We start from the raw sequence: 72,089 nt of genomic DNA, 5'->3' as shown, positions 1-72,089 counted from the left end.
AATTTTCTCACCTATTTTCAAAATTACTTCTATTCGAACCATTTTGAGCTTAGTAGCTAGCCTGGATCTTGAAGTGGAGCAGTTGGACGTGAAAATTGCATTTTCTGCATGGAGATTTGGAAGAGGATATTTATATGGAGCAGCCAGAAGGATTTGAAGTATCTGCAAAGAAACATATAGTGTGAAAATTGAATACGAGTCTTTTGGGTTGAAGCAGGCACCAAGGCAGTGGTACAAGAATTTTGACCCATTCATGAAAAGTCAAACTTACACAAAGACCTATTCTGATCCATGTGTATACTTCAAAAGATTTTCTAACAACTTTATTATTTTGTTGCTGTATGTGGATGACATGTTAATTATACGACAGGACAAGGAGCTGATTGTCAAGTTGAAGGGAGATTTGTCCAAGTCATTTGATACGAAGGAGTTGGGCCCAACACAATAAATTCTGGGGATGAAGATTGTTCAAGAACGAACAAACAGAAAGTTGTGGCTATCTCAGGAGAAGTACATTGAACGTGTACTAGAACGCTTCAACATGAAGAGTGATAAACCCGTTAGCATGCCTCTTCCTATTCATCTGAAGTTGGGCAAGCAGATGTGTCTTATAACAAAGGATGAGAAAAAGGGCATGGCCAGAGTCCTTATTCGTTAGCAGTTGGATGCCTGATGTATGATATGGTATGCACTAGGCCTAATATTGCTCATACAGTGGGTGCTGGTAGTAGGTTCCTAGATAATCCTGGAAAAGAACACTGGGAAACAGTCAAGTGGATACTCAGGTACCTAAGAGGTACTATTAGAGACTATTTGTGTTTCGGAGGATCTGATCAAGTCTTGAAGGGTTGCACAGATGCTGATATGGTAAGTGATCTTGATAATCATAAATATACTACTGGATGCCTGTTCACATTTTCAGGGGAAGCTATATCATGGCAGTCGAAATTGCAGAAGTGTGTCGCACTTCTATAACTGAAGCAGAGTACATTGCTGCTACAAAAGCTGGCAAGGAGATGATATGGCTGAAACGGTTCCTTTAAGAGCTTGGATTGAATCAGGAGGAGTATGTCGTCGATCTATTGTGACAGTCAAAGTTAAATAGACTTGAGCAAGAACTCCATGTACCATGCAAGGACGAAGCACATCAACATAAGATATCACTGGATTCAAGAAAAGATAGAGGATGGATCTATGCAGGTCAAGAAGATCCCTACAGGTGAGAATCCTTCGGATATGCTGACCAAGGTGGTACCAAGAGATAAGTTTGAGCTATGCAAGGAACTAGTCGGCATGCACTCAAACTAGAAGCTCGGTGTTACCTCTTTCAGGTGAATGGGATTGGAGGGGGAGATTGATGAAGTCCATCCTATTTGGTTGTAATTGGCATGTGCCAAATTACTTGGTTGGAATTCTTACTTGGAGCCAAAGGCAAAATTTGTGAATTACAAATTTTGAGTATTTTTCTTCTTCTTCTTCTTCTTCTTCTTCTTCTTCTTCTTCTTCTTCTTCTTCTTCTTCTTCTTCTTCTTCTTCTTCTTCTTCTTTTTGCGCTTGGAGGCCAAGTTTGGTTTCCTATAAATTGAGAGCATTTCTTCCATTTGTAATCACACTAACAAAGAGAGAAAGAAGAGTGAGGTAGTCACAGATAGAGAAATAGTCTATGAGAAAAAACAGAGTGTGAGCAATATTGTAGTGAGGTGGGAAAATCTTAAAAGAGGGTTATTTCTTTTAAGTGTGTAGTGGTCTTTGGAGTATTTTACTCAGACCTACAAAGTGTAAAATCCTTGCTATAGTGATATCAGTTGCTCCTCTCGGCCCGTGGTTTTTTCCCTTTTGGATTTCCATGTAAAAATCTTGGTGTCATTATGGCTTTTTTAATTCTTGTTGATTAACCATATCACGGTGCTACATTATTATTCCGCTGTAAATACCGTGAATATTATTTATGTGGCGGGTTTACTCACTCCCAACATGTTATATATCATACTTGTTCCTATCTCTCTAGTACACGTGTGCAATCTCCGGCACCAATGGTTCATGCTATAACCGATTAACCGTCGAGCTAGGAGGACGATTAATAAACTTCGACATAACTACAGAAAATGACAAAAACATTCCTTGTGTTTTAGGTAGATTTAGAATCACCTCTTGAATAGATTTCTAAATAATTTGGATATTTAGATTTGTCAAATAAGTATATTTGATTTCTATCAAATATTTAACAAATTTTAATTATAAAATTTAACAAGGATTGTGATTTTTTTATTTATTTAAACATTATTCATATTTAAAGGTGCAATTTGAGGTAAAGTTGTTTGGTGATGAAGGTAATGATGGTTCATAGTATATGTGCTCGATAGTGGTGTTAGTGGGCAAGGTTGATTGTTGGTGATTATGGTAGTTATCGGTGAATGTGATAGTTGGTTGCACAATGGAAATTGATGATAGATGGGTGATGCCTGAGATTATTGGTAATGGTAGTTAGCAATGGTGATTGTGCGATACAAAATCACATTCATATTTACATGAATATTTTAATTAACGTAATAGTAATTTTAAAATTTCGCACAAGATTAAAATGATTCATACCTAAAAAAAGAACTAGGTGATTGAAGAAAAATACTACACTTAATATTGAAATTATAGAGATTCAAATTAGGACCTTTATTAAGTTAAAAAACAATTGCAATCTAATTTAATATAAGAAATTTGAGAGATTCAAATTAAGGCCTTTATTAAGTTAAAAAACAATTGCAATCTAATTTAGCATAACAATGTTTAAATGTGAACCAGGCCATCAAGAGATTCTATCTTGAAATAAAATTACTTACATATTCCAACACTATATATAAGTGTTACAAATCATAACTCTTTTATGGGATAAATATTGGAATTTTTTTTAAAAAATATTTTGTAATTCAAGAAAAATATTTAGAATCTATAAACAATATTAGTAGCATAGAGGGACTAAATAAGCATTTAGATATAAATTTGTCGATATTTAAAAAAAATACTAAATTAAATTTACAAAAGAGTATTTAAAAATGAACAAGGGTAAAAAAAAAAAAAAATCCTCAACTATGAGAAATAGAGCAAAACTGACCTTATTTTAACTTTGGTCCCCATACATACCTTTATCGCCGGTGAATTGGTTCACATTTGCCCCTCAACTATGGGAAATAGAACAAATTTGCACTCCGTTTGAATTGATCCCAAATTGCGCTTATCACGAGTGGATGGACTAGCTTATATTTGCTCCTCAAAACTAGCACACTTCCAAATTTGCACTTTGTTTGAATTCTATTAATTTTGAGGGGCAAATATGAGCTAGTCCACTCATTGTAAGCGCAATTTGGATCTAATTCAAAATAAATGGAGGAAAAGTTTATTTCATTTCCCATAGTTAAGGGCCAAATGTGAACCAATCCACCATTGATAAGTGTATGTTTGAGATCAAAGTTAAAATAAGGACAATTTTGCTCAGTTTTCCATGGTTGAGGAACATTTTTGGCTCTTTTCCCTTTAAAAATTATCTCAACTTATTTTTCAAATTTTATATTTTAAATCTGGAGTTCAAATAATAAGTCAGTTTAATAAACAAATATTTATTTGATATAATCATACTACATGTTGGACATTTTTTTTCTAAATTAAATTTCCTCCAATCCAAATTAATACAACGTGATATCCCACTTAGCCCTGACAAATTATGAGGAATATATGTTGTTGTTTTTTTTTTTTTTTGGTCAAATGATGAGGAATATTTAAGTGGGGAAATTGGGTCCTACGCTTGGAATCCAGGTGTTATTGTAACTGTCAGACACGACACGTTTCCTTCCCCCCAACGACCCTCTTCTTCCCCGGCGATGGCATGGTTTCAATCAAATCGGAGGGGCCCGTTACCGGCCCAAGCCCAAGCCCGACCGGTCCTTAACGATGACAAACAGATCGCGAACGACAACGAAGATGCTGAAAGCCCGAAGCTAAGGCCCACAGATAGCAACGACGTAACGGAAGATCAAAATAGAGATCCTTTTATGGGAGTAAAAGTCCGTAGAAAAGCTTCTTTTCATAGAGATTACATTGGTGATTACCTTGACGTGCCTTCTCGACCTTATCTTATGAAGATTCTAGAAAAACAAGGTAACTAATTATGTGGTGCAACACCCCACATTCTAAAATTCTCATAATATTTGTTGATACGGTGGTTATCCCTTGCAGGAACCTTGATTGATCTTTATACAATTTAGTTGGTCATTGGCTTGATTAAATAATCTTAACGTTTGAAATTTAAGTTTTACTTTTGATTTGACGCGTTGTGGTTAAAACTGAAAATGCAGACGCTTAATAGTACTTAACAGAGTTGCCTCAGGTCTAACTTTGAGTCCAAATAAAATTAGTGGCTTTGTAAAGTTCACATTTTTGGTTGGATGAAATTTAAGCTTCTGACCCCCCAAAAAAAAAAAATAGTAACAGCGGTGCAACAATGACACGTTTTTCTGCAGATATGTAACATTAGCTCATACTTGTATACGGTGAAAATCGGATATATGTTAAACCGGTGAGATCAAAGACCGAAGGAAGAAAGGAACAAGAACGTGCATAAAGGCTCCCGTCCTGAACCGGAGGAATGGCTTGGGCCGAAGCAAAGGAAGGGCATCATTTGGTCCGGTTTTCTTCATGGCCGAGTTGGTCGTTGCTGTTGGTCCATTTGGTCGAGGCCGTTAGTCTGTTTTATCGTGGCCGGTGGTCCGGGAGATCCGTTGCGCGGTTGTCACGCGTCGATAACGTCCTGCCATGTTCAACTGCCAATCGTACGGGTGTCAGGTCGTACGGTCAACCTAACCCAACTCAGAGCTTTTCTTTATTATTTTATTTTTCATATTGTATGAAGCCCATGGGGCAATACTATAAATAAGGGGCCTTGTCCTCCTTTTAGAGGGTTGGCTCCTCATATCAAAAAACTCTTTGTAATAGCAAGCTTTATATAAAAATCTCTCTTATATCAGATTTCGATCCATAGTGGTTGTGCTCACTTCTTGCATTTCTTCAATCAAGTAACATTCATATATTTATAAACACACGAGTATACAACAAATCGTCGATTATCAGCTGATTCTTCATAGTGCATTTATCATATTTCTCTTCTCCATCAAATAGGTTCAAAGCATATCCACATATCCGATACCTCACCCACAAATTTAATTGATTATCCAAATTCGGGGTAAACAATTTGGCGCCCACCGTGGGGCTAGGATAATAGTGGTCTTTTATCTTGATCTCTATCTTACCCATCAAAATCAAAAACACCTTCCGTTCGTCTCTGAAAAAACGGACTAAATGGCTGACAGTGGGCAATCTGGTCACGTCAACAACAACGAAATCGTGGCCGAAAATGAAAGCAGCGGGCCACGAGGATTGCCAAACCCTGCTGACCCTAACCCCGTTAATTCGAGGGAGGGCCTTAACCGTCAAAACACCGTGGACCAGGAGAATGCCACCTTGCTGGCCACTGATCCTCTAAATACCCACAATTCTGTTACTTTGTCCCGGACACTGGGCCGGAAAGAACCGGATACACCTAATGACAATATTGACTTGCGTTTAATCTTTGAAATGTTGCAGGAACAGAGAGCAGCGATTGCCGAACAAGGGATCGCAATTGCCCAGTTGCAAACCCGAGGGGATACAACGACCCCGGAGAAGACGAGCGATGTTGCTGAACCCAGAAGGGATGAGGCACGGGTTATTGAGAGCAATGGATCCGGAGCTGGCTCCTCCACCGAGATTCTAAAAATGCTCGAAACTTTGGCAAAGCGGGTAGACTCGACCGAAAAGAGGGTCGAAACGTACAACTCTCGGGTGGATCAGATCTCGGGGGCTCCGCCTTTACTGTAGGGGCCAGACTCGAAGAGGTACATCCAAAGGCCTTTTCCTCCGAGTGCAACCCCGAAATTAATCCCGAAGAGGTTTAAAATGCCGAATATCCAGAAATATGACGGCACAACGGACCCGCACGAGCATGTGACCTCATACACCTGCGCTATAAAAGGCAATGATATGGAGGAAGACGAAATTGAATCGGTATTGCTGAAGAAGTTCGGGGAAACTTTGTCAAAAGGGGCGCTGACATGGTACGACCATCTACCCGAGCATTCGATCACCTCATTCGAAATGCTCGCTGATGCCTTCGTAAAAGCTCACGCCGGTGCCAAGAAGGTGCAGGCCCGTAAGGCAGATATCTTCCGTATAACCCAGAGAGACGATGAATTACTACGTGAATTTGTCAATCGATTCCAAAGGGAACGAATGGAGCTCCCCCCGGTTCCAGAAGAATGGGCTGCACAAGCTTTCACAAAGGGGCTCAATGTTCAGAGCTCAACGACTTCGTTCAAATTAAAGGAAAGTTTGCTCGAAGTACGAGGCTGTGACCTGGGCTGATGTCCATAACCGATACGAGTTGAAGATTCGGGTGGAGGATGATCAATTCGAACTTCCCCCGGGGCCGATAAATGTGAACAAAAGTTTTGAGAGACCAAGGAAAGGTTACGAGACGAAGGCCGAGTCGTTGAGGGAAAAATATCGGCCATACTCCCATTCGGAGAAGCCAAGCTTTAGATCGGAGAAATCAAGGGTTAGCCCAGGCCATTTCTCCGGTCGGGGTAATAAACGGGTCGAGCGCCCATCGAACAGTCGGGGTCTCTCGTTCAGGAGCGATTCCGGAAGCTCTGCCGGCAACAAGGATTTACCGAAGATATCGGAGTACAACTTCAACATCAGTACCTCGGGCCTCGTCTCGGCCATTGGCTGTGTCCCGGATGTAAGATGGCCGAGACCTCTAAGGTTGGATCCTGGCCAACGGGACCCGAGCATGGTGTGTGAATACCATGGTCCCCATGGTCACAGAACCGAGGATTGTCGCCAGCTAAGAGAGGAGGTTGCCCGGTTACTAAAGAATGGTCATCTTCGAAAATTGCTGAGTGAATGAGCCAAAAATCACTATAAGGAAAGGGAGGCTCATCAAAGGGCCGAGCCAGTAGAACCCCAACATGTAATCAACATGATAGTTGGGGGCACCAATGCCCCTCGAGGGCCGGTGATGAAACGGGCCAAGGTTTCTGCTGTTCGCGAAAAGCGCAGCCGGGATTATCTACCCAAGGCTTCCATCTCTTTCGGTAACAAGGATGCAGAAGGCATCATTCAACCGCACAATGATGCATTGGTAATTTCTTTTCTTATCTTTAAAACTCAGATTAAACGTATTTTGATTGACCCAGGTAGCTCGGCCAACATCATACGATGGAGAGTGGTCGAACAGCTAGGGCTGCTCGATCAGATCATACCGGTAGCCCGGGTACTCAGCGGGTTCAATATGGCGAGCGAAACCACAAAGGGGGAGATATCGCTGCCGGTCAACATCAATGGCACTATCCAGCAAACGGTGTTCTATGTGATCGAAGGGGACATGAAGTATAACGCATTATTGGGCAGACCCTGGATACATAGCATGAGGGCCGTGCCATCGACATTGCATCAGTTGCTGAAATTCCCGACACCGGAGGGGATAATAACCATCCGAGGCGAACAACCCGCTGCAAGGGAGATGTTCACGGTCGAGGAAACGACGCCTCAGCCCGAAAAATCGGATCAAAAGGACAAGGACTCAACCGGGGAAACGGACACCAAATAGCAATCACAGCATACAGGGTTGGACCCGGGATGCGAAGAGGATGACTTCGGTGTGCCCAGATCATTCGTCATGCCGGATGATTCGGACGCAACCAAGTCAACAGTAGAGGAGCTGGAGCAGATCATCTTGTTCGAGTATCTACCGGACAGAAAGGTATACCTGGGCACGGGGTTAACCCCGGGGCTCAGGAACAAGTTAATTGAATTTCTTCGAGCTAACGCAGATTGCTTCGCATGGTCCCATATAGATATGACAGGTATATCACCAGAGGTAGCAGCTCACAAGCTCAGCTTAGACGGGAAGTTTCCCCCGGTGAAGCAGAAGAGAAGGCCTATGGCGGAAGCAAAACACGCCTTCGTAAAAGACGAGGTAACAAAGCTTTTGAAAATAGGTTCTATCCGGGAGGTAAAGTACCCGGACTGGCTAGCTAACGTGGTAGTGGTGCCCAAGAAAGGTAACAAATTTCGAATGTGTGTTGATTACAAGGATTTAAATAAAGCATGCCCAAAGGATTCATTCCCGTTGCCTCACATCGATAGAATGATCGATGCGACGGCCGGGCATGAGATGTTAAGTTTTCTCGATGCCTACTCCGGGTATAACTAGATTCGGATGCACCCGGAGGATCAAGAGAAAACATCCTTCATCACCCGATATGGGACTTACTGTTATAATGTCATGCCTTTTGGACTAAAAAATGCCGGTGCAACTTACCAACACCTAGTCAATGAGATGTTCGAAGAACAAATAGGAAAAACAATAGAAATTTATATTGATGACATGGTGGTCAAGTCCCTGGAAACAGAGGACCATTTAAAACATTTGCAGGAAACCTTCGACGTGCTCCGCAAGTACAACATGAAGCTTAACCCGGAAAAATGTGCCTTCGGGGTAAGGTTCGGCAAATTTCTGGGTTTCATGGTGTCGAACCGGGGGATCGAAATAAACCCGGACAAGATCAAGGCCATCGAGGATATCGAGGTGGTAAATAACGTCAAAGGAGTACAGAGGCTCACCGGAAGGATAGCGGCGTTGAGTCGTTTCATATCGAGGTCCTCGGACAAGAGTCATCGTTTCTTCTCCTTACTAAGGAAGAAGAATGACTTCGTTTGGACACCAGAGTGCTAAAGAGCTTTACAAGAATTGAAGAGATACTTGTCTAGCCCGCCGCTGTTGCATACGCCAAAGGCGGACGAGCCGCTTTTTCTCTACCTCGCTGTCTCCGAGGTAGCGGTAAGTGGCGTTTTGGTCCGAGAAGAATCAGGTACGCAATTCCCTATCTATTATGTAAGTAGAACTTTGGGGGATGCGGAGACCCGTTATCTCCACTTGGAAAAATTGGCGTTGGCACTGGAGAGTGCTTCTAGGAAGCTCAAGCCCTACTTTCAATGCCACCCAATATGTGTAGTAACTACTTACCCCCTGAAAAACATCATGCATAAACCGGAATTATCGGGTAAACTAACTAAATGGGCCGTCGAAATTAGCGGATATGATATCGAGTACAAACCTCGAACGGCCATCAAGTCCCAGATCTTGGCCGATTTTGTGGCAGATTTTACCCCGGCTATGGTCCCCGAGGTCGAGAAAGAGCTTCTGCTGACCTCGGGTATTTGGTCGCTGCATACGGACGGAGCCTCGAACCTCAAAGGCTCCGGGCTAGGGATCGTCCTTAGAACCCCGGCCGGGGATGCCTTTCGACAGTCTATTAGGACTGCTAAATTGACTAACAATGAAGCCGAGTATGAGGCTATGATTGCAGGTTTGGAATTGGCCCGAAGTATGGGGGCCGAAATAATCGAGGCAAAGTGCGATTCGCTCTTGGTCATGAACCAGGTGAACGACGTCTTCGAGGTCAAGGACGAACGGATGCAGAGGTATCTTGAAAAAATCCAGGTGATACTACATCGATTTAAAGAATGGACCATGCAGCATATACCGAGGGAACAGAACAGCGAAGCCGATGCATTGGAAAATTTGGGATCCTCGGTTGACGGGGAAGAAATCAACCCCGGGACTACCGTGCACTTGTTGAACACGGCAATAGAAAACGGGCATGCCGAGATAAACACAATGGGTTTGACTTGGGATTGGCGCAACAAGTACATCGACTACTTGCGTGATGGAAAGCTTCCGAATGACCCAAAGGAATCACGGTCGTTAAGGACCAAAGCTGCGCGTTTCTGCTTGGTAGACAGCCAATTGTATCGACGATCCTTTTCGGCCCCCTGGCTAAGTGTTTGGGTCTCGGAGAAACGGAGTATGTGTTGAGAGAGGTGCACGAAGGAACCTGTGGCAACCACTCCGGTGCTGAAGCTTTGGTCCGAAAAATCATCAGGGCCGGTTATTACTGGAACCGAATGGACGAAGATTCGAAAAATTTCGTCCGGAAATGTGACTGGTGTCAGAGACACGCTCCGATGATTCACCAGCCCGGGGAGTTGCTGCATTCGGTGGTTTCACCTTTGCCTTTCATGAAGTGGGGAATGGACATTGTCGGCCCATTACCATGGGCACCAGGTAAAGCCCGTTTCATTCTATTTATGACTGACTATTTCTCTAAGTGGGTTGAAGCGCAGGCCTTTGAAAAAATCAGAGAGAAGGAAGTCATTCACTTCATATGGGACCACATCATCTGCCGCTTCGGCATCCCCGCTGAGATAACCTGTGATAACGGACCCCAGTTCGTCAGTGGCAAGGTCAATGATTTCCTCGAGGGGTTGAAGATCAAGAAAATTGTATCAACCCCGTATCATCCGTGTGCAAACGGACAAGCGGAATCTACAAACAAGACAATAATCCAAAATCTGAGGAAAAGACTCGAAGTGTCAAAGCATCACTGGAGGGAAATATTACCGGAGGTGTTATGGGCATACAGAACCACATCAAAATCAAGTACGGGAGAAACTCCTTTCTCGTTGGTCTACGGGGCTGAAGCCCTTATTCCCGTAGAAGTGGGTGAACCCACTCTCCGGTTCAGCTATACTACCGAGGAGTCAAACGAGGAGGCCATGGACGTACGGCTCGACCTCACGGATGAACTTCGCGAAAACGCGTTAGTCCGCATTGCAGCCCAGAAACAGAGAAAAGAAAGGTACTACAATCGAAGAGCCAATTTTCGGCATTTCCAAGTTGGGGACTTGGTGCTTCGAAAAGTTACCTTGAACACCAAAAATCCCAACGAAGGAAAACTGGGTCCGAACTGGGAAGGTCCGTATAAGATAACCGGGATCACGGGCAAAGGATCGTATCAGTTGGAATCCATGGACGGGCAACGGTTGCGCAATAATTGGAACGTGGCCCATCTGAAAAGATACTACTGCTAAGGTATGGACTCCCCATGCTTTCTATTTAACCTCTCTTTTGCAGGAAAATCGAGAGCCGAATAAAGTTAGAATTTAGGCCTGAAAACACGTGTTGCACTCTTTTCCTTAGTGCGGTTTTGTCCCAAAATGGGTTTTCCGACAAGGTTTTTAATGAGGCAACAAGTACAACGTGTTACTCGACGAGAACGGAGACAAACGCCCGGAAGATCGGGGTCACGCCCTACGAGTGGGGACTTAATAGCACTCACCCGACCTGGCAGCTCGGATAAGAGCTAGGGGACTATCACACCTACTCCGGAGTTTACCAAGGTTAGCTGAGACCGGAGGCCGCCCTCAACAAAATAAAGCCGGACCTTCGATATTAGGTTCCGATGTAAGGACCAAACGATCAAAATGAATCGTGTCCACATAACATTTGCTACGGCAAAACCAAGAACCGGATCTTCTGCATTAGGTTCCGATGTAAGGACCAAACGATCAGAATGAATCGTGTCCATTTAGTATTTGCCACGGCAAAAGCGGAAGGGAAAAACTCCGGCCTTATGTACATAAACGCTTGCAATGCAAAAATTATCGAAAGTTTGAATAAATGATATCTCGGATGTCTTCCTGTTAAAACAGTTCACCCCAGTGATAACCGCCGTATTTCGGCACTATTTTCATTCATACACCCTATACCGGGCACTACGGTCGAAATTCGACAAAGGCAACAAGGTCATAGCGAACCGAGCCAAAGTCATTAATCCCACGAATGGGGACTTTTACATCAAAATCTAGCTAAGGCTGAGATTCAGGTGTCCGAAAAATACCGGCCCTAAAAGATGAAAATAGCCGAAAAGTTCCGACCTTAAAAATGCCCGTCGTGATTCGGAGACGTCTGAATTCACAAAGCATGAGATAAGTCCCACGGGCAAAAACTCAATAAAATCCTCGGAGAAAATGTACCGGATGAAGTAAGAAGCCAATATTCAGGCATAGTCAGAAATAATGATTCTTTAAAGAAGACCGGTAATTCGGTCGGAAGTCACAACAAACATTCAAACAAAGTAAAGAGTCAAGGAAAATACATGTTCTATTTATACGACAGATTTTTACATTGAAAACTGCTACAAAGGCAAAAAATAACAAAAGGCTAAGTACAGGCCCTAGTCTATCCGGAATGGCTGGAGCCGGAGTGCTCGGACACTGTCCGCTCGGAGTCATCAGAATCTGTCCCGAGGGCACCCTTTGCCTCTTCCTCGATTCTTTTAGCCTCGAGAATAAGGGCCGAAAGATCCGTAAAACCATGCTCGGCTTACTCAAGGGTGATCCTCCGAGACTTCCATTTTTCGTACTCAGCGGCAATGGTAGCTTGAGCCTCGGCGGCCTCGACGCTCTTCAAAGCTTCGTCCAAATCAGCCTCGGCTCGGGCTAGCTTCGCCGCTAAAGCATCCTGAGCCTCTCCAAGAACATTTTGCATTTGGATGGCCGATTCAAGCTCGGCCTGGAGAGTGTCATTAGCATCGGCCGTCTCCCTAAGCTCGTTTTTCAGGTCATCGCACATTTGGGCCCTTGTCTCCGCCTTCTCCTCGAAGACCCTCGCACGCTCCTTGTATCGGGCACTCTCAGATTCGAGCAGCCGATTCCTCTCGGCCAAGCCCGCAGCATCAGGCTTCACCAGATCTAGCTCCCCCCGGAGTTGGGAGAAGGTGGTTTCGAGCTCACCAAGCCTCGAGGAAATTTGAGCGTTCTCCCGGCTAAGGCTGATCTTGTCAGCTTCGAGACTCCGATTGTATTCGGCCATCGCGGCCAGCTCACTCTTTAACTGATGGTTTTTGGCCTTAGCTGCGTCAAGCTCGGGTCGGAGGATGGAAAGAGCGACCGCCCGGTTCAACTCCTCCTCCTTCTCTTGAAGAAGGTGCAGATATTTTTCCGTTTCCCGGCCCTGGGCATCCAGTTGGCCCTTAAGATCGTCTACCTCTTGCTGGGCACGGACGAAGGCCTCATTGACGAGCACCACACTCTGCAAATGGAGCGAGTCAAAAACTTGAACAAAACAAGGTTAAGATTCTTAGTGAAATTATGCGAAAGATGGCTAATAAACTTACCCGGTTGCCCGCGTGCATACCCTCGTTGATGAGGCACTGCCAAGAGACCCCAGTCATCTTTCGCTTGTTCGAATCCGAGACGAGAGGCCTCAAATAGCTCGCCACGCCCACCGGGCGAGAAAGAAAGCTGCAGTCCTCGGGGACGGTGACCATAACCGATCTTGTCCTTCTTGGCTCCACGCTTGGGGCAGGAAAGATACGCACCAAGCTGTCCCTGGCGCTAGATTCGGAGGTCCGGCTAGCCGTCCTCGTGGTCCGAGGGATCGGGAGATGCCCGAATCCTGCAGCTTCGCCGGTAGCGGGAGGAGTGCCCGAAAACATGTCCTCAAATTCATCAGGCCTCGGAGCCGGAGTTGGAAAACTTGGAGCGACCTCAGCAGCTTCAGCAAAGACAGGGGACCCCGTAGTTGCAGCGGTCTCGTAATCGGGCAACGGGCCAGTGACCGGTGGAGCTTCACTCTCGGGGGCCGGCTCTGTTCTTTGATCAGCTTCGCCAGCAGCCGCCCCCCTCAAATCTACTTGCCCTTTGCAGGGGGGTCTCTTCGGAGGAAGCCTCACCTGAAATGTCGACGAAATCAATCGACCTTAGAGGAGCTGGGTGAAGAACTTCTTTCGCACCTGTGGGTAGCGCCGGGACCAAAGGTCCTTCACCGGCTGAAGGAAGTGGTGAAGCGGTGATATCCTCCTCCGGAACAGGAGCCATGGCAGGGGCCGCACCGATACTCCGGACGAGAAGCTCGGGCTCTGCTTCGTCCCGAAGAGTCCTAACGACGCTCCTCGCCCTTTTCTTCGCTTTCTGCCCTTTGTCTGAGGGCCTTTTTCTTTTGGCGGCGGCAGCAAGGATGCGAGATGCACCTGCTGAATCAAACTCGGGTGCCAAAGTTGTGGGTTCGGCTGCCGTCTCCGGTCTGGGATCCACCGAGCCCTTTGGCAAACCTGAAAATCAAAGACACAATGAATACAGGTAGTAGAAGATGCAGCGAACACGGGTAAAAGCAAAATATTACCGTAGTTCTGGGCGATCCATCGGCCGCGTGATAGGTGGCCCCACGTCCGGTCGTCGTGGACATATTGGCTAAGGAGTACAGTGACCCATTCGTTCAGGTTCCGGACGACCGGAGGAATAAATCCATTGGCTGATATAGATAAGAAAAACGGTGAGAAAGTGGGAGCAAAGTTTGGCAAAACATACAAGAGCAATTACTTAAGGGTTCAGACTTACGCTTGTTGTTCCACTTCTCCGGAAAGGGCATGTAATCGTCCGGAATGATATCCGAGGTCCGCACTCGGACGTATCGCTCCAACCAGCCCCGGTCTCTATCTTCATCCATTTTCGAGAAAAAGGGATTCCGGCTGCGCTTTGCGAGTTTTATTACGCCACCCCGGAACAACCTCGGGGAATACAAGCGTATCAAGTGGGCCAGCGTGAGCTCCTTTCTGGCGTTATTGGCCAATAGCCGGAGGCATGCCACGACCCTCCAGACGATCGGACCAATCTGTGCCAAGGTCACGTCATAGGTTCGGCACATGTCCAAGATGACCGGGTCGATCGGAGGATTGAGCTTGAGAGTGAAAGGGTAGGTATAAACGTATAAAAAACCTCCCCGGTAGTCGGTGATTGATTCGCTTGGCCCGGGGGCAAAAACTCGAACCGGACGCGTGTCCCACCCACAGTCGGCCCGGACCAAGTCGAGTTTTTCCTCGGTAATGGACGAAGGATATCGTCTCACATCATACCCCCTATCGTATACCGAAGAAGGTTTTTCGACCTCAAGATCTTTGTTGAAGTTAGGCTTGGCCGGTATAATGTCCGAGGCAGTGGGCTCGAAGGTGCTCTTTGTTTTAGCTGGAGATGCAGGTTCGGTTCCTTGAGATGAAACCGAGGGAGTATCATGGGAAGTGGTTTCAGACATTTGGAAATATGAAAATAAGAAGTTGAGTGGATTCGAAAAGGAAGGTGAAAGAGTAAAGGGAGCAGTCAAAGAATTCAAAAATGGCAAAAGCAACAGGAGGAAGCAGCAACAGACGAGAATGACGAGTGGAGAAATTGGCAGTATTGATTCCTTTCACGTAGTGCAAGCAGCAGATCAACAAGAAATGTGAGTTTTTCAGACGATTATGAGTGAAGTTTATGGAATGTGTACAGAGGCAAAAAACTTGAGGCAGAGAGTTTAGTTGAAGAGGTAAAACGTTCAAATGAGGGGTAAAAGACCTTATATAGGCATGGGGCTGTGACAGTTACAATTCCCCAGCCAACCGGGGAGCGCCACGTGTCCCCCTAATTAATGAGGAATGACTTGAAACGACGTGCATGCGGCGGTTGTCAGAGCGGACCATCCGAGATAAGACACATGGCCGACGGTAGAGGAACGTGGCGCAACTGTTCCCGCCAAAAATGAAAAGATAACAACGGGCAAATGGAGTCACCGGTTTCGCGATTCATCCACTCCCCGTCACTCCGACAAATCTACGATTCGGGAAGTGTGGGGACTATTTATATACGGTGAAAATCGGATATATGTTAAACCGGTGAGATCAAAGACCGAAGGAAGAAAGGAACAAGAACGTGCATAAAGGCTCCCGTCCTGAACCGGAGGAATGGCTTGGACCGAAGCAAAGGAAGGGCGTCATTTGGTCCGGTTTTCTTCATGGCAGAGTTGGTCGTTGCTGTTGGTCCGTTTGGTCGAGGCCGTTAGTCTGTTTTATCGTGGCCGGTGGTCCGGGAGATCCGTTGCGCGGTTGCCACGCGTCGATAACGTCCTGCCATGTTCAACTGCCAATCGTACGGGTGTCAGGTCGTACGGTCAACCTAACCCAACTCAGAGCTTTTCTTTATTATTTTATTTTTCATGTTGTATGAAGCCCACGGGGCAATACTATGAATAAGGAGCCTTGTCCTCCTTTTAGAGGGTTGGCTCCTCATATCAAAAAACTCTTTGTAATAGCAAGCTTTATATAAAAATCTCTCTCATATCAGATTTCGATCCATAGTGGTTGTGCTCACTTCTTGCATTTCTTCAATCAAGTAACATTCATATATTTATAAACACACGAGTATACAACAAATCGTCGATTATCAGCTGATTCTTCATAGTGCATTTATCATATTTCTCTTCTCCATCAAATAGGTTCAAAGCATATCCACATATCCTATACCTCACCCACAAATTTAATTGATTATCCAAATTCGGGGTAAACAATACTAGTATCTAGTATTGGTTATTACTTCCTTGTTTCATTTTATACGGCATCGTTTGACTTAGCACTGAAGAGTACTCTTAGAACCTATTAACTGAAACATATCATTTCATTATATGGCTATAAGAGCATGATATTAGGTAAAAGGGCACCCTGGTGCACAAAGCATCTAGTGTTAGCAAGGTCCGGGGAAGAGCATGATATTAGGTGTAAAATAAAAAGTTCAAAGTTAAACAATTTTCAAATATAAGGTGTATTTTTTTGGAACAAGTAACATATATAGTAGAACAGAATAATAGCTTATTCTTAACCTTGTGACTGAAAAGGTACCACAATAACTATAATTGCTATATGAGTCTGTTATAATGGTTTTTCATCTATGTTATTTAAACGTCACAATGGTATTTGTGAATGTCATTAAAGGGCATAGCTTTGTTTCTTAAAGCAATGAAGTTGTGCGAAGTGAGGGGCTATTGCTTCATAGGCGAAGACAGGCGGTTGAGATTAATGTGTGCTTCAAACAATGACTCTCAAGATGATCAGAACGAAAAGCAATCTGTTTTTGTATCTCAAACTTCGTGGAGTTGGACCAATGTTGGTGTTATTGTATATTGAATGGTGAAATCAGTTCTTTTAATTGCAAATTCATTATTACAGTACTAGTCCATATATATATTTAGTACTTCTTAATTTTCTCTAATTGTGCGCTTTACTTCAAAGAAGCGTGCACTTCATTTTTCTCTTTTCATTCCAAGGACCTTGTCGCTTCTTTGCGCTTTTCGCTTTTAAAGCATTGAATATTTCTAAAGCAAATGTACTAGACAAATTGTTAAGTTTGTAGCATAAGGTAATGTAAAAATTAACAAAAGTAAATAACGAAATTCATGCTTGAAAAGTATCATAAGCCGAAAGGGTTTATAAATAATATTTGAACAGAATAATAGGGAAGAAGAATAGGTGGGAAGTAAAAGGAGGCTCGACATGATAACATGTAAAGGTTTTTCGGTTATTATGGGAATAAGTTTTGTTTGATTTTGGTTTGATTTGAAAACACATTTGCTATTTTATGTTGTTTAATTTGTTTTCTTTTATTCTGTTAAATCGCTTTACTTTTAAGTTAAACAGCCTCTCTGCCTCCCAAGGTAGAGGTAAGGTCTGCGTACACTCTACCCTCCGCAGATCCCACTTTGTGGGATTTCACTGGGTATGTTGTTGTTGTTGTTGGACAGCTTTGCAAAAGCTTTTATGGGCGCAACATAGTCTGAGGTTGAGAAATGAAAGCTGTAGGAGCTCTAAGTAGCATTTTGTTGGGTAAATCTGTAATTGGATCATCCCTCTAGTGATATTCAGTTGTACGTTGCGTTTTTTCTCTTTTCCCGTCTTTTGCTAAAGTGTAAGCAATGAAATGTTAGTATTTGTTTGCATCATGCGTTGGATTGAACCTGTGTTACTTTAGTGGGAGTAGCCTTTTCTTTAAATGGAACTTTAAGAACTTTGGAGCTCACTTTATTCACGTCAAAATGGAAATCTTTGTTTGTAGGTTGCAGTTCAACCAAATAGTCCTTGTTTTACTTGGTATTGTAGTTACGTTGAGGATATTCTTTGTTCTTATCCAAAAAAAAAAAAAAAAAAAAAAAAAAAAAGAAAAAGAAAGCTGGGGATATTCTTTGTTTCACCCAATGTTTTCTGATCATTTTGCTTTCTCGTTGAGCATTAAAAACCTATTTTTCAGCAATAAGTTATTACTTGTTATGTGCTTCGGAATTGGTTTCTCATTCTCCTGATTTATGAGTCTTCAACTGTGTTTCTTGTCCTCATTTCCATGCTTGCTTTTCTTGAATGTCCATATTAGAGTTATCTCTTACTGTTGAATGTCATCTCAAGTTGTTTGCATGATCTAAAAAAGTACTTAGGGAAACTTAAAGTTTAAACGGACTTCCTAGTAGTTCGTACAACCTTTAGTGCCCTTAACATCACAACCATTTGCGTCTTGAGTTAGAGCTTTATTTGCTTTAGGAAGGTTGTCAACGATAGCCTTGATGGAAGTTTTAGTTAGAGAATAATTTTCAGAAGCAATGAGTTCATAATATATCTACTATAAGCGGGAGATGTACGATGCAGAACTAAAGTAGTGCTCAAACTTTTCAGCAAGAACCATCTTACAATTCTTCGTCCTAGACAAAAGAAACTGAACACTATCCTTCAATGCTCTTTTTGCAGCAAGTAATGCATGGCTTCATAGTATTTGTTTGGTATGTCTTGATTGCTATGCAATTACTATAGCAGTTAGTTTCAGCTGCAAGGCAGACTGTAATAATAGCTGATAGTAGTACTTTCCTTTTAGCACCTTCACTTGGTGGGACTGATTGCTTACGGATGTTTTATGATTCATCACTCGAAACTAATATCTAAATCTATGCTGATCTGTATATTCTTTTGCAGGTGACAAGAAAGTTCTCTTTGCAGACAAAGTTTTGAAGTTCACAAGTACAGGGAAGATGAAGCGTCGCATTCTTCTTATAACTGATTTTGCAGTTTACATCGTAGACCCAGACATTGATGCACTTAAAAGGCGGATTTCCCTGGCAGCCGTTGAAAAGCTCTGTTTGAGTGAACTAAGTGATAATTTCTTAGCAATTATTATCCCAACTGAATATGATCTACTGATTGCCAGTACTCGGAAGACGGAAATTGTAAATGTCTTAGTAGACGCTACCAGGAGTCAATCAGATTACGAACTTGAGGTGCTACTCTCTAATAGGTAAGTGCAGTGCCATTTTTGTTCAGCTGAAAACGGATGCATCTGCAGATATTATTGAAGTAGCTTAGTGTGTATTGTTGAAGAATGTGTATGAGACTGATCAAGGGGCCAAAGATTTAAGTCAGAAAGTTTTTGGCTTGATTTCACGACATGCACATTTACTAGTGAATATTATGTCTTGCTTTCATAATAAGGGTTTCAATTATTGTTGTAGATAAACAATGCTGATAAGGTCCTTTGTGTCGTTTATGTTACAACAAAAGCAAATTAATCTCCATGGCTAGCTAGAATAATTATGAGTATTTGATGGACAAGCCCTATGCAAACTGTGCACGACCAGAAGATCTTAATCTTGGACACATGTATGTAGATGATAAGATGGTTGAAATTGCTTCTATCACAAACAGAGAAAGAAAGAGTTTATTTTTATTCCTATGATGCACTATGTGCATCTTTTGCTACCCTCTACCTCGCACAGTTCGCCTGTTTCTTCTTCTGAGAAGATTTTATTCTTCGAAAAAATGTCTTATGTTATTGTTCATACATTTATGCCACCTTCATCTTGCAGATTTGAGTACAATGCTACTTCTGAACTTGTAAAAGAAATTGACTTTGAGGAAACTGAAGGTCAGTGTTAGTTTAAGCTTATGACATTCTCTCTGTCTTCTTCCTGACCCTTAACTTTTACTGTAGTCAGTACTAGGTTTTATTTTGATCATTATTTCTTCAGCCCTCATCTAAGTGGTTTTTCGTGATTCTAAAGTTTTTTACGAGATCTTTTAAATTCCAGGGGGTGTGAGAACAAGAATTGTGCGAAAGTGAGTTGCACCTTTAGTGTAGCGGTCTGACAACATGAAACTGCTAGCATGCCCTGCAGCATCCGTTGCCATTCCCAAGGAGGAATCAGCTTGTCTATGTGTAAAGGTTATTATCTTTCTATTGAGAATTGGACCGATTAAATTGATTTTTTGATCATGTTCAGCTGGTTTTGTTTGCTCTTGTTTACGCCGGCCTATTCATTTACCTAGCTCGTTGTTTTCATGTAAATTTTCAAACTCTTTTTCTTTAATTTTTTTTTTTGTTTAATTGCAATTTTTTAATATTGCAATTTTCCCGATATTGTTAGTATGAGACTCTTGGTGGCATATATTAGAAAAGAATTCGGATTCACAAGCTTACAAAAATTTCTGCCCTTGTGTTTTTTCAATGTTTTCAAAATTGACTTCTACTTCTAATCTATCTATTAGCTTATACGTAAACGATTAATGTCTCTTCTCCAGCATTCAAGCTGCAGAGGTCATTGACACCTATTGTGACGTAGCTACTATCAAAAGTTTCACATTGGGAACTTCTGCAATCCACTCCTCATGAATTACAGGACACGCCCCTCCTCGCTAAGTAGACAACCTTATCATTACCTGTAGCTTTATAGGTGAGTTTCCAGTGAGAAGTTTAAGCAAAAGCAGTGGATACTTGGGACACTTCCGTTATATCCCTGCAACTTCTGGGGCTCGATATCCTGTAACCCGCATGACTGGTGGAACAATAGGACTTACCAATGTCAAGATCAGTGACACAACCAACCCTTTGTAGATATAAAAGTTTGAAGAATTTATGTTTTCATGGACAAGTTTTCCCCAGATAGTCCATGGACGTGGGTAATGTCTCTGGCTGAAACTGTGGCAACACTTAGCCGGTTTCGCATTTACCAGTCCATCGGAATCGGGTCTTTTATCCTCCTGTCTGAAATTTATTAATGCTTAAGAACAGACTCATAACACCAAAATATTTCTAGACTGGATCAATTCAGCGAACACTGAAAAAGATGTATCTTAAGTTGCTATCCAAGGGTCAAAGATAATGCACTGAAACTGGGTTACCAATAGCCAAAGCCAAAGCCGAGTGTCCGTGGCATTTTTCTAACATCTTCTAATTAACCATAGAAACCAATTGCAATGTGAACCTCATTTCTATTTTAGTACAATCAAAACCATAGTTGCACTTGAATTAAAATGGCGTAGAAGTGGAAATTTAAAATGGTAACTTTGAGCCCCCGACTGTTCCACTATGCAATGACGGAAAAAACTGAGTAGTAAATCAGGGAGTGTATTTCTTTTGGTGCTATTCTCCCGCTTAATAATGCAATTGTAAGTGACATCACTGCTAAAATCAGCCAGCACGCTTATGGAAATACCGAAAATTAAAAAATCTGCATTATTGATCTGTCAGGTAATTAAAAATCTTAATAAGTAGGGTCAATCAATATTAACTTACCGCAGGGTGGATGGAATCCAATACAGATAGTATCAGTTAATTAAAGAATAGAAAAGGCTTCATCAATTAGCAACGCTTAGCACAAGTAGCCATCCCTAATAAAAGAACAGAATTTAACTAGTAATATATATATATATATATATATATATATAATTTGCCAGGTGCTCATTGGCCCTCATCGTCACATGACTTCAGAGAATAGATTCCTTCAATTTCGTCCGTTTATTGTACCCTTCATTCATCTTTACTTTATATTCACTCTTTATGTTAATTCGTACTTTCTTTGTGTCAATCCCTTCTTTTGTCTTGTCCACTTGTTTCATGTTTCTAGGTTGTGCTAAGCTGCTGAGTCAAAACTCATTTCCAAATCATCATCTTATAGATATGGTAGCAAAGTTAGCACAAACATTGTTCCTAAATATATTGCACCTGAGAATTCGCAAGCATAGTTCAACCACGGGATTGATTGATTTATCCCACTATCTTTTCTCCCTTAGTTGATGGGGAAATTGAGATCAGGAATATTGCCAGCGAGATTTGTTAGCAAATTAAAGCACTTAAATGAGTTGAAGTCCAAAATTAAGTAAGATATATTCTCACTAAAAAAATCAGCATTTGACAAACTCAAAACTAATAGACTATCCAAGCAGAAAAATCAGCTTTGTGATAAAGTACTAAAATGAAGATGCAGGGATGTCAGAACGGTGATTCCATTGGAACTTAAACAAAAAAAATCTGAAGAGCAGATACGAATTGAGCCTTGGAATCCAATTCCAAGGCAATATAATAGCTAATATTCTGTAGTTATACTGGAGTCCTGATACTGCACACAGATCTTAGTTCATCCCAATTTAGAGACTCAAGGGGTATAATATTATGTCAAATACCAAGGAAATTAAGAAGCAATGTTTGTCTTCCATTATTCCACCCCGTACTAGCCAGAATCAAGTTCGCAAAATAGAAGTACCAAGACCATTTATCCTTTGATTTCATCAGCCTGCAATGATTTTGAATTACCAGATTTTCTCCTTGTACCTGTTTGCGCATGTAGAAGAACAATGAGGCCCAACCATAAGTAACCATCTCCAAGGTTTAACCAGTTCCAACCTCGTTATATTACAGTGGAAATGAACATTTGATTCTTTCTCGATCATGCAAGACATCATTTCCTTTTTTTTTTTCCTGATGGGGAAGGAAGTGTACTCGAAGATTACGTGTTCGATAAAGCAAAGCAATGTAAGTTAACAAGAATGGCGGAGGTAAAGATGATGCAGGGGAAGCAATAATCAGACTACAGCAACTTTTTAACTAACTGTTTTAAACACCAAACTGAGTATATCCTAACTTAATTTACTACAAACCAGGATATCAGAAGATGGTCTCTAACTGCACAAGTTTGAAAAAATCATTATCTAAACATTATAACATATTTACAATAGCATCACGTCTCCGGGTATTATTAAGATGGGTTGTTTAGTAAATGTGGGATTGCCTTGCTTGTATCATTGTCATTAATTAGCAAGGCATCTGCAGCACTATTTGATGAGAATCCCATTTCTTTCAAGCGAGTATACCCATCAGCAAATTCCTTGACCTGAAAAAAGTTGATGAACATCATCTTTCCTCATTCTAAAATGGCAATACTGTTTGAAAAAATTTCAAAGATGAATTGTTCCATTTACTAGACAGAGGCTCTCTCTTAGTGCAATAACACAAATAATTAGTAACACTGTTTGTTACTCCTTCCATCCCAAATAAATTACATGATATGCTTTTCGAGTATCAAAGTTAAATATCTATTACCATTTACAATAAGCTTCAATAAAATAATTTCTAGATTTTCAGACTGCAAAAGGCTGCTACTTGACAAATTGTTCTTCTTATATAGTTTAAAATACTTGTATGTTCAATACGTTAAGACCATTGATAAACAAATACTAGGTCATTCCATCTGGTGCAGAGTATGATAAATAGAAATTATCATTAATAATGTGGGAGTGATTTCTCTAGATCATCTAGATGTCCAAGCTCATAGGCCCTCTTAATTGCAGTCCAAAAAGCATAGCTAAAAAATAAGTGATTGCTGCTACAACCCAAACTGCCGCTTGTCCCCTAGAGCACAAGGAGCTAGAAATTATAAATAGCGCATGCAATGACTGAAATAACATGCAGATAATTAAAATACAAGAATCATGTAATGCGACAAAGAATACCTTGGTTGGATTGTCTCCATAATTTGCAACTGCAAGAGGCACAGCCTCTCTGTTGAGACCCAATGCAATGTATTTGTTCATAACAGGATCCCCAGAGGATGCCTATATTCAAATTAAATAAAACATTAAGCCAATCTATGCCAGATCAGCATCTTGTACAGGCAGAGAAACTGAAATCACATCAGTTTTTTTATGGCAAAACAATCTGTAATCTGATACCTAGAGGGGAAGTATCAGCAAAAGCAAATTTCAAAGCACAGTTGCAAAAAAAAAAAAAAAAAAAAAAAAAAGCACATGATGTACCCTTAACAACAAGCTATTGGCCACACAAACATATCAATCATATATCCTAACATATTCCAAGTATGTCAAAGGATGGACACATTTTGAGGCACTTTTTTTTCTTTTTTCTTTTTTCTTTTCCAAAAGCAATTAGGATTTGAAAACTTCTAAAGGAGGAATGAGAATGAACATTTTTCCCATGCACGGGTCATAGAAAAGAAGGCATGAAACTTGAAATAAGACATCCATTATCATAACATCAAATCAACTTAGCTAAGCATGATAGACTACGTTGTTAAAGAACAATCTCTTGGGCACTGTCCAAGTTCAGGATCAACTGCATGTCATACAGGTCATAGATAGGAAAGTATAAACTGAAGTTAACACTAGCACAGTCATTTGTCGCAAGTAAACTGAGGTAACAAAATAGAGAAAAGTTTTTTTTCCGCAGATAAGTAAAGCAGAATGACAATAGTTAAAGATATACTCAGAAATAGATCTATGTATGATCTTGACACCAAACACAACAGTTAGCTTCATCCATGTCCTTCATGTATTCTTTCTTGGGAATGCTTTGTTGGCATTGCTTAGAATAACTAAGAGTTCAACTGAACAGGGACTGAAATTGTGCCACTGTTGTCATCTAAGATGGTTGAACCGAACTGACTAGCAAACAGCTGAATCTCCAATTATCATTTTCAATTTAGATAAGGAATCAGCAGAGCAAACAGTAGCTAAAATTAACTTCTTATTACCCGAAAAACAAAAAAGAGTTGCACCTTAAAAGTTGATTGTTTTCCGAACATGTACCTCTATAGAGAGGAGTGTAAAACTGCCCTTTAGGGGATAAATGATGTTAACTAGATATATTACCTCTGCTCGAGCTACTTTAACAGTAAGATGTTACCACCTCCATCTGTTTGCTACAGACAAAATACAAACAGCTCGACTTCTTCTCCAATTTTTTCTCACTTTGGGATGAGTTCTTCGTACAATCATTAAGATGGAAACAAAGAGACCATACACCAGTGGAATATTCAATTTACACATCTGTCTTCACGACCCAACTACTAAACTCTTTCTGACGAGCAGCAAATTACAGGTTTTAACGTAGATTCACATGAAAACACACCTGTTTAAACTAAAAAAAAAGATTAACACAATCATAAAATGGAACTGACCATAGAAGCTTGGTGTGACCCTCTGGATGGAAGATTTTCCAGACCTAAACTGCTCCAGTTTTGGCTTTCCTTTTGTGCTTCAGCTAAAATCTTCTTCTCAAGGTCAAAATCAAAGTGAAATGTGCTTCGAGGAATGTCTCCTACTTGTGGGGACAACGGAGGCTATAAGAACCAAAAATACAGAAAACTATGTCAGGTCCAAATATGTTTTTCAAATTTGGTGGCAGCTGTCAATCATTTAATGAACTAACTATATCGCGATCACGAACAAGTTTGGATAGAAATACCTCTGCACACCTGGCGCATGTACCAAATCAATATGTGTATTACATGTGTCTTCTACATAATGGTTTATCACTTAAATATAGTTAATTAATATGCAATCTTATCGCAGTCTATCCCTTATAACTATGGTGAATTAACATAGTTATAGTGCAAGCACTGATCCTGAGAAGCTTTCCCATAGGGTAATGACTAACCAAAAAACTTCTGAAGGTAAATAAAACATTAGGACCATAAACTTCTTTGACCACAGAAATTAAGAACTCAAAGATCAAGCACGCCCTTAATCACATTAACGCAAAATGAAATAGTCAAAAGGTGAATCTGAGAGGCGGTTTAGTGAATACAACACAACCACAGGTTTCATACCGGAGGCCTAATCCGATATTCTGGTTTCATAGCAACTCTGATGCCGATTCCCGCTGCAAAAGTAGATTTCAACAGTTCAATAATCACATCCCCAAGTATGATAAGTATGATTAGCCATCGAAACAGATAAAAGTACCATTGGCTCAAGAACACATATTTCATTTACGTAAAGATGATGGTCAAAAACACAAATGAAATATCACTTTTTCGCCAGTTTCACACCCCAACTAGTTTCACACCCCAACTATCAACTGCTCCTTGTCCCACGTGAATTATCACCATCAATGTATTAAAACACACCTAGTTGAGTAGATTGTGATAATTCAGATAGGAAAAGGGAACAACTAAATAATTGGCCCAAAGTGTGTTTTAATACATAGATTGTGATAGTTCAAGTAGGAAAAAGGAACAGCTGAATAGTTGGCTTATGGGTGTTTTAATACATAGATTGTGATAGTTCAGGTAGAAAAAAGAAACGAGTGAATATGAAACTTGCGAAAAAGTGATAATTCTAAGTATATTTTTTACCATTACTTATACCGAGGGAACTATGAAAGAGAGAAGACATACTAGTGGACGATGTGGGGTAAAAAGAGGGATTACGGTTGCCGCCTGAGTGTTGACCGACCCGAGGATAGAGGCTGGAGGGTTGTCCGTATATCGGATGGGGAGCAGTGGTTGCCGGCCGGCCGTACATGGGGGATTGCGTACTGTAAGGCGGTTCAGTTCTGTTCCTGAAATCGTATGATGATCCCATTCTAAAGACCCAAACAACAAATTTGGGAAACTGAAGACTCTGAGGGGGAGAGAGAAGGAAATTTCAGAGCAGCTTCTTTGAGTTGAACTGCAAAGGGTCCTACACAACACGCATGCAATGTTAGCAATTGACTTTATTCATACACGTACAAAAAAATTGCCTTCATAATTTGATCGGATTTAAGACTTCTTTAATGGGAGTATTCCTTTGCGAACAAGTTATAGTACTGATTTTGAAGTTTCTTTGGGATTCTTGCAAAATATGATTTTAAATTGTCTTCGGAGTCTAATGATCTTTGGACTATTGTGATTGAAAGGTGGTACTAATGTGATTGGTTTTAAACCTTTTTGCCACCTCTGCTCGATAAAAATAACTTGAGTCACTCTTTTTCAAATATTTTTCTTTTTTACTTTATTTGAGATTTATGGAGTTAAAGTTGAAAATGAAGTTAAGTTTGATTTTATCTTTTACAATACTTAAGTATAACTATAACAGTGAAAAGTGAAATGAAAAATATGTTATGTGCTTAAATATAATTATAAAAGTGAAAAGTGAGATGAAAAACAAGTCATAAGTGTTTTTCAAATTGAAATACAATTTTAACTTAGAATTTTCATGACTAAACATTGATTTTTAAATAAAATGAAAAGTTATTCCGAAAAAAAGTTACTAATATTTTTTATGTCCAAGTCCTAAATATCTTCAAAATCACAATTTATCGACTTGGCTAAGCAAAATGCTTCCCATTTTTTGAAAAAATCTTATGAAAGCTAAGCATATTTTGATTGAGAGTGTACTAGATAATTTGAAATGCAGTTCATTCCCAAGGTTGAGAGCGCATGAGATACATGAACTCTGATTTGACTTCATAACGTTAATATCCCTTGTGGTTCATAATATTTCGCTTACTTATCTTTTTTTTTTTTTTTTGAACAAGTCTTTTAACATATTTTTCATTAATATAAAATGTTAAAATAATATGTTAATGATAAAATAATTAAGACTAAAAAAGTTAAAATATGAGAGGTAACGTAATATTGTAAACCACAAAGGATGTTAGTGTTCCGAAGATAAATATCCAAACCTGAGGAGTTCTCAAATTATCCAAAAAATGTACAAAATGATTAATGTTGTGCAAGTTAGGAGATAAGATATGTTTTAGGCCTCATTTGTTTTCATTAATATTAAGACGTCTGAATCTGAATGCACATCTGAATGATTAAGACGTTATTTCTAGGTCTGAACACTGAATGATTAAGACTGTTTGTTTTTCAATATTCGAATGTGCATAATGTATTTATTTAAACATAATAAATACACAATTCAAATTAAAAAGTAACTAAATAGTAGAAAATAAATAAAAAATTAATAAAATAAAATATTATTTTATTAAAAAAATGAAACATTTATGTTCACTAGTAATGGTGGAGATGTTTTGTAGTTGTGGTGGGTGGTGAGTGACGGTGAAAGGGTGAGTGGGCAGTGGGTGGTTGGGGTGAGAGGTGGGAGGTAATAGGGGTGGGGTTGGTGTGGAGTGGGGGTGGGATTGGGGTTGGTGGTGGGAGGTAGGGATGGGTGGTGTGGGGTAGGGGTTGATGGTGGGGGTGGGATGGGGTTAATGGTGGGAGGTGGGAGGTGGGAGGTGGGGTAGTGGGGAATGGGGGTGGGTGGTGTGGGGTAGGGGTTGGTGGTGAGGAGTAGCGGTGGGTGGTATGGGATTGGGGGGGTGATGGGGTGGTGTTATACCCCGTACATTTATACGACGAATTATCTGCAAGCAAATCGACTCAAGTTAAAGGCGCCCCTGAGATCTTTCTACAGATAGTGGGTGTCGGAATTATTTTCGGATACGAAATAGAAATCGTTAATTTTCAATTTTAATTAAAACATAAATTGTGTATAAATTTTATTGATATAAAGATATTATTGGAGATTAGGGGTAAATTAACTATGATTAGATTATTAAGTGGGATTAAAATTTAAATCACTTCATTAATTAATTAAGCTTAAGGGGCCATGTGGGCCCCACCCGAATAAAAATAAAATAAAAAATAAAGGAATCAAAATCTGGAAATTAACAAAACAAGGTGCAAAAGTGAGTCATCAAAAGGGGGAATACGTGTAGCAATATGGGAAATATATATATATTTAATTGGATGTAGTGCAAATGACCATTTTCAAGTCATTTGTTGGTAGACAAAGCTCAAGAGCAAGAAAAAAAAAGTGCCATGGCTGCTCACGGCTAGATTGGGGTTTTAAAAAAAAAAAAAACAGTTTTGTTGCTTAGTAAAAATTCTAAGGAGAAGACAAGGAGATAGAGGTGGAGAAGCAAGAATAAGTATAAAGATTTAAGACACAAATTGGAGCCAAGTATCCAAGGTAAGAATTGGTTATTTCTTTTACATTTAGAATGAGTTGGATGCATTGTGAATATGTATAAAATGGTGCATGTTGGTATTGAATGTTGTTGTTGAAATTTAAAGTTAGCCGTGTGAAGGGCTTATGTGAAGTAATGTTTGAATTTCTTGTACATGTATTAAGGATGGTTTGAATGATGTAGTGTGTTTGAAAGGAATGAAAATTATGAAATTTTGTATGTGGTTGTGTTGAAGCCGTGTAGGAGTTGATTTAAGGAGTTAATGGACTGTTTTATGTGATACTTTAGTTGTTGATTGTTATGGACATTGTGGTGTATTGTTTGCATTTTAAATATGTGAGTTAAGATGTAAAAGAAATGATATATGTGGAAGTGGGAAAAACAATCCAACCGTGGACTGTTTTATGTAAATGGATGGGCTAATTTAGTTTGAATGTTGATTGTTGTTGTCATGGGTTCTAAAATAAGAATGAAGACATCGATGGTTAAAAAGTGGAGTTGAAGTCGTTATGGGCTGTTGTAGGAGTTAGTATGTTATTAATATAGTCTCTTGCGGTTATATAGACAATGTTGCTAAACGTGTTATTGTTGTTTGGTTGGAGTTGGACAATTGCAAGTTATTGCGATTTTTGTAAACTTGATAGATAAGTGTTGATCACAAGAAATTGTAAATGGTAATGTTATGTTGTTGTTTTGGGCCGTGAGCAGGAGTTATTTTTGATCAAGCACGATAGTTAATTTTAAGTAGAATTATAGTTGTTGTTGTCCCGAACTATATGGCGAAAAGATTGGAAAGTTAAAGTTGGAATTGTGTTGATACGATCATATTGTTGCTTTTTATTGGATTGAAGGAATTGAAAGTATAAGTGTGCCCATGTATTGTTGCTGGTATTTCTGTGTCTACAGGAACACAATTGGAAATTTGGATAGGTGAACCTATAAGGGGAAGTGCTGCCGAATTTTCGCCAAAATGTTAGATAATAGAATACTTAAGTGAGAACATATATATAGACTGGAATGTAGGTCCTATAGAAGAATGAACTATAGAGTGGCGAACTAGAAAATATAGTTACTAACGATAACGTCACTTTTATATAAATAGGCGAAAAGAGCAACGAGGCAAAAGGGATTCACGGATAGTCGTCGACAGGTATGTAAAACGCAACCCTTCTTTCTTTTGGCATGCCTTAGTTTTCAATAGGCTACATTACGAGCCTCGAGGAAATTCTAAATTCGAAATCCGAGTACGTTATGATCCTTATATATATTCCTTGGCACTCTTATGTATGATTTGATGAAATATGAACCATTATGTCTTTGAAATAATCGCTTTTCGAACTTTGCATAAAAAGGTTTCACTTTAAAGAATTTCGTAATTTGTGAACGCCATATCTTTCACAGAAAGGCTCGGATTGCTTCAATATTTTTGTAGAAGTTTATATGGCATATAATGAGTATATTTTCCATAGGCGGGCCCGACTCGGGTCAATACCAGTCCGTGGGTCCCGCGACTTTCCTTTATGTAATTCGGACGACTTTTGAAAGAATTTGGTAAGTTTACACAAATTGCTTGGAAAGTTAGGAGATTGTTCGAAGATCTCCAGGGATGACTCTATAGACTTAATGTACGTAAATTGAGCCTATCACTTTAGTTGACCCGAGGTGGGCCCACTATGCTCGATTTCACTCTTATTGCATTTTAACCTATTTTGAGAAGTTTTAAAGGAAACGTCTTAACTACTCTTCTGACTACTAAATGACATTTGTTTAAGTTATTCTATTGAGTCTTATAAATTATTTTGGAATATGGAAATGGTCCCAAGAAGACTATTATCACATAATCTATTTTTGTTATCCGAAATATACGCACCGTGACTATCGTGCGGTTTCATTAATACGGTTGTTGTTCGGAATACTCCATCGAGTCCTTGCAAAATGTATTATGTCTCATATTGCATTAGTTTCTCACTACTCCACTCGTGGATGTCTCAATGTTTCCTTCACTGAGCCCGGGCCAGGATATGTTGTCAAGCGTATTCCTCTGCATTGTTCACCGTGCCTCGATGGTGAGGGGGCAGGTATACGTGTACATGGGTTGTGGAGTATGCTGTGCCATGTACACTATTTTGATATGATATGATATGATCTGATATGGCCATTTGACATGACATGCTATGTTATGGGGTTATCCCCTATTCTGATCCTTATGTGTTGTGGCACCAGCGTCGGGAGGGTGACCACGTTCTGTCTACCGAGTCCCTTGGCGGGGGCCGGGCATGATATGGCATATGTTTCTGTACACATTCCTTATGTTTTGAAATATGCATTTGGTATTCTGGATTTTTGCATTCCTTTCTGTTCGTTCTGTTTCCGGTTATGATTTTGGTTTCTCTACTTCAGGCTTTACATATTCAGTACATATTTCGTACTGACCCCCTTTCTTCGGGGGCTGCATTTTCATGCCGCGCAGGTACATACGACAGGTTCGCTGATCCGCCCGCTTAGGATCTTATTCTGCTATTCTGAGGCGCTCTCTTATCCGGAGCCTATATTTTTGGTACAGTCTCCTGCTATTGTATAAATGTACGTCACTCAGGGGTACGACGGGGCCCTGTCCCGTCATATGATTCTGTCGGTCTGTTAAGAGGTTTGTGGACATGTTTGTGGGTTGGGGGTCTTCCTGTATGAATGCATGTATATGTTGTGTTTGGGCGATCCCATTCGCTGCGGCGGCCGGTCCGCATATGTTTAAATGTTGCTTTGTTGGCCCTGTGTGGCCTTTGTTGGTATTTTCTGTGCGCAGGGTATATTGGATAGTCCGTAAAACAAAGGAAACTCTGCCGAAATTTTTCTGGAAATTATCTAAATTTAAAATATAGTCTTGTCGGCTTCTGCTATATACTGGAATGCAGTTAATAAAATCTGAGATAGCATTTGATAGATGTGTCTGGGTGCCCAAATTGGGCACTAGTCACGGCCTACGAGGTTAGGTCGTGACAGGTGGGGGTGGTGGGGAGGGAGTGGTCGAGAGTGGGGGGCTGGTGTGGAAGGTAGGTGGGTAGTGGGGTGGGGTTGAGGTGGATGGGTGGGGTTGGGGTGGAGAGTGGGTGGGGGTGCGGTTGAAGTGGAGGGTTGGGTTTGGGGTTGGGATTAGAGCTGGTGATAAAAAAGTTCCATACAAAAATACCTCTTAATGATATTAAGACTTGGTTCAAGATCTTAATGATTAAGACCTATTCAGACCCAATAAGTGCTTAGATCTTAATGCAAACAAATACACTTAATGACTTAAGGTCTGAACCATTCAGATTCAGACCTCCAATAAGTGCAAACAAATGAGACCTTAGTGTATCTCTATATACTTATAAATTTTAATTTATATATATATATATATTTTTTTTTTTTTTAGAAGGTGTACCTTTTAACTCTAAATCCAAGATCCGTATTTGGTGGTGGTCAATGACAACAAAACACATAAGTCTCTATGAAATGGAATGGGAAAATACAAAGACACAAGAGGACGACGACAGAAAAGAGAATATTCGTCCGAGACATGAGCAATAACACTATGCTACTTCTACGCTAACCTCTGATTAACCAAATATCACCTCCACAATAGTAACTACCCCCATACACAGGAACTCACAAACAAATCTTAACTGTGATATTGTACTATTTGCACATTACATTTACATTTTTGTCGATCATCAATAAATAATTACGTTGTTTATACAATATACAATGACCAAGATCAATATTCGCACTGGATTTTGCTCTTAAGGATAAGTTTTTTTTTGTTTTTCTGACGATGTTTTTGTCTCTCTCTGGTTAGTCCTTTTTTTTTTTTTTTTTTTTTTTGTCTTGTCTTCTCCGATTTATTCACGCTGTAACTATGGCCCTGCATGTACTTTTTTTTTTTTTTTTTTTAATTTCCTCGAAGTTGTAATTGGCTAGTTTTCATTCATTTCTTTTTCGTCTAATGATCCAAAATGTTGTGGTTTTCTGTAATTTATGTTGTTTCTTGATTGCATGTTGGATCTCGCATTTGAGTTTCTATTTATCTATACTGAGTATCTTATAATGGCCACGGTTTAGGGACGTTTCGTCCCTAAACAGCACCTAATTAAAACACGGATTTAACCTGTATACACTAATAGTGAAAATTAAATTACACCATGGGTGCATGATATAACCAATTGTAGCATGCAGCTTTATTTTTCAGGTAATTAATCCACACTTGTAGGCATCAGTTACCTGTTATCTCTATTGTGACTTTATTGTTACGCTGTCAGCATATATAAAAGTTGTACTCATTAAACACTCCCCATTCCTTGGAATCTTTCTTGTTTTCAGTTTCTTTCTCATACTCAACTTAAGATTATCAGGAGTGAATTTCCTTTTCACTTGGAATTCATACAAATTAAGGAAAACTTTGCAGGGAGAAAGAATTGGACAAGGAAATGAAGGACCTCTGGACTGTGTTTTGTGGGGCACCTGGTTGCTCGGACGATAATGGAAAGCTTTGCCTTGCTGATTTTGGGTCAACGGCAGATCCTTCGTCCTGTATGAATCATGTCTTGATCATTTGTTTTGATGTTATACTTCTTCTCATCTTCTTATTTACTCTGTTTTCTAAGGCATCCTTAAGAGCTACCAATATTCCTGCTCGCTTTCATGGGTTTTCGCATTTGCAGTTGATTTCTGCTATTTTTAATGGCCTCCTAGGATTGGTATATTTGGGATTTGGCATTTGGATTTTACAAGATAAGGTGATGAAAACCCACAGTTTATTACCTCTACACTGGTGGTTGTTAATCTTGTTTCATGGAATGACATGGTTATTAATAAGTTGTACCACAAGTCTTCGAGGAAAATATTTCTCAAAAACCCCTTTGAGGCTTTTGTCAATTCTTGCTTTTAGCTTTGCTGGGGTTTCTTGCGGTTTATCTCTTTTTGCTGCCGTTCTTGTCAAAAGGGCATCGTTGAAGATAGCTTTAGATATATTGTCTTCCCTAGGAGCATGTTTATTGTTGTTATGCACATATAAAGGGCTAAAGCAGGAAGATGTCATTGGAAATGACCTTTATGCTCCCTTAAATGGAATCAATAAAAGTAATTCTGTTAGCTCGATCACTCCATTTGCTAAGGCTGGAATCTTGAGCAAAATGTCATTTTGGTGGTTGAATCCTCTGATGAAGAACGGGAAGAAGAAAACTCTTGGGGATGAGGACATACCTGGATTGCGTGAGGCAGATCGTGCAGAATCATGTTACTTAATATTTGAGGAGCTATGGAACAAACAGAAACAAGTTGATCCCTCTTCCCTGGCATCAGTTTTGAGGACAATTCTCATATGCCACCGGAAAGAGATTGTTGTTTCAGGATTCTTTGCTCTGCTGAAAGTAGTCACTCTTTCAGCAGGTCCTTTGCTTCTTAATGCATTTATTAAGGTTGCTGAAGGAAATGCAAGTTTCAGAAATGAGGGACTTTTCTTGGCCATTTTGCTTTTCACTTCAAAGAGCTTGGAGTCCTTGTCGCAAAGACAGTGGTATTTCAGAAGCAGACTTATTGGTCTAAATGTGAGGTCTTTACTTACAGCAGCTATTTATAGGAAGCAAATTAGATTATCTAATGCCGCCAAGCTGATACATTCCAGTGGTGAGATTATGAACTATGTTACTGTGGATGCTTATCGGATTGGAGAGTTTCCTTTTTGGCTGCATCAAACCTGGACAACAACTGTCCAGCTCAGCCTCGTACTTATAATTCTCTTCCGCACTGTTGGTCTTGCAACTGTTGCATCCTTGGTAGTCATTATACTCACTGTGCTGTGCAATACTCCCCTTGCAAAGTTACAGCATAAGTTCCAAACCAAGTTGATGGTTGCACAAGATGATAGGCTAAAAGCTATTTCGGAGGCTCTTGTTAGTATGAAGGTTCTAAGATTATATGCATGGGAATCCCATTTCAAAAATGTTATCCAGATTTTGAGGCAAGTAGAAGAAAAGTGGTTATCAGCTGTTCAGTTGCGTAGATCATATAATAGCTTCCTTTTCTGGTCATCTCCTGTTTTGGTCTCTGCTGCTACGTTTGGAACTTGTTATTTCCTTGGCATTCCCCTAAACGCAAGCAACGTTTTTACCTTTGTAGCAACTTTACGCCTGGTTCAGGAACCTGTTAGAACAATTCCGGATGTTATTGGTGTTGTAATTCAAGCAAAGGTTTCCTTTGAGAGGATTGTCAAATTCCTTGAGGCATCTGAGCTGGAAATGGCAAATTTGAGACGAGACCACATCAGAAGCACAGATCATGCTGTACTCATCAAATCAGCTAATCTCTCATGGGAAGAGAATCCATCGCGACCAACACTCAGAAACATCAATTTGGAGGTTAAACCTGGTGAGAAGGTTGCTATATGTGGGGAAGTTGGCTCAGGAAAGTCAACTCTTCTGTCAACAATTCTGGGAGAGGTTCCAAGTATACAAGGAACAGTAAGTCCTTTCCTAGTGGGTTAGGTAATAAGAGCCAGGAGCATAATGATAATATGGTTCATCAAAGTTTGATCAAAGTTTCAGTATCTATGATTGATCCTTAAAATTATGTGTTTTCTGCAGGTTCAAGTATATGGAACAACTGCCTACGTCTCTCAATCAGCGTGGATTCAGACAGGGACAATACGAGAGAATATTTTGTTCGGTTCTCCATTGGATAGCCAGAGATACCAGCAAACCTTGGAGAAGTGTTCACTGTTAAAAGATCTCGAGTTACTACCTTATGGTGATCTCACGGAAATAGGAGAAAGAGGAGTCAATCTTAGTGGTGGACAAAAGCAGGGAATTCAACTTGCTCGTGCACTTTATCATGATGCTGATATATATCTCTTGGATGATCCCTTCAGTGCTGTAGATGCCCATACCTCGACAAGCCTATTCAACGTGAGCATCTCTTTAGTAATGTGATTCTCATCATTTCTTGCCATTTCCAAGCTCAATTGATCCTATGCAGGAATACATTATGGGAGCTCTTTCTGGGAAGACTATCTTACTTGTGACCCATCAAGTTGATTTTCTTCCTGCATTCGATATGGTTCTGGTTAGTTTTCTCCATGAAGTTGTGTTTTCAATAGTAAACCGAGTCTTTTGATACTATCATACAACATTGTTGCATATATATCTACTTTGATTTGCAGTTAATGTCAGATGGAGAAATTTTACGCTCAGCTTCATATGATCAGTTATTGGCCTCGAGTAAAGAATTTCAAGACTTGGTTAATGCAGATAAAGAGACTGCTGGTTCAGAAAGGGTTGCAGAGGCTTTTTCTTCGCCAAGAAGTGATACTTGTTCAAGAGAAATTCTAAATAAGGATACCGGTAAACAACTCGAAACCTCTGGAGCAGATCAGTTGATCAAGCAAGAGGAGAGGGAAATTGGAGACGCTGGATTTAAGCCTTATGTTCAGTATTTAAATCAAAATAAAGGATACTTGTTCTTTGCCATGGCTATTCTCTCTCAACTTACATTTGTGGTCGGTCAGATATTACAGAACTCCTGGATGGCTGCAAATGTTGAAAATCCTGAAGTTAGCACTTTGAAACTGATTTCAGTTTACTTGCTAATTGGAGTTATATCCACACTGTTTTTGCTCTCTAGATCGCTATTAACAGTTGTTTTGGGTTCGCAATCTTCAAAATCCTTGTTCTCGCAGCTACTAAATTCTCTTTTCCGTGCTCCTATGTCATTCTATGACTCCACACCTTTGGGAAGGATACTGAGCAGGGTAAGTATCTCAAACGTGACAATTGAAAGATAAATGATATTAACCACTTTTACTAACTTTTCCCTTCCCCTTTCCATTATTTCAGGTGTCATCAGATTTGAGTATAGTTGATCTCGACGTCCCATTCAACTTGATTTTTGCTGTTGCAGCTACCACAAACTTTTATTCTAATCTTACAGTACTAGGTGTTGTTACTTGGCAAGTTTTGTTCGTCTCCATCCCAATGGTTTATGTGGCCATTCTCTTACAGGTACTAGTTATATTTTGATTCATATGAGTATCTTCTGCTCACACACTCAACATACTTTTTTAGGTCAACATACAGGACGTCAGATACATCTTTATGTCAATATCTTAAATTTTGTTTAATCACTATGGAAACAAACTAAATAGTTTCCTTATGTTATTGACCATACTCAGAAAATCCAGCGAAATCCATTCTCTGCCAAGGATTAGGGGGAATAAGAAAGTTTAATTCTGTGCTTCCAGCTGATGAACTGATAAATAATTTTTTTTTTCCACAGAGATACTACTTTGCATCAGCCAAAGAGTTGATGAGGATCAATGGAACTACCAAATCATTTGTAGCCAATCATCTTGCTGAATCCGTTGCTGGGGCTGTGACTATAAGGGCATTCAAAGAGGAACAGAGATTTTTCAGGAAAACTTTTGAACTAATTGATATAAATGCCAGTCCTTTCTTCCACAATTTTGCAGCAAATGAGTGGCTGATTCAACGGCTGGAGACTATTAGTGCAACTGTTCTTGCTTCCTCAGCACTTTGCATGGTTTTACTTCCTCCTGGGACTTTCAGCTCTGGCACGTTATCGATCAACTCATAATATGCTTGGAATTGGATAGAAAAGCGCGTACTTCTGGTTTTTCTTTACCTTTGATCATTGTCTAAAACATAATTGATTTTCTAATACCTGTTAAGGTTATTGCAGGATTTATTGGGATGGCTTTATCTTATGGTCTTTCCCTAAACATAACCCTTGTTTCTTCCATTCAATATCAGTGCACTTTGGTGAACTATATCATTTCTGTGGAAAGACTTAACCAGTATATGCACATACCAAGTGAAGCTCCTGAAATTTTAAAAGAGAACCGTCCTCCATTCAATTGGCCTTCAAGGGGTAAAGTCGAAATTCAAGATTTGCAGGTAAACTTCATCTGCACTAATTTTCAATCCTTTTGGGACAGTGTTGAACATACTAATGAGATTGCGTGCCTCAAAGCAGATAAGATATAGGAAGGATACGACACTTGTTCTTAGAGGGATCAGCTGTACAATTGAAGGAGGTCACAAAGTTGGCATTGTTGGACGGACTGGCAGTGGAAAGAGTACACTCATTAGTGCACTATTTCGACTAGTGGAGCCCGCAGGTGGAAGGCTTGTGGTTGATGGAGTAGACATTTGTAAAATTGGTCTTCATGATTTGAGGTCCCGTTTCGGGGTAATACCTCAGGATCCCACTCTCTTCAATGGAACAGTGAGATGCAACTTAGATCCCCTATGTCAGCATACTGACCAGGAGATTTGGGAGGTAATGTGCTTCTACTATTTTATAAATAGCATAGCTTTTTTCTGATTACTTATTATCATTTTTTATCTGCATTGGAAAAGGTTCTTGGGAAATGTCAGCTACACGAGGCAGTTAAGGAAAAAGAGAAAGGGCTTGATTCCTTGGGTAATCTTCTGAACATGTCTGGTTGTTTTATACCAGTGGGTTCTTATTGACCATGGACTCATTTCAGTTGTGGAAGATGGATTGAACTGGAGCATGGGGCAGCGACAACTGTTCTGTTTAGGGCGTGCTCTTTTGAGGAAAAGCAAGATTTTGGTGCTTGATGAAGCGACAGCATCAATTGACAATGCCACTGACATGATATTGCAGAAAACTATCAGGACGGAGTTTGCTAATTGTACTGTAATTACAGTTGCCCATAGAATACCCACAGTAATGGATTGTACAATGGTTCTAGCCATTAGTGACGGTTAGGATCTATCTGTTTACTTTTGAATACTTAGTAGCTCAGAGAATATGTTAATCCCAGAGTGTTATTCCGATGACTTACTTTTGGCTGCTATAATACAGGAAAATTAGTGGAGTATGATGAACCTATGAAGCTGATGAAGAATGAAGGTTCGCTCTTTGGGCAGCTCGTGAAGGAGTACTGGTCTCATTATCACTCAGCGAAATCACATTGAAGCAAACTGCAGATCTGTAATATGTTTTGTGGCGCATCAAACTTCACATATGTTACCTAAATTGCAACCCAAATTAGCCTATCGAGGGAAGCACTAAAGTTAATTTTGGTGAGTTGGTCTAGTTTTGGCATGCGAATGTGATGATTCAATTTTGGTGAGTTGGTCTAGTTTTGGCATGCGAATGTGACGTAGATCAAAACTAGGATACAGGATTAACAACTGTATGGGGACATCTTTTTTTTTTTCTTTTAGATAGCGGAGGTGCCAGGACAAGATTGTGTGCACCTCGACTATTCCACTGGCTAGGTGAAAGAGCTTAGATCTTTCTCTTAATGTTCGTGCATAACTTGATGTAGGCTGTTGACACTGGGAAGATTCAGTATGCAGTGAGCCAAACCAACAACAGCTTACTAGTTTAGCTCACCAATTTTATTGATCTTGTAAACATTTTTAATTAGGCATGCTAGCAAAGTCTTTTTTTCAGGGTCATCAATGTACACAATTTTCCAGTGGTATGTATGAAATTCTTTCCACCTTTCAATCTTCACTTTAGCTGTTAACACTTAACACACAAAAATGACCTCTAATCAAACTCAATCATTTTGCTAATCCTCCTTAATACGCTATAAAATCTTCAACAGTGAGTCAAATGTAACTTTTCTCCTAAAATTTGATTTGGAGAAGATACATAATTACTACTTACTAGCTGCTGTTGGATAGTTTGGTAGTGGATATGATCTTATAATGGTTATTTTCATATATTACGATAAAAGAAACCGAAAAAGAGATGGAATAGGATTTATACAGAGGAAATGGAGGAGATATCTGAGAAAGCAGAAGAATTGAGTGAAATTAAACAATAAAACAGTACAGTGAGTTCTTGCAATCTGTATGGTGTTGTAGCAACAGATGATAGAAGAGTGTTTTTGGGTACTTCTCTTGGGAGAAGGGGAATGAATAATCAATGCTGATACAATTGGGTAAGCCTAAGAAAAAGTATGTGTTCCTTTTCACCTTCAACTATCTAGGTGACATAGTGGAGTGACTGTATGTAGCATAAGATGATGGATGAGTAGCAATAGAAAAGGAACTATACTGATTGAGCTCCCTCTTCATTGCCTTGTATACTTGATCCAACCCTTCCTCTATTAACTGCAAAACTGTCTGTGGCATTGGTGGCATATTCATGTCAACTGATCCTTCCAACATCTTTACCACTTCCCCCATGGAAGGCCTGTTTGACACCTCATCCTGAATACACCAGAAGGCAACCATCAATGCTCTCATTACCTCTTTTTCTTCTTCTACTCCTCTAAGTCGCCTATCTACAACTTTTACAGGTGTTCCACTAGTCATCTCCTGGAAATAAAAAGAGAAAAATAGTGAAGACTACATTTACCAGAAAGGATGGAACACTATGAACCAAATTACAGGATGGGGCTAACTTCATTTTTGGCCCGTCTGCTGAAATTAATTACGGGCGCTAACCAAAATATACAAAACCTATACACGGATTATGTACATTATCTGTATATTTATGTATGAGTATATGGATATTTTATGTATACAACATGTATATTATATGTATATTTATACTTAATATACAAAACCTATACATTTGCTGACTATTATGTTTTTGAGAGGTCAACAAATGTAATTATCCAGAGGACAACTGTGCATTTCTGTATGTCAAAATCAAGTGGCGTACCTTGTAAGCCCATCCAGGATAAAAGAAGTCGTCTGCATCACAAGTCATATCAAGATTTCTCCGACCACCAATGATTTCTAGAAGAAGCATGCCGTAGCTGTAAACATCAGCTTTTACGGTGATAGGTCGATTGCTGACCCACTCGGGTGCTAAATAACCTCTGGTTCCTCGGATCATTGTGACAACATGGGAGTGCTCTCTCCCCATTAACTTAGCTAGTCCAAAATCAGATACTTTAGGGCAGAAATTCTCATCCAGAAGTATGTTTTCTGGTTTGATGTCACAATGTATTATTCTGTTCCTACATTGCTCGTGAAAATAGGCTATCCCTTGTGCAGTGTCAACTGCTATGCGGAAACGTGACACCCAATCTAGTAGTCTATTTCTTGTACTAATTGAATGAAATATCCACTTATCTAATGAACCATTTTTCATGTACTCATAAACTAGTAGCCTGTCAAAGAATGAAATTTTGGTGAAAATTGTGCTAATCCCTGACTGTGAGGCTAAAACATCCTTCCCATTCTATAACATCACAAATTACAATGAAAAAAGTTACTTACCGTTGGGTTCCCTCAGAACAGTATCCACATAGACGAACCAAGTTCAAATGATGCATAGAGCCAATGGTTTTGACCTCCGTTATAAATTCCTTCTCTCCATGACGTGAAATTTTGTCAAGTTTCTTTACTGCAATCAAGGTTCCATCTTTTAGGCTTCCCTTGTATACACTGCCAAATCCACCTGTCAAAGCAGCACTGTACTAATCATATTTCTTACCTTATTGAAAGAAACCAGTTTACTGTGCTTGGATTTCTTACCTGTTCCAAGTAACTCAGAAAAATTGTTAGTCCAACATTGTAGGTGGCGGTAGCTGAAACTAATTGGAGCTCCCGACAAGAGCAAGGATCCCTCAAGAGCCCTCTTTAGCGATCTTTTCCTATGGATATTGATATATAATAAACAACAGAGAAGCCCAATTAGAACAATCATACTCAGGACTATAGGAAGTATCAAAACCTTATCGTGCCCACTCTCCGACTCATCTGATGAATTCCCGGGTGTTCTGTTACCAGTTGCTCCAGATACTGAGGCATTGGCCTCAACCTTCACAAATAAGGTTGAAACAGGATCCTCAAATCCACCAAATTCCAAGCTCCTAAGTAACCAACAATAAGCCTTTTCCTCACTAAGTCCATAAACAGAAGCAACACAATCACAGTTTGATAAGCAAGCATCACCACATTTGGTCACAGTCCCTCTGTCACTATAATTTCCTATGACAGATGATTCTGAGAAATAATAATTAGTTTTCTGAACCGTAGAAATCTTGAACTGGGATGTCAAGTTTTCATGCCGAGGTCCACATTTCCCTGTCAGTAAAGAATTTCCTGAACATGAGACATCATTATTTCCCACCTTACTGGTCCCTGGCAAACATGTGCAAGAAGCATTTGTTTTGCTTCTGTCTAAATTACATATCCCATTGCCACAAATTCCAGAAATATCACATGGATTGGACACAGCTGCCCACTCTGGAACCCATTGCCTTGATCCATTCATATCATTATCCCATCGATATAGACGTAAATTTCCATTAACCTCAAGGGTTAATCGACGAAGAACAGATGACACGTAGGAATTCGTCTGATTTACAGCCGATGATAGTCCTCCATAATCGTCATCATTTTTATATACATAAACTGCTCCATCTGAAGATGAGCCATAAATTATACCAAAGCTTCCTGCTTTATCCAATACTGCAATAACATCTCCAGTGACATTTGATATTTCGGGTCCTGACCAATAAGAAAAATTGCTGTAAAATTCAGGCGACGAATCATAGGACTTACTGGGCACAATATAGGTCAATGCAAGGCTTAGTGAAGTAGGCTGCTGTAACATTTTTAAAGTGTAGTAACCCCCATGAGAAGGTGATTTTGATGATGTTAATTCTAGTGAAACTGCTAAGGATTGACCAGGCAAGAGAGTATCAGATGGATGTGAAAAGCTTTGCCATGCAATACTTAGGTTGGTGCTGTAGAGAATGAAGTTGCCATTTTTGGACATGACAGCCAACTCTACGCCTGCTTCCGAGGTGTTTGATGTCCACACTGCGGTGTCTCCATCCATCAACAAGAGATTTCCTGTGGTGTCAAACTCCAAGATTGCATCTTTGCTGACTGGGGGATTTCTATTTAGAGGATTGAGACAAAATGGCCAAAAAGTTATATTACCTGCAAAAGCTTTATTAAAAACTAGAGGTGAAGGAGTATTTTCTTCTTCCTTCCTTGTCTATAAACACAACAATATTTCTAATCTACAAATCCATACTTGTGTCTACGCGATGAGCCATTTCAAGAACAAATTAATTACATTAAAATATCAAATCTTGCCCTTTGAATAGAAAAAGAAACCGCGAAAGCTGGGATGGAGATATGGAGTTTGTGTATGTTGAAAAGTTACGGAAGAGAAGCTACAGTTTAATCATGCTACTTTTCGTCTTACTAACAGAGTGAATCTAGGATTTCATGTATATATCTATATTCTGTGTTGAAAATACTAGATTCAATTGAACTATTGAATATAAGTTGCATCTGCTTCTACCAATCACTCCAATAAGTAGTGGTTTTAAGTCATATACTCTATAAAAACTACTAGTATTTTCTACCTTAGAACTATGATAGTATAGTAAGTTAGAACTATTTTTATGATGTTACCAGTTAAAGCTTATATTAGTACAGATTTACCTATTACAACCTTATTATAAGCAAGGGCATAGTTAGGAGGACGCAAGGAGATTCATGCAAACCGTCTTGGTTGGTGAATTCCGCTACATATACAACATCAAGATTATTTTTTAGGTATATACAGTAGATATTGTATATCTTTGGCTTCTTTGTGTGTTTACTTCTTTATATTTTGAGTGTCTTTAGTGAAAATTCAGACTCCTCCACTACTTATAAGTAACCTCACTATATAAATACTACTACTATTCTTTTGCACTTAAAATCGTAAGTAATAAGCTAAGCAAACTTGAACAATGGTTTTTATTCTTTTGCACTTACATATTAGGAGACCAAACCAATGTTCGATCTCCTGGAAGTTGCGCAAACCAAATCGCCAACTGATATTGATCATTCGAATGCACTGTTGGGGTGAAGCCAAAAGCAAAAGTTCCGTTGTCAGAAAACCATGCTTGGTTCTCTTTAGCTAACAACCTTGAACCCAAGATAACTCGAGCAGACACTGTAGAGCCATGAAGCTCTACGACAAACAGTAACAGCAAAGCGAAAGCGGAGGAAAGTAAAATGGGAGCCATATGTGCAAATTAGTGGAAGTGGAAATTCTATTTCAAGAAAATCAAATTGACAATGTAACTGTCATTGGGATCCTTATTAAAGAAGAACGGATTGGTAGATGAAGAAAATTTTATGGAGATCATAATTCAGAACAGGTGTACAAAGATGGTTGGTGGGTGAGCTACAACGTTGAAAAATGATCAAATTATTGAAACGGTCGGTTCTGGCATTTGGCGGCACGTGTCTAATTAATTTCTTTGCTGCTTTCAAACTATACAAGGATTGAAACTAATGAACTTGTAAAACCGGACTGCAGTTATTCTTGATTTCACACTTCACCATCAGCAACAGGTAGGTAATCTGAGTAAACTTATGCTGCCAAAATAAAGAGTTTTTTTTATGGTGATGATTGGCTTTGAACTCTGCATCCAGAAGTGGTTATTTTGTGAATTATTTGGTGTTCTTTTAATAGCATTAAAGATTTCTTGTTTGTTTATCCACAAGACAAGACACGATGTGACAAAAAGGATTTAATTAGATTTCTCCTTCTGGATAATGCGTACAACATTTGGGAGTTGAAAACTTTCGTCTCTTGACTCTTGACACTAAACCAAATCAACATTGAGAGCAATGGCGGGCTTATTTAGCCTTTGTCAACCATAATACTTGTAAAGACATTTGAGATAACCTCGTCCGTATACTTTTAAGTATACGTTATTTTTGCTCTCTGTATTACCAAAATGTTGTATTTATGATGCACCGTTCATTTTGAGGTCCATTTTGACTCTTGAACTTCTTTGGTATGGGCAGGAAAGAAGAGCTCGGTTTCCAAAGGCTGTTGGGAGTACGTTTCCACGTAGACACCTTTGAGGACGGGTGGAACCCCCAGGATCTGGTCTATGCAGTCATTTGCTTCCTAGTGTTGTCGCATGAGACTCTAGAAGCGAGTTTGGTGGCTCAGGGGCAACGGTGCCTTGTACTACTACTCCAATCTCTGAGTTAACGGGAAGTCCTCCGGTGCCAGTGTTTCTGGAGAGTTAGGAGTCTCCACAACTGGTCATGTTTCCGAGGGTGGTGTTGGCGCTCTGATGTTCGTGTTGCCGGTTAGGGCTACTATTGTTAGGCTGAATTATACCATGAATGCGTTTTGTTATGAGACCAGCTTCATCATCGCATATTTAAAGTTACGCTGTTCTGTTTCCCTATTAGAAGACCTTCAGGGGAATTATCCCTGGACGTACGTGGCGAATTCATTTGGTTGTGATTCGGAGTTGATTGATCATCTCGCGGGGCTTGGTCACCCCGTTGATCTTGCTGATCGAAAGCAATTTTCTGGTTGTTGCAATCTTCAGACATTATGTTTTCTTAGAAACAAACAAGGAGAGTTTAACAAAAGGTTAATAGCAATCTAATTAAGGTAACTCCACAGTTGCTCCCACCCTAAGGGTGTCAAACTATTTAACATAAAATCTGACTTAAAGATTAACAATTGAATTACAGTGTTAGGTTCCAGGCAAGTGAATTAACTTAGAGTTTATCAATCCTTTTAATGATATAAACAAGATTATAGTAACGCGAAATAAACAGTAAATTGTATAGAAGTGATGGACGGTAAACAAAGTAAGAGATGGAATTCTTATTGAAGAATTCTCGATTGAGTCGATGAACAATGTTATCAATTGAAGGAAAATAGTTGTGACAATTTCAATATGAGAGTAGTCTCAGTCGTGAAATCAAAATGGGATACAAGTAGGGAAAAAGGAATACTTATGGTATAACCCTAGAATGATCGCTCCCTAATATCACGCTCATTCATCATGAGCATTATCAGCATATTTTCTAGTCATCTGTGGATTTGTAATTGTTGTGGAGTAAAATAGGGAATCTCAGATATTTCGGAGTATGTTGGCTTGAGAGAGCTTATCCTATTTGGACACTGATGATTAACTAGATAGTTTACTCCGGGTTGAAGTTGTCTAGTTTCCGGTACATTGGCTCAGGAATGAGCTTGTGGTGAGCCCCGAATGAGCTTAGCTTCTCGGGGGGTTCTTAATTCAGTCTTCGATCAAGGTGGACCTGACTGACTAGATTATATTTGCCACGTGTTGACTATCGGCCATGTGTAATATCCGTACTTTACCAATTCAATGGCAGAGAGATCTTTGGTCTTTTTTTTAGAGGATATTTGGACATAGATTTCTTTAAAAGTGTCACATGAATTTTTTTCTACTAGTTTGTTATTCGAAAAATCCTTGCTAAGCAACCTAATTTTATTTACCATCAAAGAAATTCAATAGAATACTTAGTGACCATATTTTCATCCTCTTGTATCCTAAGAGAATCAAAATTCCTTTGTCAAATTCAAAATCTTTGTCTTCATCTTTAATTTCATTATTGAAATTCAAAATCTTATCTTTTTGCAAGAAAGCAGGCCTAGCAAAATAAGAAGATTTGTCTGTAATGTGTATTTTGTAGACTTGTGGTTTAAGTATGAAAACATATGGTAAAATTCTCATTATTCTATGCTTTATTTTTATTTTGGGGATTGTGGTCTGTGGACATGAGTGCATGAACATGTTTATTACTAACAGACATTTTAATTCCTTAGCTATTATTAGCGATACCAATAAAGTCATAGCTTCTCTACGAAGTTTAGTAGTTGTAAATAATAATACTAAAATAAAATTATGATTAAGAGTAAGCTTTAGATGTAATATTATGCATGTTCATGAGTGCATGTGGGGTTTGTTTTTCTGTTTCTTTACTCCATTTCATTTTCTTTTCTTCTATTAATTGAATGGGTCTGTTGTAGATTATATTGAGCACCGCACAAATATACTATTGTTAGCAAAATGGGTAGCGAGTCCTACAATCAAAATAATAGTACGTATACTTCTTTTCATATTATCTGTCTTTCTTACTCCCTCAGTTTCAATTTATGTGAATCTTTTCGGAGTACGAGGGTTAAACTTTATGACTTCCGTACATTTTGACATAGATTTTTTAAGTTTATAAAAATAAAAAAAATTATATTTAGAAACTATATAAAAAGTACTATGTCATGATAATTTATAATTCAAATAATTTAGAAATAAGGTAAGGAAAACGTGGTCAAAGTACCACCTCGACTCCCCAAATGGTAATAGCTTCACATAAATTGAAACAGAGGAAATATTTTTTACGCATTTTTTAGAAGATATTTAATAGTCTTAGATCATTTCTAAATTACCTTTTTTTTAAAACTTTTTTAGGGAGTATAGCTCACTTAATTAACATTTGATTGGGTGATAAGGACGAATTTAAAACAAAGTTACAATTGTTTACCCTAAAAAGAGAACAGTTAAATTTGTTTAGTGGTTTAAAGGATACGTGATTTGATTTTCTTATAAGCAGTGAAAATAAGCTAATTAAAATGATAATAGATGAATTAATTGACTAAAAGAAATTAAATATAAAGCAATTGAGTCTGGGCTTGAATGATCCTGAAAACAAATCCTTTGATATGTTTGCACCGGTGGAACTGTAAAGCCCTTAAACTTTCTAAGAACAAGTATACAAATTCGGAGCAAAAGAGCAATTTAAAAGAATAAATGTGAACAGTAAAGCTTGTAAGAATAGTGTGCAATCGGTGTTATTCGATGATCCCACATTGTGGTCTGTTAAGCTCCTTTTATAGTACAAATACATGGACCCTTTAACTAGTGATTAAATCCTAATAATGAGCAATTGATATTGCCCTTAATACTAAATCATAAAGTCTACTTCAAATCCGGTCTGGTCTTGTAACGTTATTTCGCTATTAATTATCCAGTGTGACTTTCCCTTGTAACTTGACTCCGGATGTAACCGAGGCTTTTTTCTCGTATTGAATGATGTAACTGGAAGCGTTTCATCTTCCTTCATCACGTGTACTATTTCTATCTTGCCACATGTCAGGCCATATTTTACCATATATACAGATAGTCCCCCCACTTTCCGGTGGAAAGAAGTGATACCGGGGAGTGGAACTACAATATCTCTAGAAACATTATCACCCAATGGCGGGAAAAGGCTTTTCATGACTTTTGATGATGTGCGTCTCTTCGATTCAGGCATTTTCACCCACATGTCTCACCCACATTAGCCGTACTGGGCGATTCAGAAATTTGAAACGATTTAGTGATTATGACGGTCCGTGCAATAAAACTTCAAGAATTTCATCATAATCTCTTCAGTTAATCTACTCTTCTTCAAACGCAAACTGCTCTCCGTCACAAAAATCACTCTTGACTTCACTCCTTAATCCATTTTACCTTCTCCATTATTTTTAATTAAAACCTTTAATCACCAAGCATCATGGCTAAATCCAGACCTCCATCTTCATCTGCACCTTCTTTTTCGTCTTCCTCATAACCGTCGTCCGGCGGGAATGGTGACGGCGATAAGCATCCATAGGCTCCGGCTAGAGAAACTGCTTATCCTTTCATTCCTAATACCTTTAACTTTACTGACGACTTTACCCCTAAGAAAAAACTTACTCAAGTCGATAGGGGCGAGTTCGTCAAAAAATATCCTTCCTCCATCACTACTGCCAATATCAAGACAGTTATAGCCAATTATAACTGGGGTCGCCTTTCCAACATCATCATCCCTGCTCCCGAGGATGACATCACCATGCACTAGCCGGGCTTTTCCAACATTTACACATACCTATTTACATTTGGTTTAGACCCGGCCATTGACCTGATGATTATCGAGATGTGTAAACACTGCAATGTTTGCCTCAGACAGATTGGTCGTTTGTATGGAGAGTCGTGGCTTGTATCTATTTCTTGCCAACAAAGCCGACAAGCCTTTCACCTTAGATGACTTCATCAGGGTTTACGCCCCTAAAATATTTAGGGATGGGGTTATCTCCGCGTCCAAGCGTGGCAAATCTTCGCTAATTACCAGCTTGGATGATGACAACGATCGAGGATGGACAGAGAGTTTGCCGCTATCCCTACAGCAGAAATCGTCGATGAGGCGGATATGCCTATTTTCGAGTCGTGAATCCTACACGTAAGCTTCACTTCTTTTTCCTTTTGCTTTAACTCCGTGTTTGCTTACCCCGTCTTTTTTGTTTTATCATGTGATTTATGAAGCCAACAAAATCAGGTCTCCCACCAACATGCGTTTTTCGGAATAGGTTCAAGCCCTTCTAGATGTCTCGAGCCACGACTCACGGTCGTGGAAAGAGATTTCCCGCAATCGGTGGAAACCTAGGAATCACGGTGATTATTGACCCTAATATTCTTCTAGGCCTTCCCAAAGGTACTGTTCAACCTCGAACCCAATTTTTGACCTAACTGCTTCTGCTCAACGAATTGCTCAGCTCACCACGGTCGCGAGTTGTAACACCTCGTACTCCCTAACTAAGTTATATTCATGATTCGAGGCTTATAAATGAAGACGGGAAGTGTTGAGACTGAAAATTTGCTTGGAACTGTAATTGTACGTGTTACGTCAATTGTACGGGCCGTACTTTTAGGGCGTACATGGCAAGGGAAAATCAGAAGCCACTGGAATTTAACAATTCGAGGTACTGGCTAGATGTACGGGACGTACTTTTGTCCCGTACCGCGCGTGCCAAAAATCATAGGTTCTGGAAAATGGCATACGAGGTACGCCCACAATGTACGGGACGTACAATATTGTACGGGCCGTACATTGTGCCCGTACTTTCCCCGCTTCAGCAAATAGTATAATTTGAGACTTCACTGTTTAGTCTCACTTTTCTTATTCTCAAGCCCTAGCATGAAGTTCCTCTCCTCCTACCAGCAAGATACACTAAGGTAAGCCTATTCCAAGCCTTTCAAGCGAATTCTAACATGTATCCTTGATTTCTAAACAAGAATCCATTGTTCCTAAACTAGGGTTTTCAAGAAAACTCATCATAAGGATTTAAGATTATGGCTTTTGGATTCTTCTCCAAGTTCAGACCATTACTTACAAGTTTTGGAGCATTAACAGGTATGTAGGGTTTCTATCTAGTGTGGTAACATCATTGTTCTTCCCCACACCACGTTCTTCCATGATTATACTAAATTTCACCAAAATTAGGCTTTTAGACATGTTCATGATAACCCTAAGTACATGTACCATGATATACCATGTTTGCTTTAATAGTTCATTATTGTGTTCTTAATATTCTCTTTTGGTTATTGAGAATCTGTCTGTAATCCATGAAAACCCATACTTTGCATTCCGCGGGTTTGTAAATGCAAGATATGAATCATGTTTACAAGCAAGTTATATAATTCATCGGCTACTAAGCCAACTATATCCATGTTCATGTATTGGAGTTGCGCAGATTACCGAAAAGGCTCAGTAGCCTGAAACTACGTATGCAACGTAGGATAAGGATTGCTTCTTCCAGTTAGGACGATTCCTTCATATTTACCCATTGCGGTTTATTGGGTCCATTCATGTTCATGTTCATGTCTTGTATCCCGGTAAGGTACAGGATGACTTAGCTGATTGGGCAGAGATCAGACACCACGTGCTTATGTGGTGGTTACATGTCGGTTATACTAATGCTCTCCCACATATGTCATTATAAACTTAAATATTTTATTCATGATATGCATATTCATGTCAGATGATATTCATGTTCATGTTCCACTTACAGACACAGTTTCAGTTCTGTAATTTCATGTGCCATGCTTTACTTCATTTAGTTGTTTTACATACCAGTACAGTTCAAATTGTTATATCCCGTGTTTTCACACGTTTGGAAAGACTAGAATTTTATTGGATTTTTGAGATATAAGGTCAAATTTGATATTTTGTTGAACATAGGAGTTATGCATGAAAGAATAGAGTCATGAAAGTGTGGGACAAGGCTAAGGGCAATTTTGGAATTTTGGAAATTAGTTTCGGGAATTACAAAACGTGGACTATAAGTCATTGGGCCAAAAAAAATGGAATGGAATTTAAGGCCCAATGCATATGAAGTGGACGGCCATGGTGTGGCCCAAGCCCACAATTTTTATTAAATTTCCATGTGATTAATTAACATAAGGAATTATATTATATATAGTTATCTCTATCCATTAGAAGACTAAAGATAAGAAGTCAAGAACAAGAGCCAAACAAAGGGGGGGTTTCGGGTGAAGCTAGGGGAAATTCACCCCCAAAAATATTGCTCCAAAAATTTATTTCTTGTTGATTTCCTACTAAGTCAAGGTTCCTTTGTAACTTGGTATAGTTGTTTTGGAGTGGGAAGCATTAGAATCACCAAAGTGATCATATCTCCAAGTGAAGAAGACTTGAAGAAAAGGTAAGAATTTCCACTTTTTTATTGTGTTATGAAGTTTTGATTGTGTTGTAGTATATAGAAATGTGTTGATTGTGTGGAAAAATGGAAGTTTGCAAGGTGGGTTTGGAATATGGCTTGTAGCCGTGGGTGTGTGTGTGTTGTATGGTGATAATGTGTTGAATTTATGTTACATTCTAGTTGTGATTGTGATGAAATGCATATGGGAATTGAAAGTTGGATGAATTTAGTTGATATGGAAAAATAAGCATATGGCCGTAGGGTGTGCTTGATTTGGGATAGAAATGAATTAAGTTGTTTAGTGTGTTAGAGTGTTGTTGTGATGTTTGTAGTGTAAATGAAGTTAGAATGATATAAGTTTGTATTGAATTGGAATGTAAAAACTTATGTCGTTTTAGTATGATTTTCCGACATTAAGGAAATAAAGTTGTTTGGTTGTTAATTGTGATGATCATTGATGAATTTGGAAGTTGGAAACATGTTATGAAGTTGTATGCCAAAGATTTGGTGTTTTGCATAAGTTATGACTTTGACGGAAAGTTGTATATCATGTATATCGAGTGTATAACTTGAGGAAAACGATATGAAATGTTTCTAGAACTATATGGTGATGATCTTGATTGTTGATGAATGTGAAATTATTGATATTAGTTGAAAGTTGGGTTGAAATGAAGATTATGTCAACTTGTTAGAAAGATGACTAGTTGAAGGATATTTATGTTTTTAATATTCGTTGTTGATATTGATGTTGTCGTTTGGGTTGTTGTTGATGATTTCTAGCCGAGTTGAATTCTCGGGGTGCCATATGTATAGGGGAAGTGCTGCCGAAATTTCGGTAGCCAAATATGCATTAAGTTGAAACTTTGGCATTCATAGCTTACAATTGGTAAACTTGACCAATTGCAGTTTTTCGACGAAACGGGAAGTGAGTTTGGAAAGGCGTAAGGAGCGTGAAAGGTATGTAAAGCAACCCCAATTCTTCCCTTGGCATGCCCTTAGTGTGTTAGGGTCGGATCCGGGCCTCGAAGGACCTCTTGGCCCTCGGAATCCGCAAGAGAAAATTTCAGTTTTCCCTTCAGTAGAATTGCACTACTTTGGTACACTTTTCTTGAAATTATGCAACTTTGCTCCAAATTACTTGGAAAGTCATAGAATGTTTGTAGAACCTTTTTAAGTGATACTATAAGCTTAGAGGGCACAATTTGAGCCCGCCGCCTTATTTGTCACGAGGCGGGCCCACTATTCCCGGTTTTGCCCTTAATGTATTAAAGCTTTCTTTTTAAGCAATTTTTGAAAGAAATGTTTTGATTACCCTACTAATCGCCTAACGAACATTGTTTTAAATATTCTATTAAATCTTATAAATTATTTTGACACCCGGAATGACTTCGGGAAAGTTATACTTCTGTAATTTATTATGATATCCGAAATGCATTTATTATGATCCCGTCCGACTCCATTGGATCTGTTTGGCTTTGATACGCTTCATCGAGTCTTTGAAAACATTTATGATATTTTTAAATTGCATTAGTTTCTCACTACTCCATTCGTGGATGTCCCAATGTTTCCCACACTGAGCCCGGGCCAGGATATGTTGTCAAGCGTGATTCTCTGCATTGTTCGCCGCGTCCCGATGTGAGGGGGCAGGTATACGCGTACATGGGTCTGTGGAGTATGATGTGCCATGTCCGCCTATTCTGATCTGATCTGTTATGGCCATTTTGATATGACATTTTATGATACGGGGTCACGCCCCTTTTTCTGATTCCTCTGTATTGTGGCACCAGCGTCGGGAGGGTGGCCACGTTCTGTCTGCTGAGTCCCGTGGCAGGGACCGGATATGATATGACATATGTTTCTGTACACATTCTGTCTGTTTTGGAAATATGCATTTGACACTCTGGATTTTGTACTTATTTTCTGAAATCATTATGATTTGACTTCTGTGATTCCGCTTTACATATTCAGTACATATTTCGTACTGACCCCCTTTCTTCGGGGGCTGCGTTTTCATGCCGCGCAGGTACAGACGACAGGTTCGCTGATCCACACGTTTAGGATCCCATTCCTGCTATTTTGGGGCGCTCTCTTCGTCAGAGCCCATCTTTTGGTACAGTCTGTCACTGCTATCTGGATATGTACATTGTTCTGGGTATGACGGGGCCCTGTCCCGTCTTATGATTATGTTATGTTCTGTAGAGGTCTGTGGATATATCTGTGTGGGTTCTGTACATATGTTTGGGATACTTTGTTCTATGATGGCCTTATCGGCCTATGTGTGCCAAGTCTGCTTTTTATGCTAAATTCTGTAGCGTCCACTAATATTATTATTATATTATTTTGTTAATATGCTAATTTGGGTATCGGGTACGTATAGGTGCCCAGCTAGGGCACTGGTCGCGGCCCACGGGGTTGGGTTGTGACACAAATGTACTAACGTCCCCTTTTATTTGCCTAGAGGCCTGCATTTCACGATGCAGATTTATAGGATGACAGATCAACACGTTAGTACTTGCTCGTATCAACTTTTAGTGAGCCCCATTCTATTCAGAGTGTTATCCTTATTTATTTTTATTTCAGTTATGCAGTTAAGGTATGCAGGGGGCCTTGTCCCGGTAAACAGTTTAGCAGTCAGAGTCATGTCGAAGGTTTCATAGACTAGTCAGTTATGTTATGTCAGATATTCAGAGTCATATAATCATTTTGGCTCAGTATTATTATGTTTATTCAGACTATTCCGCATTATGATATTATGATATTTCAGACTTATGATTTATGGTCCGACGCTTTACTTAAATTGTGCATGTTCATAGTTTATTCCGCATTAGTTCATGTCGATGTTGAGTCAGCAAGCCATGTGGTTCGCTCGGTCACATGCAGTCAGGCATCGAGTGTCGTGTTACGCCCAGGCCATGGTTCGGGGCATGACACGGGTTAGCCTTCTGTCCAGAAAACAAAGAAGAAGACCTCCGGGTCTTTTAAAAAATAAAAAATGACTGCTTTTGTTTCGGCTTCCTTTACTCCTCTCAAAAGAAAGAGTAAATCTAGACAAAACAACTGCTTCTGAGGCCAGTGACGCCTCAACATTGCTTTCCATCTTCGCCTCTGACCCCGTCATTGTTGATGACGATGAAGAAACTGAAGATGAAAATATTATAGTAAAAAGAGTCAGAACGAAACCTACCCCAGAGACTCTCCATGCTGATGTGCCACCTTTCCCACACTTGAGTGCTGACCACTTTGACCGTTATTACCCTTAAGGGGATGCTTCCATTGGTGGAAACCCTTTCGCGAGGAATTCCCACGTCATGACTTTAAGACCCTTGGAGCCAAGCATCCCCACCAGACTTTTATCTCCCCGAGCAACCGCTAGCACATTTAGGGATCAAACCTCCTGTAGAGCTAGGCGAGTTGATGTGTTCCCAACTCTGAGCTTGGATCCGATTGCAAAGAAAACTGTTTCTATTACAGTTCCCGAGGATTCCAACCTTCTTTCGAGGCCCGTTGGCGTTGCCAATTACCTCAAGGTTTTGGTCTCAGACTCTGACAAGGAAAAAATGGTCGGCGTATCCTGGAAGGCCCTCATTAGTAAAAGCTTGCATGCTTCTGCTCAGGTAGGATCTTTTCCTCGACACTCATTCTTATTAATTTTCCTCTATTGAAAAATCTTGATTCAGAATTCTTCCTTGATTCAGTCTAGTGTCTTAGTTAGGGAAGGTCTGAAACGCTGCATTGAGGAGTTCGATAAGCTGACCACTGAGTTGGAGGACAAGAATCGAGAGGCTGAATTCTATTAGTCTGAGCTCGATAGGAAAGACTCCCAGTTGACCAGTGACATCCCATCTTTAAAGGCTGAGCTGGAGCAAACGAAGGAATCCCTTCAAAAAGCTAATCAGGACCTCACTCAGCTGAAAGATGAAAAAGAAACTTCCCGACAACAAGCCAACGGACTCCCAGAGCATCTGGACAGGCTTAAGCTCAAGTTTGACACTCAGGATAATGCCTTACATCTCAATGTCCTAAATGAATCCTTTTTGGATGCTAAGGTCTAGAGACTGAATGCGGAGCTCTCAGCCGTTAATGGCGAAAGGATTGTGCTGGAAAAAGAGTTACTAGCAATCCTTGGAAATTCAAAGGCTAAAAGCTGAAAGTGATGCCCGTACAGGGGAGAACAAAGCCCTCAGAATTGAGCGGAATGATGCTCGAGCTTCAGTCAAAACTCAAGAATTTCGGGTCATTCTTCACTCCGAGTTCACCACTTGGAATATCCGAAGGTATACCCTCGAACAATTCAAGAAAAGGATGGATGACCTTAACGAGAAAATTGAAGTGGCCCGTAGACTCTAGCTTAAAGCTTCCGCCGCATTGCCTCCAACCTCAGACTTTGGTTCTGAAGAACTTGATGAAAAAGATGAAGATGAAGACACCAGAAGCAACGATGAAGATGTTGAGGCTGAATAAAGTGTCCATTGAAGTCCAACTCTTTCTCCACCACCAACAAATTTTGCTTTGGCCGGTGGAATTGCACCTGGTGAAGGGAGTGCATCTCCAGGAATCTAAGCATGGAACCTGTTGGTTTTAAAATAATAGTATTTTTGTTTGTTAATGATATTTTGATTTGTCATATATTGGTTTTAAAAATATTTAATTATATTATTACCAAATCTCAACCCTTTTTAATGATGGTCTCCGACTTTAGTTGACATTGATGCTTTAACTGTATGAGATTTTTGAATTCATCCTTATATTGCATTTTGTGCCGGGTAATTTGCGACCGACTTAGGCATTATAAACTTTGCACGAAAAATAAGTTGTAGTCGAGCTTCCTTTTTTTCACAAAATCTTTATTCTTATTTGACTTCTTCATTGTAACTTTCAATTCTGGTTACAACTGAAACTAGGATCGTAAAGGGTGTCGTCGAGGTTTCCTCGGGAACTACAAAGATTTTTTTCCTCAATCTAGTCCCTCAGATATAGTCCTCTGTCTTTTACAAAAAATCAAAACAAATACAAAAAGAAAACTCACTCGGCAGTCCCCAGTGTAAAGACACATTCTTATCATTTCTAAGATGCAGCACGCTCCCTATCGTTGCCTCATTAAAAACATTGCCAGAAAAATCCTTTTTGGGACAAAAACTGGACTAAAGAAAAAAGAGTGCAACACGTGCCTTATGAGTTTAATGAGTGAGACCTTCCATTTTTTATCAACAATAATACCTCTTCAAATGACTAATGTTGCAATTATTGGACAGCTTGGTCCCGCCATTCGTTTCCAATTGATACTAGCCCTTTCCTGTAATGCTCGCTATCCGGTAAGTCCCCTCCCAATTTGGACCGAGCTTCCTAATATTTTGGTCCTTGGTGTTAAGGGTCACCTTCTGAAGGACCAAATCTCCCACCTGGAAATATCTGAGTTTAGTCCGACGATTATAATACTTCCCCATCCGTTGCTTTTGCGCCATGATCTTGATCAAAGTCATTTCTTTGTGCTCTTCCAAAAGGGCCAAAACTAACCAACATTGCTTCGTTATTTTCTTCTTCACTCGAATGGTTATACCTTAAAGATGGTTCCCCTATTTCCACCGGTATCAAGGCTTCAGCCCCGTATACCAAAGAAAATAGAGTTTTTCTGGTACTGAGCCTTGTAGTTGCCCGGTGAGCCCATAATATTTTTGGTAATAACTCCCTCCATCTTCCTTTTGCGTCCTCCATTCGTTTCTTCAAACTCTGTACGATCGTCTTGTTGGTCGACTTAGCTTGTCCGTTCATATTTGGATGGTAAGGAGTTAAAGTTATCCACTTAATCTTTAATCAATCAAAAAAAATCGTCACCTTCTTACCAATGAACCGTGGCCCATTGTTGCAGGTCACTTCTTTTAGAATTTCGAACTGGCAAATAATATGATCATAAATGAAATATATGACCTCATTTTTCCTTATTTTCTTATAAGCTCCAGTGTCCACCCATTTGGAAAAATAATCTGTCCGGATGTAAAAGCTCCGAGGGATGATTAATCATTGGGGCATGGCATTGACATTTATCACATTTCTGAACGAATGTCTTTGCATCTTCCTCCATTTTGGACCAATAATATCCTGCTCGTATTAGCTTCCTCACCAATAAATCTGCTCTAGAATGATTTCCGTAGACTCCTTCGTGCACCTCCCTCATCACATAATCCGTCTCTCCCGGTCCTAAGCACCTAGCCAATGGACCGTAGAAAGACCTTCTGTACAATTTCCCCTTCTCTATACAATATCGAGCCGCCTTCGTTCGTATTGCTCGGGATTCTTTTGCATCATCGGGCAGCTTGTCATCGCGAAGATAATCTATATACTTGTTACGCCAATCCCAAGTAAGACTTTTTGAGTTCACCTCATCATGACTAAGATCTAACGCTGAATTTAGCTGTTGCACAACCTTTCCCGAACTGATTTGTTACACCCGGATTTTCGCACGTTAAAGTCGCATTATGAGTTAGTCGACTTTAGTTCGAAAGAAATTATCTTGAGGTTAAAAGGGATTGAGCTTATTAATATAAATAATTATAAGAGTCTATAAATAAGATTAGTAAGTGGCGGAAGGTTTGGAGGGTGAATGAATCAAAGAAGGATGAGTTTCGTCAACAATCAGCAAGTTGGGAATACGATAACTTGTACTTTTGGGTGAGATTAGGAGTGCTTCACATGCTAAGAAAGTAATGATATGAATTATTTGAATCGTATAATGGTCTCTTGTTAAGTTTGGAAGTCAAACGAGTTGTAATACGAAAGTCGACAAAGGGCGTCGCAAGTTAAGTTAGTAAATTTCACTGAAATTTGGGTCAGATGTCTAAGAGCTTCTCTCTCAATATACTTGGCGTTACAGGGTGATCCACCTACCAAATCGAAAATCTACGAGTCTAGTTTCCAGAGCATTTAACATTTTATCGATATGATATCGGAGTAGAGAAAATTCGCATTTCCGTCCAGGGACGCAAACTGCCACGGGACAGAAAAGCCAAAGTCGGTGGCAACATAAATCATCTCATATAATAAAGCCCCAAAACGAATTGAAACTTTATTTCTCCCAAACTCCAAACCCTAAAAATCTCCCACACTCTCTCAAACTCTCCTCCATGAATCAAGACCAAATCCAAGAGTTAATGAATCCATCTCAATGCAAGGAATCTCATAGTAATCATAGAACCTCCGTTTCTTCATCATTTCGCTTCTCGGAAGAATTCTTCGACTTGAAGTAATCTTTGTTTCAGAGTGTTCTTCATAAATTAAGGTATTTTTCCTCATCTTAATGATTCTCTTAAGATTCTCCAAGTATTTAACTTAGAAATTGGGGAGAAAATCCCATGAATACCACTCTTATGAACTCATATAAATTCTTATGGATGAACTTGATTGGTTGGGTTGTTTCTTGTGGTTTAAATGCATTTTTTGGAGTTATGGAGTTATGGATGGAATGATATTGAGGAATAGGAGTAAGGGAGAAGAAAATGGTAGTTTTGTATGGAGGAATTGAACTACAAAAGACCCTATGAACTTATGCTCACAAGTTGTTCGATAAAATGCCTCAATGAGTATTTCCATAAGCTATGAACTTGGAATTGCTCCCAAATTGGTCGTATGATGTAGGTTATCATTCGTAAGGTATTCGAGGACTCGTGGAATGTGGAAAACTTTGTCGTTAAGGTATGTAGGGCTTTTCTCTTCTTTTCTTGGCATGACTAGAATTCAAATGCGTTTTTTTTTTTGAAATGTTATCCCATTGACTTGTATTGATTATATCCAAGAATGAACGATCTAATCTCTACTTCCTATATGACTTGTAGAAAAGAACTCTCTATGCTTCCATATTTCTCTTGGTTATCATTTGAAAGGTCTTCCGTTAAACATGTATCGAGGGTGTTCCAAAATGATTAACCTTACTTCTTCTCATAAATAGTTCACATTGAAATATTTTCTCACATTCCTTATCTTTATTGTTTACCGAGAGAAGTATAATATTTATCTTGGTACTTTTCCCATTAAAGTTGAGTTGATTTCACTCCCTAATGGTGAAACTTGTTTCCTTGATTTAAATATGGCTTGTTTAGTAGTACTTTCACGCACCTCGTATCTTTCTTGTTGATTGGAAAAAGGTTGTTCACTATGTTATTCTTCATGTTGAGGTTGAGCTAATGGTATTTTATTCAGTTGAGCCGATCTTTATCACTTATATAGTCATTATTGAAGTATATCTCCTATTCTGCATGTGTTGTTTCTTGAATTGAAAAGATAAAAAACGTAGCGACAATAACGATAGTCCTCCAACGATAGGTCACTCTGACTCCTCTTATGATATCTCTTCTGAGGTCAGTCTTGCATTGCACCTATATATATATATATGTATTTATTTTTATTACCGAGTCGAGCTATAGTCGGCTAGGTACGACACCTATTGTGCACACCACTGCAGTGGGCAGGTTATGATGATGCCCCGGACACGGGATGATATGATATATGGATCGGGCTACACGTTCTGCAGCACTAAAATTTATGGATCGCTGCACGTTCCGCAGCACTAACACTTATATTATATATGTATGAAAATGTTTTTTTATAATCTAAGCATGCATGATATCCGCCTTAAGAGACAATCAGTTGTACATGTTACTTCTCCTATCTCATGTTCCTTCCATACTTTCATTATGTTGTTATTCATGTCTTACATACTCAGTACATTATTCGTACTGACGTCCTTTTGTTTGGGGACGCTGTGATCATGCCCACAGGTACAGGTAGACGGATTGGTGTACCTTTCTCAGTAGGGTGCCAGAGTTCAGCTGTCACACCCCGACCTTACTAGGGTGTGATGGGCACTCGACCCCATCTCTGGAGCCGAGCGAACCCGCTGTCTCTTATTACATATATAAACTCTGGAATCAATTCAGAATAAAATACATAGTAAGCTCTCAATATTTTTTTTTTCTTTTTATAAGTAAAGTCTATCATCATATAGGACCCGTGACGTGAAACATAATAACATATCGACGGGCGAAGCCGTCTACAAAGCTGACACTCTATACCCACGACTCTGTCTGCAAAGTCTCTAACATAGAACAAAACATCCTAGCATAGTACGCTGACTCGGCTACACTCCAGGGCCAAATGGAGCTCGCCAACTTTGCTGGAATATCTTCTATAATGGCTTCAGCTCATCTGGGTGTACCTGCGCGACATGAAACGCAGCCCCCGTAGAAGAGGGGTCAGTACGAGCAATGTACTGAGTATGTAAGGCATGAACGACAATACAAGGAGAGGTACCAGTGGAGATAATCACAAGGGAATCGTATGGCATCTCGTAGGGAATATATCATGTCATATCATATCGTGTCATATCATATCATGTCATATCATATCATGTCATATCATGTCTTACCGTATCATATCATATCATATCATAGCATGTCATGTCGTATCATATCATATCATGTCATATCATGCCATATCATATCATGTCGTATCATGTCATATCATGTCATATCATATCATATCATATCATGTCATAGGGAGTCATATAGTGTATCACAGGCTGATTGAAATACATGTACATATGAATGCCACTTAGGGCGGAAACCATGCATGCTTATCGGTCATATCATATCATAGCACCGAACAAGTCGGCTCGCCCACATAGCGCCGAAATACGTCGGCTCGCCCATATATCCCGCGTCCGGGATGATAATGCCAGCTGACCAGGTGGCGATGAAACATGTGTCCCTTCCCCATACCCCTATATACATGTATCCCTTCCCCCCTCCCATGTACATATATAGCATGCATGAGAGCCCAAGGAAAGTCATGTGTCTATCGGAGTGACGTAAGGTCGGTAACCTCCGATTGTATTATGGAATCATCATGGTCGTCATGTCACGCCTTGAAGGAACAATTATAAGGCGAGACTATCGATGAAGAACATCATCTCGAGAAAACATAAAACAGGATCATAACATATTACTTCATATACTTTAAAACCTTTAAAATAGTCATTATCCAAAAGTAGCTTAACGTTTCATATCGTCGTATTCATGGTAAGAACATATCCTTGGCATATTCGTCATAGGCACTTTCTCATGTCTGACTTCATTATTGTCATCATCACTTCGTAGTCGTTGTTTTAGTTATAAAAACTTTCAAAATCGTAAAACTTGGATTTTGGAGAAAAATGTATATTTTGGAAAAACATTTATAACTTTTGGAAAGGAAATCATGTTTTGAATTCATAACTTCTAGCTTTTTGAGAATAAGGACGTTATGGGGAACATATGAGGACTCAGAAACATATTTCGGGTCAATCGGAATTAGTATACGAAAGTTACGAGCGTTTCAAGTTCAAAACCTTTTATGAACATTTCAGAAGTCATTTTTGGAAAATCATTCGTATCATAATCATCATAGAACATTCTCAATCTTGACCTCATCATCATTGTCATCGTGAAACATATCCATCGTTATTGCCATAAGAGCTTACGACACCATAACCTTTATTTTAGAGAAATACGAACATTTTGGAAAACATTGACGGGTTATCGGGGAAGTAAGCATACCTTAGAATCATAGACATCTAACTTTCAAACACGGACAATATGGAAACAATTACAAAATTATAACACCGGGATCATGCCATAGAAAGAAAGGGCTTAGCCTTACATACCTGCGTCGCGCCTTACTAGCTACGCTTATTCGTCCAACTTGTTAATCTACAGTCAAAGGAGTTCACACATTCATTAGATCCTTTGTCATATACTTGCCTTGACCTTTCAAGCACATTCATTTATATTCTGCCGAAATTTCGGCAGCATCTCCCCTGTAAATATATCAACCCCGAGAATATGGCTCGGCCCCAAATCAACAACAACAATCCGGGAATTTGACCCGGCCAAACCAACAACAATACTAACAATCATAATAACAATATCGACAAGTAATTCAAAACGTCCAAACCAACACCCAACCTTACCCGAAACCTTTCAACTCAATGAATACGACAACAATGCTTTCCTTTCTTTCCAATTCATAAACTATGTCAACAATTCCATACATTACCACATTACCTTCATAAATATGAGAAAACATATTGGAATCATATTATCTTTCAAAACAGCCCACAACACTACAACTTCGACATGAGTCATTAAACCTTCATTTTTCACCATAGCGTTTACAATACGAAAACCAACTTATACCAAATAAAATTAGTCCATTTCTTTCATACAAACAGCCACCATTCGGCCAACACATTAACACACACAACTTCATGCATTTCATCCATTTCAACACATTACGACATGTTCAAAACGCTCCTAACCATATCAATCGACACTAAATAAAATTAGGTCATTACCTAATATACAAAGCATCCCATTTTTGGCCAACACCCCAACATCCATATTGTCATGAATTTCATTCATTTTCACACTCCACAACATATACAACAATCAAATAACATTAAGTGAAATTTGTTTATCATACTTACACCAAAGGAACATACACACGACCATAACTTCCAACACACAACCTTTCATGGTTTCCATCCATTTCCATGCACTATAATACGTCCAAAATATCCATAAAACATATAAGAGAAGATTGAACCTTACCTTTCTTCTTGCTCCATAACTCTCGGCTAGGCCATATTTTGCAAGAATAAATGATTTATTTGTTCCAACAACTACTCCACGTTGAAGAGGACCTCCTAATTGGTGGAGAAACTAGAAGAAAATATTTTTAGGATGAAGATTTTTGGGTCTTCATTTCTCTCTTGCCATGGCCGAATATGGCCCCTATTTTTCTCTTCAAAGTTCTTGAAATTTCTTTCTCTCCACTCTCTTTAATAAAAGATGACCACCCTCATATATATATATATATATATATATATATATATATATATATATATATATAGCCCTATATGCATGTGAGGGGCACATGCCCATTCTCTAGAATTTTCTCCCTTTTCCTTGAATTTTCTTGAAATTTAACAAAGAAGACTAATGTCTTCTTAAGGAAGCTTGGTCCAAGTTCTTTTTATAGTTTACATTTAGCCCCCCATTAATTAATAAAATGTGGGCATACACCCTACATGCCACACGGCCACAAGTGGCCCTTCAAGAACATTCTTGATATCTTTTTTTTTTTTGTGAAATTTCCATTTTGCCCCTATTCTTTCCGCAATGTGACCATGAACCCTTTTGCGAATTTTCCTTCTTACCCTTGGCCTTTCTCAACATTTTCGTTCTAGTAATGTCCATAATTGATATTTATAACCAACTTGCACATTAACATAATTTTTGAAAATAGCCTTACCCTTAACTTGCCACGACTACCTTGGAATATCCGAACGTATGAAATACGGGATATAACATCAGCAGGGATGTTCGAGCTCCATTCTCCGGAGTTGCTGGTCAGAGTCATCAAATAGGATGCATGCATGTATATACATATATTTAGATGGGGTTGGGTACGGCGGGGCCCTGTCCCGACCAGTTGTTGCATTTTAGTACTCCTAGAGGCTTATAGACTATCATTTAGTGTTGATGTGTTTTGTTAGCCTTGTCGGCCTCAGGTATGCATATATATGTTATTGGGCCTTTCCAGCTTATGATTTATATTACAGGGTTCAGATATCACGATTTGTTCACTCGTGCCTTCGGGTGCCCTGTACCGGCCACACCCCCTAAGGTTGGGGTGTGACATGATTTTTTCTACATCAATTGATGACCCCAAATTTGCCAGAGCATCAGCTTCCATATGTTTTTCTCGCGAAACGTGCTCCAGGGTCCACTCCTTGAAGTGCCGCAACAATATTTGGACTTTATCCAAGTATTTATGCATCCTATCATCCTTTACATCGAAAATACAATGCACTTGATTGACCACCAAGAGGGAATCACTTTTGGCCTCAAAGACTTCGGCCCCCAGGCTCCAAGCTAACTCCAAACCTACAATCACTGCCTCATACTCTGCTTCATTTTTAGTCAATTGCACAGTTCTAATCGTTTTTCCAATTACATCCCCTGAGGGTGTTTTTAAAACTATGCCCAGTCCTGACCCTTTCATATTATCCACACTATCTGTGAATAAGGTCCAGACTCCAGGTAATGACTCTGAAGAAATTATGTATTCTTTTTCAACTTCAGGTATCATTCCGGGGCTAAAATCAACTATGAAATCTGACAATACCAGGGATTTTATTGTTGTTCTTGCCCTATACTCTATGTCATAACCACTAATTTCAATAGCCCATTTTGCTACTCTAACAGAGAGCTCCGGTTTATGCCAATTTTTCAAGATAAGGATACCTGGTTTCAGCGCTCGCCAGTGTTCTATTAATGTAATAACTAGGAAATTGCGTACCTTTATCTTCCCGAACCAAAACTGCACTCACCGCTACTTCGGACACAGCCAGATACACAAGAAGCTGCTCACCCTCCAGTGGTTTAGATAACAATGGTGCACTCGAAAGATATTTTTTCAATTCTCTCAAGGTTTGCAGGCATTCCGGTATCCATTCAAAATCCTTTTTCTTCTTCAGCAATGAGAAAAACCGGTGACTCTTTTCAGAGGAGCGAGATATAAAACTTCTTAGAGCTGCCAACCTTCCGGTTATTCTTTGTACCGGCTTTACATCTTTTAACACCTCCGGAATTTCTTCTATTTCCTTTATTCTATCTGAATTGACCTCACTTCCATGGTTTGAAACTAAGAACCCCAGAAATTTGCCCGAGCCAACGCCAAAAGCGCACTTCTCCGGATTCAACTTCATGTTGAACTTTATGAGCACTTTAAACGTTTCCTGCAAATGACTTAAATGGTTCTCCGAACAAACAGATTTGACCAGCATATAATCTATATATACTACCATAGTTTTTCCAATTTGATTTTCAAACATGCGATTAACCAGGCGTTGATTGTTACACCGTGGAAATTTCCCCCGCTAGCGTACAGTGATTAGGCCAATGAAGGGTATGACGTATATGGTGTTTTGACGAGAGAAAATGTCCTTTAGACTGGTATTGAGGTGTTAAACAATTGTTAAGAAGTTTCCATAAGGGTCGGAGATGAAGCGAAGTGATGGAAATGAGATTCAGTGAATTGGTAAATTATACGGTCGATTATACGGACTGTATAATGCTTTTATGGCCGTATAATGAACCGTAAAAGAGTCACAGAATGAGGCAGAATGAGGTTGCTGAAGGGATGATTTTACGGTTCATTATACAGACCGTATAAAATTATACGGCCCGTATAATGCACCGTCAAATTGACACGGAAAAGGATAATCACTGGAGCATTTTTACGGTCGATTATACGGACCGTATAAATTTATACTGACCGTATAATGGACCGTATAATGATGTCGGGACAGATTTCAACTTTATAAAATAATGATCCAAGTCCATTTTATTTATTTCCCCTTCTCTCTCCACGACCCAGTCTCTCTCTAGAACATTCCAAAATTCTTCCAATACAAGAATGCAAGTGAAAATCAAGATCAATAACACCCAAATCCATCAAATCAAGAGTGTGAAACTCACCAAAGTTCGTCTATACCAAGAAATTGCAAAGGAAGTGAAGTAGGGTTTTTAGTATAAAAGAGTATTGCTACTCAAGACTTGTTCCACCATCATCTAAGGTATGTTTTATGACTTTATAATGTTATTTAAGGTATTAGGAAACTAAGAATCTTGAATTGTAGAAAGACATGGGAACTGGGTCTTGAATGGGTGAATAGTGTCACCATTGAATGATAGTGGAATGGAATCATGAATGTGACGTGTTGTGATTATGAATACGTTATAAATGATGCTTGTATCATGAAACAAGTATTAAATGCGTGAAAACACAATAATGAGTTATAAGGACAAATGTGGGGAAATTAGAGAAAAATGGCGGAATGTGGTGAATATATAAATGATGGTAGCTTATTGTAATATTGTGGATGTTGTTGAGAACGTTGGGAGTTGATATGGACTATGGGAAAAGTAGTATAAGTAAAGGAAGTGCTGCCCAACTTTCTCTAGAAATAGCGCGTATTCCTTAAGTCGACTAACTAACGTTAATACGGATTCTTTCGTGAAGGTAGCGACGTGACATTAAGGAGAGCAAGCGAATGATAGCTCAGCTAAACGACAAAGGTGTGTGAGGCTAGTCCTTTATTTCTAATGGTATGAATCCTATAGCCTAAGTTCCTTTCCTCTCCAGGAGTTCCTATATTCCGGAAAGCAAAAAGCCTATATCCATAAACGTCTATGTAAGATAAGAGATATGATATGATGATGCCATATTGATAATGATGTTATTTATTGCTTACACCCACCTTATGTATTAATTCCTTCAAGGTGAGGCAGAATGTCAATCATTGCTCCATAATGAAATCGGGGGATCACGACCTTACATCACCCCGATAAAGTATAGTTGATCTTGAGCTTTATGCATGTACTATAATAATATGAGCATGTTATGATAATATCACACCGCGCCTAGTTGGCCGGGCAGTCACCGCTAAGGCGGGCAGCTATACGGATACACCATGACAATTTGGCATGGGCAGACACCACTAGTGGGCGGCATGAGATGGTACCCCGGACGCTGGAGGCCTGGACGCGGGCTATTGTTATTGATTATCACACCATTCCGATATGGACGAGCAGTTTACATATTATGCATATATGATATGATGATGAGTATGAGTAAGGTAGCATGCATTACTTCTCTTATGATTGTCACTCAGATCCAGATGTTTCATATTGATGTCCTCATTATATTATTGTTGTCTTTCTTCGTTGTTCATGCCTCTCATACTCAGTACAATATTTGTATTGACGTCTGTTTTCTTTGGACGCTGTGTTCATACCCACAGGTAGACAGGGAGGTGAGCTTGATCCAGATTCTTAGTAGTTGTCAGCTGATTGAGAGCACTCCATCGTTCGGAGGTGCTTGTGATTCTCCTTTTGGTATATATGCATATTTTGGGCACGGCGGAGTCTTGTTCCGTCTATATATTTAGTACATTACTAGAGGCTCGTAGATACGCAGTGTGGGTTAGATGGTCTCACAAGATGCTATTATGTGTATATATTATTTTGATGGCCGAGAGGCAAATGTGTATAAAGCATTTATGTTTCCATATAAAATATGATTTTCCCACAATTAGTGTATAAAGTTGGTAAAAGAGCATTAAGTGAGTAAGATGAGTAGTAGCTCGAGTGGTGCTCGGTGGCTAGCCCCGGGTACCCGTCGCGGCCCCTAGTTTGGTCGTGACAGAAGTGGTATCAGAGCGGTTCAGTCCTAGGAAGTGTCTACGAGCCGTGTCTAGTAGAGTCTTGTTTATGGTGTGTTGCGCGCCACGCTAATATACAAGAGGCTACAGGGCATTTAGGAAAGCGACCATCCTTCTTATGAAATCGTGCGATAAAGCCATGCGTAAGATTTTATCCTCCCTAATAGTGTGCTGTGATTTCAGAGAATGCCGCCAAAGGGAAAAGCTACAGCCGCCCAGAAGGGCAAAGCTACGACAAAAAGGCGGGCAGAACGAGAGCTTCCACTGAATGTAGGGGAAGGCGAATCAAAAAATGAGGCCTCGCCCGATGTAGAGGAGCAAGGAGGGGCTTCAGCCCCAATTCCTCCACCAGTTACTTCGGGTAAACAAGTGACCGAAGCTATTCAGTTATTGACGCAGTTGGTTGCCGCCCAGGCACAGTGGCAGAATGCGGGCCCGAGTGATTGTTCAGCTAGTACGAGAGCCCGTGATTTTATGACCTTAAATCCCCCGGAATTCTTTGGGTCAAAGTCGGATGAAGATCCGCAAAACTTCATTGATGAGATGTTGAGGACCTTAAAGATTATTCATGCCTCTGAGACCGAATCCGTGGAGTTGGCTTCTTATAGACTCCGCGATGTGGCGGTACTATGGTACAACAATTGGATGGCATCAAGAGGAGAGAATATGCCTCCTCCGGTATGGCAAGAGTTCGTGGATGCCTTTATTCATCACTATTTGCCACCCGAGGTCCGCCGAGCTAGAGCGGACAAGTTTTTGAATCTAAAGCAAGGAAGCATGAGTGCCCGAGAGTATAGTATGTGTTGACACCCAATTTTGACCCTCCTTTATTTCAATTTATTTACTCGGGCTTCTAATTTTATTGACAAGCTAAACACTTTATTTTCACTATTATTAATTTTCACTATTTTACTATCAACATTACTAGTATTACTTTATCACAAATTTTAAAGGGTTCGTCATCATTTTTTATTTTTTTTTGATTTGGTATTTGTTAAATAATTATACTTTATTTTTTTACATATTATCACTAAATTAGTATACATGGTACTAGTAATTAAATTAGAAACCCAAAAAATAATTGAAATAGAGGAAAAAAGATCAACATTTTTCAGCCAATTAATGGCCCAAACGGACCAGCCCATTACCTATTTCCCAACGGACCAGCCCACTCCATTACCCGACCCGATCCGGCCCAATCCCCTTATTTTACCCTAATCCCTCTCTCTCTCTCTCTCTCTCTTTCTCACTTCAGCCGCCTCCCCTCTCTCTCTCTACTCTCCCTCTCTCTCTTTCTCTTCCGCTCCCTTCCCCACACCGCTACCCCACTCTCCATTCCCGACCCTACCCTACGCTCCTCCACTCATCCTCCTTACCCCACTCCTCCACTCACCTACGCTCCCCTCCGCTCCTCCCTCTCTCTCTCTCTTTTCTTAAACCAAACGAAAACCCTATAAATCGGTGTGCGAATTGAATCTTAAGGGGGAAAAAGATTGGTTTTAGAGGGGAGGATTCAGATTTTTGAGGGACACAAACCATCTTCCAAACTTGATTTTCTTTCCGGTGAACTTTAGCCGTGAGGGATAACAAGGACTGAGCGTTTTTTTTTAAACAGCAATTACTCAGTGTTTTCCAGAGCTTACCTTCCAAATTTCATACACTTCCGATCAATCACCATTTCATTCTTGAACATTTTTCTCTACATAAATCATTTTGGTCTGTTTCGATCCGATTCGAATTTTGTTCAGGCATAAGAGGGTAGACTCGAGACCCCGACGACCCCCGTTCACTGTACCACAAAAAGGTAAATTTCTTCTTCATCTTAGTTTATTTTCACTCTAGTAGTTTAGTTTGTTTATGAGTTTTGTGTGATTTTGATTTAGTAGTAATTTCGTTAATTTAGGCAGTTTACTGTGTCAGCGTAATTGAAGAGTTTTTTTTTTACTGGTAATTAAGTAGTGTTATGCATGTTTTAATCTCCGATTAACCATACCAAGATGCTGGTAGTTGGTTAATTGAAATCTCTGTTAGTCGACAATGTCGTAGTTGCTTGTTTAAATTGATATGATTCATGCTGGTTGATCAGTTTAAGATTTGTGGGGGTCTACTAGGTCGTGGCTATTTGTCTAAAATGATATGATTAACGTTGAATGGTTAGTTTGAGACTTAGGTCAGTGTACCACGTCATTGCTGCATAGTCAAATTTGATTAATGCCAGATGATAGTGGCTTGTCTGTTTGGTTGTAATTTCCTCCAATTTACATCGTCATGACTGTTTGTTAAAGTGGAATCTGATCATTGTTAAAGGGTTGGTTTGAGGTTCACACTAGTTCATATTGTCATAATCGACTGTCAACGAGTTGAACATAATTAGTATTGAACAAGAACTTTGCAATTTTTGCTAGCCTACACTAATATAAGTCATCTGCTTTAAATCTGGATATGGTCAGTGCTGAGCATAAGCTTCATGATATGTTGTTAATCTCTTTGTCCTTATTGTTTCTCTCAATCTAGATACGACTGGTGCCATATGAACCTCTGATCTGATTTTGAGCTTGCATTACTATTGCTGTTCAGATTAAATGTGATTATCCAATAATAGGATCTCACATCAGTAGTAAAGGCCCAAGTCATGAATGTTTGCTTGGGTGGATGTGGAACAATATCAGTGCAAGTCTGTTTAATTCCGAATCACAGATGATTGTTGAGTCACCCTGACCCATCTTAACTGTTAGCCAATGTGAACTTGCATAATTTGAACTATTGCAAATGTGTCATGAAAACAACTCCAACTAGCATTGATAGTGACCTAGTAAACCATGCCTGGATGTGCCTTTTCCTTTATTAAAGCATGACTGCTCTTCACATACTTGTTTGTTCAACTGTCATGTTGTCTTAATGGAACCATTGCATACTTGACTCTATGTTTATTATGCACTGTTTGACTCCATCTGTGTAATCACATGGCTTCCAAAGTATTTCATCTTGCTTATTATGGTGACCTGCATTTGATCATGCATCCTATGACTAGAACTTAATCTCTGTATTGCCTGCATGAGTGTGCTGAGCTCCTAACCAAGCTGCAGTGCTATTGTTGACTTTAAATCCATGATAAGTGTTATGTCCCGTATTTTATACATTGGGACAACCCGGTTTAACTATGATAAGTTAGGGCCAAGACTATTCCGGGACTTGAAGTCGGGACTTTTGATCTTTGATTTTTATTTTGAGACATAAGTTGTGCATGAAATTGTTGGCATGAAAAACTTAGGAAAAATTGGGATCAAAATTCATAAATTTGGAGATTAAAAATCTTGCACACAAGGCCTTGTGGCCGCGTGGTCCTTAAATGGTCCCACACATTTTGTGGTCAATTTTAATTTGTCCAACTCATGTGTGGGCCATGGACACATGGAGAATTTATGTGGAGGCTTAAAAGATGACTTCTAAGTCATCTTTTATCATTTCAACACTTAGAAAAAATCAAGAAGTTGAAGAACAACTTCAACACCCCTCTCGGCCAAGAACCTAGGAAAACCAAATCCAATTTCATCCCTTCCAAAATTATTTCCTTGGTATAAATCCACTAATTAGAGGTCCCTAAGTAACGTGGAAGTGTTGTTGGAGCGATCAAACCCTCCGTTTAGTAGATCGCAAACCCTAGCCTATTTGTGGAGTTGAAGAAGAAAGGTAAGTTTTGATCTTGTTTTATGTGTTGTGAATGTCTTATGCATATTGTAGTATGTTAATATGGATAAAATTTGTGAAATATTGTAAGTTGGAGGTGGGCCGTGTATGGTATGTGTGGTCGTGTAAATGGGTGTTGTGATTGAGTTGATGAATTAATTCTATGTAGCATGTTTGATTGTTGTAGGGTGAAGAAATAAATGAGAACCATCTAAATGTGTATGTGGGTATGTGGCCGTATGTAGCCTCCCAGGTGTGGCAAAGGATGAATTAATATCGCTTAGTGTTTTAGTTGTTGTCGTTATGAATTCTAGTTTGGAAATGAGCGTTTAATGACTCAAGATTGATGTTGTAATTGTATGGGCTGGTTTGAGGGTTATTGTGCGTTTGATGTAATTTGTATAATTATGAGAATGCTATCGTTATAGTGTGGACTGTTGGTACAAATCATGATTTGAAAATGAGAAGTGTGTTATAGTGAGGTTCTCGGGTTTGGGGACTGTTTTCGGGTAAATTGGAGCAATTGTTGGATTGTTGGAAATATTACGTAAACTGTTTAAAATGTCCTTGAATATCGTTGGTAAGGGTTCGGGTTGGTAATTGAATGTATGAGCGATAATGTAGCTTGAATGTAAGCCGTCGAATTGAATATTATGAATGTTTGATCGAATGATGTGAAAGAGAGTTATTAATGTTATATCGCCTTTCGGGTTGGTCATTGGTGTTGCTAGGTTGGTTATTGTTGTTGTGATTGTTGATTTGGCCGAGCTAAATTCTCGGGGTTGGCCTATTTACAGGGGAAATGCTGCCCAAATTTCTGTAGAATTGAGTGTTAGATTGGAATAAATCGCCTAAGTGCTTATGTCTAATGTTTAATATTCGTTGGCGTATTTGTAGACCTTGGGGAGCCCGAGGCGTAAGTTGGGATTATCTTTAGTTGGACTAGCTTGGAGTACGTACGAGGTATGTAAAGCTCAAACCTTCCTTCTTT

The 72,089-nt window shown here is 39.6% G+C and overlaps 3 protein-coding genes and 1 long non-coding RNA gene across 6 annotated transcripts; 2 read left to right on the top strand and 2 right to left on the bottom strand.

The window, feature by feature from the left end:
* Positions 1–22,617: 22,617 nt before the first annotated feature.
* LOC132639520 (uncharacterized) lies at positions 22,618–26,720 on the bottom strand. Of its 2 annotated transcripts, none has more exons than XM_060355965.1 (5): positions 26,237–26,714; positions 25,667–25,719; positions 25,016–25,177; positions 23,553–23,654; positions 22,618–22,933 (listed from the first exon to the last, which is right to left on the bottom strand). In XM_060355965.1, exons 1-5 carry the CDS (start codon positions 26,421–26,423, stop codon positions 22,799–22,801), a joined length of 639 nt encoding a protein of 212 aa, XP_060211948.1. In that variant the 5' UTR covers positions 26,424–26,714; the 3' UTR covers positions 22,618–22,798. The 2 variants fall into 2 exon arrangements, with proteins under 2 accessions (XP_060211948.1, XP_060211954.1); XM_060355971.1 differs by lacking the exon at positions 22,618–22,933 and adding an exon at positions 23,002–23,451 and having other exon boundaries at positions 26,237–26,720.
* A 1,741-nt stretch (positions 26,721–28,461) lies between these two features.
* Positions 28,462–31,689, top strand: LOC132607535 (uncharacterized). Its single transcript, XR_009570301.1, has 3 exons — positions 28,462–28,802; positions 29,903–29,950; positions 31,271–31,689. It is a non-coding gene; the product is annotated as an uncharacterized LOC132607535 (long non-coding RNA).
* Positions 31,690–32,490: 801 nt separating this feature from the next.
* On the top strand, positions 32,491–39,313 carry LOC132639514 (ABC transporter C family member 10-like). Its single transcript, XM_060355957.1, has 11 exons — positions 32,491–35,291; positions 35,415–35,735; positions 35,806–35,892; positions 35,990–36,577; positions 36,663–36,827; positions 37,102–37,396; positions 37,525–37,739; positions 37,819–38,124; positions 38,205–38,268; positions 38,336–38,575; positions 38,677–39,313. Exons 1-11 carry the CDS (start codon positions 33,261–33,263, stop codon positions 38,787–38,789), a joined length of 4,425 nt encoding a protein of 1,474 aa, XP_060211940.1. The 5' UTR covers positions 32,491–33,260; the 3' UTR covers positions 38,790–39,313.
* A 364-nt stretch (positions 39,314–39,677) lies between these two features.
* On the bottom strand, positions 39,678–44,163 carry LOC132639502 (G-type lectin S-receptor-like serine/threonine-protein kinase At5g24080). Of its 2 annotated transcripts, none has more exons than XM_060355949.1 (5): positions 43,566–44,163; positions 41,319–42,691; positions 41,061–41,241; positions 40,498–40,951; positions 39,678–40,148 (listed from the first exon to the last, which is right to left on the bottom strand). In XM_060355949.1, exons 1-5 carry the CDS (start codon positions 43,817–43,819, stop codon positions 39,810–39,812), a joined length of 2,601 nt encoding a protein of 866 aa, XP_060211932.1. In that variant the 5' UTR covers positions 43,820–44,163; the 3' UTR covers positions 39,678–39,809. The 2 variants fall into 2 exon arrangements, with proteins under 2 accessions (XP_060211932.1, XP_060211935.1); XM_060355952.1 differs by having other exon boundaries at positions 41,319–42,734; positions 43,566–43,769.
* Positions 44,164–72,089: the final 27,926 nt, after the last annotated feature.

This window comes from Lycium barbarum, chromosome 1, assembly GCF_019175385.1.
Source record: "Lycium barbarum isolate Lr01 chromosome 1, ASM1917538v2, whole genome shotgun sequence".
Lineage (NCBI taxonomy): Eukaryota > Viridiplantae > Streptophyta > Magnoliopsida > Solanales > Solanaceae > Lycium > Lycium barbarum.
Note: the sequence above shows the minus strand (reverse complement) of the source record. Positions and strands in the feature narration are given on the sequence as shown.

What these genes read in the sequence shown, in the direction of transcription:
- LOC132639520 (XM_060355965.1), bottom strand. Translation starts at nt 26,423, where the DNA reads ATGGGATCATCATACGATTTCAGGAACAGAACTGAACCGCCTTACAGT. An exon ending in AATATCGGATTAGGCCTCCG is followed by an intron (nt 25,178 to 25,666) that starts GTATGAAACCTG and finishes TGGTTCTTATAG; the next exon opens with CCTCCGTTGTCCCCACAAGT. An exon ending in GGTCACACCAAGCTTCTATG is followed by an intron (nt 23,655 to 25,015) that starts GTCAGTTCCATT and finishes ATTTGAATATAG; the next exon opens with GCATCCTCTGGGGATCCTGT.
- LOC132639514 (XM_060355957.1), top strand. Translation starts at nt 33,261, where the DNA reads ATGAAGGACCTCTGGACTGTGTTTTGTGGGGCACCTGGTTGCTCGGAC. An exon ending in CTGACCAGGAGATTTGGGAG is followed by an intron (nt 38,125 to 38,204) that starts GTAATGTGCTTC and finishes GCATTGGAAAAG; the next exon opens with GTTCTTGGGAAATGTCAGCT. An exon ending in GAAAGGGCTTGATTCCTTGG is followed by an intron (nt 38,269 to 38,335) that starts GTAATCTTCTGA and finishes GACTCATTTCAG; the next exon opens with TTGTGGAAGATGGATTGAAC.
- LOC132639502 (XM_060355949.1), bottom strand. Translation starts at nt 43,819, where the DNA reads ATGGCTCCCATTTTACTTTCCTCCGCTTTCGCTTTGCTGTTACTGTTT. An exon ending in TTCTGAGTTACTTGGAACAG is followed by an intron (nt 41,242 to 41,318) that starts GTAAGAAATCCA and finishes CTGCTTTGACAG; the next exon opens with GTGGATTTGGCAGTGTATAC. An exon ending in ATCCTGGATGGGCTTACAAG is followed by an intron (nt 40,149 to 40,497) that starts GTACGCCACTTG and finishes TTTTATTTCCAG; the next exon opens with GAGATGACTAGTGGAACACC.